Source organism: Xenopus laevis, chromosome 3L (assembly GCF_017654675.1).
Source record: "Xenopus laevis strain J_2021 chromosome 3L, Xenopus_laevis_v10.1, whole genome shotgun sequence".
NCBI classification, from domain to species: domain Eukaryota; kingdom Metazoa; phylum Chordata; class Amphibia; order Anura; family Pipidae; genus Xenopus; species Xenopus laevis.
In genome coordinates this window covers 7,335,271-7,395,585 of record NC_054375.1, presented here as the reverse complement: position 1 = coordinate 7,395,585, position 60,315 = coordinate 7,335,271, and the positions used below count along the sequence as shown (strand labels likewise).

General features: G+C 42.5%; 2 protein-coding genes across 4 annotated transcripts; one reads left to right on the top strand and one right to left on the bottom strand.

Annotated features, from left to right (window-relative positions):
* Window positions 1-2,673: 2,673 nt before the first annotated feature.
* borcs5.L (BLOC-1 related complex subunit 5 L homeolog) lies at window positions 2,674-18,899 on the bottom strand. Its single transcript, NM_001095311.1, is given in 5 exon segments — window positions 2,674-3,470; window positions 4,413-4,570; window positions 14,344-14,487; window positions 15,993-16,084; window positions 18,818-18,899. Coding segments are annotated over 4 exon segments (591 nt in total). The 5' UTR covers window positions 16,051-16,084; window positions 18,818-18,899; the 3' UTR covers window positions 2,674-3,239.
* A 5,789-nt stretch (window positions 18,900-24,688) lies between these two features.
* LOC108704378 (MANSC domain-containing protein 1) lies at window positions 24,689-51,008 on the top strand. 3 transcript variants are annotated; one of them, XM_018240886.2, is made up of 5 exons: window positions 24,689-24,847; window positions 42,919-43,041; window positions 44,561-44,867; window positions 48,061-48,201; window positions 48,768-51,008. In XM_018240886.2, the coding sequence occupies exons 3-5, from the start codon at window positions 44,651-44,653 to the stop codon at window positions 50,633-50,635; spliced, it is 2,226 nt and encodes a 741-aa protein (XP_018096375.1). In that variant the 5' UTR covers window positions 24,689-24,847; window positions 42,919-43,041; window positions 44,561-44,650; the 3' UTR covers window positions 50,636-51,008. The 3 variants fall into 3 exon arrangements, with proteins under 3 accessions (XP_018096375.1, XP_018096376.1, XP_041441845.1); XM_018240887.2 differs by lacking the exon at window positions 42,919-43,041 and having other exon boundaries at window positions 24,693-24,847; XM_041585911.1 differs by lacking the exons at window positions 42,919-43,041; window positions 44,561-44,867 and having other exon boundaries at window positions 24,697-24,847.
* Window positions 51,009-60,315: the final 9,307 nt, after the last annotated feature.

Here is a 60,315-nt window from a genome sequence, read left to right as displayed (position 1 = left end):
TTTTTGCAAATCGATTTTTAAAGGGAAACAATCACCTTATAAACAGAATACGGCCGGGGGGAGGGGCATGCTTTCTTGCAAATCATGTGACCTTTTAACGAACGAATCAATTTTTCAAAAATATTATGCATAATTACAAAGTCAGCTGATTCAGAAGAAGATTGTTGTTAAGATCTGAAAATTGTTTATGAAAAGGGGGAACATCTATCCTGGATATTAAGTGGTGTTAAATTGTGTGCTTTTGTACAATCGTCTACCCAGGGGCCCTGATTTATCTGAAAGTCTGTGTTTATTCTTATCTGTGGGGGCAGCCATTGTTGCTCTGATGAGGAGATAACCCTGCCCACTGACTTATCAGTGCTCTCTAGTGGTCAGATGTGGGATAGTTGCTGTGCTTTATTGGAATGCCAGAAATCTTACTGGGCAACTCTATGACCCATCGGTGTAGGTCAGACTAACTGCCCTGTGTTGCCCTGTTGGAAGGTCAATAGGAGTGTCCTTTGTGTATGTTGCAGTGATGGGCCAGGGCTAGATTCCTTCTTCTACAGAAGATACAAAACCTGATGGTTTCTCCAATCTCCCAAATTTTTGACATTGATCTTAAGGTGCGATATAAACGTTGTGTGATTTATCTCCAGAGTCTTTTTATTTTTTTAACCACATAAACTGATTATAATGCGACTTTGGACAGACGGACACATTGGATCATCAATTACAATCACCAGTAATTAAAGCGTTGACTTTACTTAACGAATACCCAAGTGTCACCCCTAGGGCCCCATATCCTGGTCGTTGTCGAGTCTAGGCTGTAGTTTGAGCCGCTGCAGCTCCTATACATGGTCAACAAAATAAACATCATCATTATTATTATTTCAGGCCCTGGAGCCAACACTGCGGCATCTACCACTGACGTAGGTTTCCCTTTAAAAATAATTAACCGTTTCTATCACTTTATTAGAATCGCTACAGCCGATTGGCCGGTGTCTGCCCTGATTTCTACACATTGGCATCTTGTTCTGCCCATAACTGGACTGATTACTTGGGACTAGACATAGAACAGAATCTACTTTTCAGCAAAATACACCATTTTTGTGGCTTTTTTTTTTATTATTTTTTTAAACGAATCCAGTATATCCGCAGATTCTATAGAAACGATGATTTTGGTATGGAGAGAGGTCTGTTCCTATATCCTGGCTTGAAATCTTTTTAAAACCATAAATGTAAACTGATGGCAAAAAATGTCACACCACTATCTTTTTAGTTTGTAATAAAAAAAAAAAAATTCTCGTATTAGATCTGTGTAAACGGTAAAATAAAAAGAAATATTCTTGCCGTGCGTTGTTCCTTCCATCAGTGTGCATGGGTGTATGTTTCTTTAATATTCTGTGATAACGTTAAAGGGGTTGTTCACCTTTAAATTAAATGTTAGTAGGATGTAGAGAGTGATATTCAGAGACAATTTGCCATTGATTTTCATTTCTTATTATTGGTTGGTTTTTGTTATTTAGCAGCTCTCAGTTTGAAATGTGAGCAATCTGGTTGTTAGGGTCCAAATTCTCCTAGCAGCCATGTATTGATTTGAATAGGAGAGGTCTGAATAGAAAGAGGAGTAATAAAAAGTAAAAATAATAATACACTTCTAGCCTTACGGAGCATTTGTTTTTTTAGCTGGGGCCCCCCATTTGAAACTTGCAAAGGGTCGGTCAAATAATTCAGAAACTATTTTAAAGAGAAAATGAAGACCAATTGAAATGTTGCTTAGAACTGGCCATTCTATAACAAAAAGTTAACTTGAAGGTGAACCACCCCTTTAATACTAAACTTACCTTCCTACCCCCAGGGTCCAACGTGGGCCCTAAAAGAAATCATTAGGGATGCACCGAATTCAGTTCGGGATTGGGCCTTTTTCAGCAGGATTCGGCCAAATCCTTCTGCCTGGCCAAACCAAATCCTAATTTGCATATGCAAATTAGGTGCGGGGAGGAAAATTGCATGCCTTTTTGTCACAAAACAAAGTAAAAAATGTTTTCCCTTTCCCACCCATACGCAAATTCCGATTCAGTATTCGGCCAAATCTTTCGCGAAGGATTCGGGAGTTCGGCCGAATCCAAGATAAAGGATTCGGTGCATCCTTAGAAATCATGGAGGGCCCCACCGCTTCTTCAGTGGTTTTCTGGTCCTGATAGGCTGCGGCTACATTTAGATTTATTCTCAGCCTATCAGGACTTTGGCCCACCCTCCAAGACAATATCCACTACTAAGACAATAGGGCTCATTTATAGTGGGCAAATTTGCATCTGGGCAGTAACCCATAGCAACCAATCAGTGACTGGCTTTTCTCAGGTTGAACAATGAAAGCAAACATTTGATTGGTTGTCATGGGTTACTGCCCAGATGCAAATTTGCCTAGTGTTTATAAATGAGCCCCAATGTCTGTAATGGGGTCTGCAGGCAGGGAGCCGGAAAGTTAAAGGGATAGTAACCGTTTTCTGATATAAGCATCAGTATCCATGAAACAATATCTTTTGATTAAAGTGGAAGTAGTCGTGTGCAGGTCAAATGTTTGTCTCATTCTAGAAAGAGTGAAATCATGGACTAGATCAACTAAACGCTGGTACTGGTCGCTCAACAGCCAACACTCTAATCCCTGAAGCAGAATGAGCACAAACACTCTCGCACATAAATAATTTAATACTTGTTTTTTTGCCTCATCAAAAAGAGAACGAGACTAAAAATATAATGAATATCCTGGCGAGACTGACTAATTCGAAGCGAGATTTTTTTTTTTCAGTTTAAGACAAAAGAAATGACGTACATAAAGGGCTCAGCTCAAAGCAGGTGACTGACCTGAGACGTCATTTCCAGTTTTTCCTCCGTATCAAGGTATTGAGCTGCCGCACAGAGCAACCAATCGCTAGAAGCGCTTTGGGCCTTCTCCTGGGTCAGCCTCACGGGTCTGTCTCTGCACTGCCTGAGCTAAAGGGCTGACCGTTTGGATGACTTTCTTTGTTCTCTGCTGACTAATTGAACACAATTAACGTAGTCCTTCTGCTACGGAAAATCCATTGAGATGCAAGATGAAAAAAAAAAAAAAAGAAACAGAAGCAAATGATTGGCTGCTGCATGCGCTTCAAGTATAGGGGTTCCAAGACAAGCGCTGATGTAGAGGAATATGGTTCCATGGGAAGAGGCTTCTGGGTAGCAGTGTGTACCCCTGGGCTACCCTGAGTCACCTTGGCCTATGGTTTGCTCTCTCTGTCGGGGCTCATGCAGAAAGGTTCCAGTCTCTCCCCTTCGGGCAGCATGATGTTTAGTTTCTCCATCAGGGGCACCGTCTGGTCGATACCCATCTGGATGCGCCGGAGAATGGCCGACATCTCATTCACCTTTTGGATCTGCTCTGCGTACTTGGCAAATCGCTTCTGTCTCTCTTGCATGAGGCTGTAAAGTCCGTCCACCGAGGAGTCCATCTGCCGCCACAAAGAATAGAAAATCATTATGATCCTGGTATAAAACACCGCAGAAAAAGCCGATGAATTATGTAGGGAATTTATCATAATGAGCAACTGAGCAGGGAAGCGTCAAGAGAAGTTTAAAGGGGTTATTAGTCACCTTTGACTTAACTTTTAGTATGACGTTGAGAGCGATGGCTTCAGACAAGTTTTCATTTTTTATTATTTGTGCTTTCTGAGCTATTTCGTTTTTTATTCAGCAGCTCTCCAGTTTGCATTTTCAGCAGTTGGGTTGCTAGGGTCCAAATTCCCCTAGCAACCATGCACTGATTTGAATAAGAGACTGGAATATGAATAGGAGAGGGTCTGAATAGAAAGACAAGTTGTAAAAAGTAGCAATAGTTATAAATCTGTAGCCTAACAGAGCATTTGTTTTTAGATGGGGTCAGTGACCCCTGTTTGAAAGCTGGAAAGAGTCAGAAGAAAAACTTTAAAAAAAAATCCAATTAAAAAGTTGCTAAAAATGATAATTTTTTTTTTGTCATTCTATAACATACTTTTTAAAAGTTAACCCATGAATAAACTCAAACAATGGTGTGTGGCTCCGTTCTTTGTACAAAAAAAAAAAAATCATAAATCAAAATGAAAAAAAGGAAGAAAGTTATATGGTTATATATCTCTCCCCAGGAAAACCCCCAGTCCAAGGATTGTCAATCTATTCATATTCCAGTCTCTTTTTCTGGTTGCTAGGGTAATTTAGACCCTAGCAACCAGATGGCTGAAGTTGCAAACTGGAGAGCTGCTGAATAAAAAGCTAAATAACTTAAAAACCAACAAATAATAAAAAATGAAAACCAATTGCAAATTGTCTCAGAATATCCCTCTCTACATCATACTAACAGTTAATTTAAAGGTGAACAGCCCATTTAAGGCCAGGGCTGTTAATCGATATTCGCTTACCTCTTTGATTCGCTTTACTAGTGCATTCTGGTCAAAGGACACGGCCTCGGCGCACTGGTGTAGGTGCTCCTGATAACGCACGCACAGCTGTAATACTTGGGGCGAGTCCAGTCTCTCGAGCCGGACATTAGTGGGGGACGTCTGACCGCTCAGGAGACCTGTGAGAGGAGACATCAGTGGGACACAATTTAATTATATGTATATAGTCAGCCAGAAAACGTTAAAAACAAAATAAACTGTAGGCAATGAAGAAATTCAGCTAATTAATCTAGGTAGTTAGAGATATTCTGAGACAATTTGCAGTTGGTCTTCATTTTTTGTTGTTTTTAATTATTTAGCTTTTTATTCAGCAGCTCTGCTCTGTTTGGCATTCCAGCAGCTATCTGGTTGCTAGGGTCCAATTGACCCTGGCAACCAGGCAGTAATCTGAATGAGAGGCTAGTAGATGAACAGGAGAGGGGTTGAATAGAAAGATAAGGAATACAATGTAACAATAACAACTGAGCCTCTTCCAGACTTCCGTTCTAAAGGTAGAAGAGGAAGGCAAACGAAACAGAAAAATGGCCAGTTGTAAAGCCTATTATAATAATATTACATCCTTTAAAATGGATGAAATGGTGAAAGTTGCCTTTTAATGAGGGAATCTAAGGTCTTGTTAGAATGCGGAGAAGGGGGACGGAGTCTGAGACAGCAGCAAAGTGTGGGGGCGGCAGAGCTTGTGCAAAGGAAAAACACTGTGGGGAAGTGAAGAACGTTTTGGTTCCCCTTTAGGATGCCTCTATAATGCAGTTGAGCATAATAGATAATAAAATCCCTCTTCTGTCTCCCCATTGGGCTCAGGTCAGATTCCCAGCCAGACTACACCACCCGGGATACAGCAGCTCAGTCATATTACCCCTGCCTTAAAGGGAAAGTGCTGCTTCTTTTGTTTTGTAGTGACAAGGGTGTAAATATACAGACAGCAGGGACTGGGGGTAGAGGGGAATATAATATGAGAGTGGGATTTAGAGCCTGGTGGATATTGGGGCTGGAGGTAGAGGGGTATATAATATTAAAGTGGGATTAAGAGCCTGGCGGATATTGGGATTGGGGGTAGAGGGGTATATAATTTAAGAGCCTGTCAGAAATTGGGGGTAGAGGGGTATATAATATTAAAGTGGGATTAAGATCCTGGCGGATATTACTCATGAATGTCCTACTTCCTGCTTTTCAGCTCTCTAAATCTGGGTTAGTCAGTGACTATAAGGTGGGCCACATGGGACATAACTGTTCAGTGAGTTTGCAATTGATCCTCAGCATTCAGCTCAGATTCAAAAGCAACAGTTATGTCCCATGTGCCCCCCTCATGTCTCTGATTGGTTACTGTCTGGTAACCAATCAGTGGAAAGCAAGAGAGCTGAAAAGCAGGAAGTAATGTTCTGGCTATTATGTTACACATCCAGTCACTCCAGCCTTTATACATTACATTTTTGCCTAACTATATTAGATACATTTTTTATTTTTCACAGCCTGTTTACCCAGTTTTTATCTTTACACTGAACAATTACTTTAAAGGGGTTGTTCACCTTTGAGTTAACTGTTAAGGTGGCCATACACGGGCAGATAAAAGCTGCCGACAGACCGTGTCGGCATCTTAATGGCCCGTGTATGGGGCCCCCCGACGGGCCTCCCTGATCGAGATCTGGCCGAAAGTCGGCCAGATCTCGATCGGATGGGACGAAAAATCTAGAATTGTATTGTTTGAAAAGGGTCATTGCCCTGGGGAGGGGTGGCATCTAGAGCTGTTTCTACCAAAGCCACACGGAAACCAATTTCAGGTTAAAAAAATGGAAAATTTGGCAGTTCGTTAGCAGGGATGACTTTTGACTGCTGGAGACATGAGGAAACGGTGTTGCTTTAAAGGGGTCGTTCACCTTTGAGATAACTTTTAGTATGTTTTAGAATGGCTAATTCTAAGCAACTTTTCAATTGGTCTTCACTATTTTTTTTAGAGAGTGAGAGGGATATTCTGAGACAATTTGCAATTGGTTTTCATTTTTTTTTATTTGTGGTTTTGAGTTATTTAGCTTTTTATTCAGCAGCTCCTCAATTTGCATATTAAGCAATCTGGTTGCTATGATCCAAATTACCTTAGCAACCATGCATTGATTTGATTAAGAGACCGGAATATGAATAGGAGAGGCCTGAATAGAAAGATGAGTAATAAAAAGTAGCAATAACAATAAATTTGTAGCCTTACAGAGCGTTTGTTTTGTTTTTGAGAAGGAGTCAGTGACCCCCATTTGAAAGCTGGAAAGAGTCAGAATAAAAAGGCAAATAATTCAAAAAGTATGAAAAATAAATAACGAAGGCCAATTTAAAAGAAATGGCCATTTTATAACATTAATTAGAAGGTGAACCAGCCCTTTGAGAATCCCTGATGTTGCTTTATCCATTGATATGTTGCAGCATGCTGGGGACACTTGGGTCAAACAAGATTTATGTCGAAAAAATGTGTTTATTTCTTTTAAGGTTTGTAAAGAATCCCACAGGGCCCCCTATATTTGTGTTGTTAGGCAATGTGGTAATGAAGAGGTTAATCCGTGGGCCCTGCAGAGCGTGTTATTGTCCGACCCCGCTGGGTTAGAACACAGGGAAGATATAAAGAATGGAGAAACCCTGCTGCCAGCCCATGACCTCACTCCATTCTGATCTGCTGATGTCATACAAACATTACCATGCCTCCCCCCCCCACTAAAAAACAAACTGCGATTGTTATTGTCAGCTGAGCCTGGGGGGGCCACACAAACTAAGGGTCAGGGCACACACTCAGATTCGGGGAGATTAGTCGCCTGGCCACAAATCTCCTCTTCTTCGGGGTGACAAATCTCCTCTTCTTCGTGCGACTAATCTCCCCGAACTGTCTCCCGCCGGCAATTTACATTCTAGCCGACGGGAGGCATTGGTGGAGATTAGTCGTCTGAAGAAGAGGAGAATTGTAGCCGGGCGACTAATCACCCTGAATCTTAGTTTGCCGAAGTCGCCCGTAGTTGCCTGACGAGGGAACTTCGGGCGACTTCAGAAAACTAAGCGCTCCGAGTGCCATCTCGCCAGCTATTTACACTGTAGCCGGCGGAAGGCAGTTTGGGGAGATTTTAGTCGCCTGAAGAAGAGGAGATTTGTCGGCCCAAAGAAGAGGAGATTAGTCGCCCCGAAAAAGAGGAGATTAGTCGCCCGAAGAAGAGGAGATTAGTCGCCCCGAAAAAAAGGAGATTAGTCGCCCCCGAGAGAAGAGGAGATTAGTCGCCCGAAGAAGAGGAGGAGATTAGACGCCCCAAAGAAGAGATTAGTGAACCCGAAAAAGAGGATATTAGTCGCCCCGAAGAAGCGAGATTAGTCGCCCCAAGAAGAGATTATTTGTCGCCAAGAAATCGTGAAAATCGGAAATTGACGCCTGGATCCAAGCTGAAGCTGGCGTTAAAGTCAATGGCTGTTTTTGACGCGAGCGACTTTGCGTACACGCATCCAAAAATGTTGACGCTGGCGAAATTTTGCCAACTAATTTTCGAGGGAAATTTATTCGCCGGTGGCGAAACACGGAAATTCGCTGCAAATTTGTGCCAGGCGAATTTATTCACCTATCACTACCTTTAACCCGTTACAGAGCTTGACCACATAGTAGTACATGGTAACCATAGTTGGAATTTTACTGTATGGATCTTTTAGATGTTGGACCCTCCATCCACCAACAATAACCATAATAAAGGTTTTGCCTCTTAAAGGGGTTGTTCACCTTTAAATTAAGTTTTAGTATGATACCGATATTCTGAGACAATTTGCAATTGGTTTCATTTTTTATTATTTGTGTTTTTTTAGTTATTTAGCTTTTTATTCATCAGCTCTCCAGTTTGCAGTTTCAGCCATCTGGTTGCTAGGGTCCAAATTACCCTAGCAACCATGCACTGATTTGAATAAGATACCGGAATATGAAAAGGAGAGGCCCGAATAGAAAGATGACTAACAAAAATATAGACAATAACAATACATTTGTAGCCTTACAGAGCATTTGACGTTTAGAAGGGGTCAGCAACCCCCATTTGAAAGCTGGCAAGATTTAGAAGAACAAGGCAAAAATTTTGAAAAGTTGGCCATTCTAGAACATACTAAAAGATAACTTAAAGGTGAACCACCCCTTCCTTTAAAAACATACTGACATGGGGTCCACTCCTGAAATTTTATTATTTTTCAACCCCCACCCCCAATTATGTGCATGGCCATAGTCATTGCCTGTTTCACGAAGATACAGGATCCAGTGGCCATGTGGCCTCCAATTCATTTTTCACCTGCAGAGGTTAAATTACTCCCTGCAGTTATATACAGGTATGGGACCTGTTATCCAGAATGCTCGGGACCTGGGGTTTTCCTGAAAACTGATCTTTCCGTAATTTGGATCATACATTAAATAAACCCAATAGTCTGGTTTTGCTCCCAATAAGGATTAATTATATCTTAGTTGGGATCAAGTACAAACTACTGTTTTATTATAACAATTTTTTTCTTTTTTTCTTTTTTTTTTAAATTTGGATGAAATTGAGTCTATGGGAGAATAGACTCAATTTCATCTAAATAATACAAATTTCTAAAAAATGATTTCCTTTTTCTGTGTAATAATAAAACAGTCGCTTGTACTTGATCCCAACTAAGATATAATTAATCCTTATTGGAAGCAAAACCAGCCTATTGAGTTTATTTAATGTTTATATGATTACATGAAAGATCCATTATCCAGAAAACCCTAGGTTCCAAAGTGTTCTGAATAACAGGTCCAATACCTGTAATAGCCTGCACTGCTTTTAACTCTAAATGCACGGGTATATAATAGTATGATGCCTGGGGAGGGGGGGAGAAGCATCTGATCCACAGCTGAAACTGATTGAAGGAAAGATCCATAATGCAGAAAACCTAAGGTCCCAAGCATTCTGGATTACAGGTCCACCCCTTATCAGAATGGTCCACCTAAATATACCAGTAAACCCTCAAAGTAATGCTGCTCTGAGTCCCTTGTCAAAAGAAACACCACATTTCTTTCCTTCTATTGTGTACTCATGGGCTTCTGTATCAGACTTCCTGTTTTCAGCTTAAACCTCCTTGCCCAGGGCGTGAGCATGCTCAGTTTGCTCCTATAATAGACAAGGCTACGGGATGCTTCAGAGACAGATAACGTCCTATTATTTGTTATATACACAGCCTTTGCCTGACCCATGTGTTTGAAAATAAAACAGATTGCCAGGGGATTTAAAGGGACAGTAACATGTTTTTATTTCAGTGCTGTAAGTTTTGTTCCTTAGTTAAAAGAGAAGAAAAGGCTAAAATTAAGTAAGCTTTATCAGAAAGGTCTATATAAATACACCAGTAAACCCTCAAAGTAATGCTGCTCTGAGTCCTCTGTCAAAAGAAACACCACATTTCTTTGCTTCTATTGTGTACTCATGGGCTTCTGTATCAGACTTCCTGTTTTCAGCTTAAACCTCCTTGCCCAGGGCGTGAGCATGCTCAGTTTGCTCCTATAATAGACAAGGCTACGGGATGCTTCAGAGACAGATAACGTCCTATTATTTGTTATATACACAGCCTTTGCCTAACCCATGTGTTTGAAAATAAAACAGATTGCCAGGGGATTTAAAGGGACAGTAACATGTTTTTATTTCAGTGCTGTAAGTTTTGTTCCTTAGTTAAAAGAGAAGAAAAGGCTAAAATTAAGTAAGCTTTATCAGAAAGGTCTATATAAATACACCAGTAGAAATGCTGCCCTGAGTCCTCTGTCAAAAGAAACACAGCATTTCTTTCCTTCTATTGTGTACATATGGACTTCAGACTATCAAACTTCCTGTTTTCAGCTTAAACCTCCTTGCCCTGGGCACGAGCATGATCAGTTTGCGCCTCTCTCCCCCTTCCCCTCCCTGCTGTAATCTGAGCCTAGAGCTATAAGTGAGCAGGGAGAGTCTCAGGCAGGAAGTGATGTCACACCAAGCTAATACAGCAGCTGCTATCCTAAACAAACACAGAGCATCTAGAACGGTTTACTCAGATATGGTAAAGCATTTTACAGAATGAATATAGCATTCTAGCTTGCACTATTGTAGCTAATCTATTGGCAATAAAATGCCTCCACATCTTTCCTTCTCCTTTAAGGAAAGGGTTTCTAATTAACCCTTGACATGTTACATAAAGATGAGACATGAGAAGCAATTATTAGGGCAAGTTATTTACTCCCAATGTGTTCCTTTATAGATTAATGTCAGTATCAGGGAGCGAGTACAACATGGACGTTAGATAAAGAAGCTCAGGCTGCATCAAACACAGAGACCCTGCTGTGCAGAGAAGAGATAGGGGACGTAATTAGGGACATTCATCCCAGTTCGAGGCACAAATGCATCAGAAGCTTTCTGGCTGGGTATTGAGGCCACTGATAATGCCATGGCCTATCTCAGACTTTGAAGAAGATTTTTTTTTTTCTTCCTGAATTTGAATTGCAGAAAGTCAAAAAGGATGAATATATTGTAGGAAACGCATTGATTTGGTAACAGCACAGCTCAAACAGTCTGTGATTGAATAAATGCTCTGCATCTTTATCACTTGTCCTAAAATAGATAAAATATGCGCTGTGTGTATGAATAGAAGGAATTACTTATTTAATACATAATCATTTATATTTCATAAACTTACGGGGTTATTTATCAAAATCCAAATTTCTCTGATTATTTCAAATAAAAAAGTCCGACCAAACTAGAATCCACAGTTTGACCTTGTTTATTATTAAAAAAAAAAAAGCACGATTTGATTGGATCAGGGAAAAACTGAATTGTACGATTTTTTCAGATTTTTTTCCCAGAATCACTCATTTTTTTCAAGCTTTTCCCCCCATAAAGCCCGAATTCTTCAGATTTTTGCCCAAAAAAGTTGGATTTTCTGGCTAATTCCAGTGCAGAACACAGAAACTTCCAAATAGGATATGGACCTTTCCCACTGACATATATAATCTCGGCAGGTCTGAGACGGCGGATTTTTGGATTCAGACTTTTTGCAGCCTCAGGGTATAATACATTTTTTATAAAAAAAAATTGAGTTTTTTTTCCCCCACTAGAAATTCAGATTTTACAGTAAAAAAAAATATTGAATTTTTCAAGTTTTTAGCATTCAGAATTAAATAAATAACCCCCTAAATACGGATACAGTAGCAGCAGCCAAACAGGTTTTCTGTGCAAAGGCACCTTTATACATGACTGCCATCTGGCCTTGAATATAAGATAGGTTGTTTGATTAGGCTCTATGGTAAAGGACACAGCAAAACCTAATAGGCATCTAGAAATGTTCTGTACTAAGGGAATCAATATGACACCTCCTCCCATATGTATAAATACAAATATACAGAGAAGGAATGTTCTGGGCACATAATAAGCTATACCCTCATACTGTACTGTCTAAGGGAATCAATATGGCACCTCCTCCTCCCATATGTATAAATACAAATATACAGAGAAGGAATGTTCTGGGCACATAATAAGCTATACCCTCATACTGTACTGTCTAAGGGAATCAATATGGCACCTCCCTCCTCCCATATGTATAAATACAAATATACAGAGAAGGAATGATCTGAGCACACAATAAGCTATACCCTCATACTGTACCGGGAAACAACACGGCCATATAATACCCATTTATATAAAAATGTTGTGTAAGTGTAGGAGGAGAAAAGAGAGCAAGAAGCAGTGGTGGGGGTGGAATGAAGACTAAAAAGCAGAGGGATTGACTGGAAAAGGTTAAAGGAACAGTTCAGTGAATATATTTTCCCCTCTTCCCTCTTAAAAGGAATTATTAAGTATAAAAATAAAAACTGGGTAAATAGATAGGATGTGCAAAATGTATCTTATATAGTTAGTTAGCCAGAAATGTAATGTATAAAGGAGTGAATGGATGTCTAACATAATAGCCAGAACACTACTTCCTGCTTTTCAGCTCTCTAACACTGAGTTAGTCAGCGACTGTAAGGGGAGCCACACGGGACATAACTGTTCAGCGAGTTTGTAATTGATCCTCAGCATTCAGCTCAGATTCAAAAGCAACAGATTCAGGTTCAGATTCAGGTTACTGATTGGCTACTGCCTGGTAACCAATCAGTGGAAAGCAAAAGAGCTGAAAAGCAGGAAGTAGTGTTCTGGCTTTTATGTTACACATCCAGTCACTCCAGCCTTTATACATTACATTTCTGGCTAACTAACTATATAAGATACATTTTGCACATCCTATCTGTTTACCCAGTTTTTATTTTTATACTTAACAATTCCTTTTAAGAGGGAAGAGGGGAAAAAATATTCATGGAAACAAAGAAAAAGAGAAGTGGGAAGGTGGTGTAGAAAAAGAAAACAGTAATACCGGGGATAACTAATACCTTAAAATCTGTTTCATATGCCCCAAGGCTAGTGTTTCCACCTGGCTGGTATTTTACTGGCCTGGCCGGTAAAAATGATGGTTTATCCCAATGTTATTAATAGGGAAATAAGATTAAATATATAGGAAGGCCGGTATTTTTTCCAGAAAAGGTGGTAACCCTACCCAAGGCCCCTTTAAGTCTAACAGTACAGCTCCTGTTTTTGAGTTGCTATGAGAAGAGAATACAAGGGACATTATGCAAATTATATATCGCCCACTTACACAAGGGTCACTTTGGAACGTACCATTCATGGATACAAAGGTGCCTATGTGTTAGCCTTGTCAAAACAAAATCTATGTAAATATGTTAACAATGCAGGCAGAAGTCTTGGGCACTTCTGCCCCCTGCTGTTCATATGCTAGATGTCATGTGTAAAGCAAAAGTTCCGAAAACTCTAACCTGAGGCTCTACCTCAACCTAACTTTATTTTTTTTTACTGCTGCACCAAACAGTTATGCTGTTTGGTCTCTAAGCATTCCAGATCTTTCAAATCAGTGATTATCGAAGAACAATCAGCTGATCCTTCTGTCTGGGATCTACAGCATGAGTAAAATTGTTTATAAAACTGAGGAATGGGATTAAAGGGGTTGTTCACATTAAAATAAACGTTTAGTGAGATGTAGAGTGTGATATTCTGAGACAATTTGAAATTAGTTTTCATTTTTTATTATTTGTGGTTTTCGAATAAAAAAATAAATAATGAAAAGTTGCTTAGAATTAGCCATTCTATAACATACTAAAAGTTAACTTAAAGGTGAACCATCCTTTTAAGGAAACATGAAACATCTCATAACTATAATAAATATAAAATATTCACATGGTGGGGTTATGTGAATAACACAGATATTAAAGGACATTAATCATTGGTGAGCTTTTCCTCCCCGTGCCTTCTAAATCACAAGGATCCGAGCAGCCAATAACAATGGCCACTAGCCTTTTCTAGGTAATAAAAGAGCTGCCATCAGCTGCTGGCTAGGGTTTCAACATTAGTTTCAACATATTTATGGGGCTATTGTAGAGCAACTATTTGTCAGAAGATTCTAGTTCAGCTTGAAATAGAATTGGGATATTCTAAAAGCTTAGTATGATTAATGTGCAACGTGATTGGCTCAGACATTACCAGACTTTTACCTGGACATAGTCTGTTGATGTTGCATCTAGGGATGCACTGAATCCGCTATTTTGGATTCGGCCACACCCTCGAATCCTTCGTGAAAGATTTGGCCGAATACTGAACCAAATTTGCATATGCAAATTAGGGCTGGGAAGGGGAAAACATTTTTTACTTCGTTTTGTGACAAAAAGTCACACAATTTCCCTCCCGTCCCTAACTTGCATATGCAAATTAGGATTTGGTTCAACCGGGCAGAAGGATTCGGCCAAATGCTGAAAAAGGTCGAATCCCGAACCGAATCCTGGATTCGGTGCATCCCTAGTAGCTTCATGCTTCACACTGACCTTTTAACAATGGTTGAAACGTCGGTATCTCTTGTAGCTTTATAACTTCGGGGTCTTTACTAACGTTACGGAGGGACTGGGTTCCAGGAGCAACGACCACAATGTCATCCATCTTTGCTTTCTGTTTGGCAGGAGAAGGAGAAGCTGCAGGGGAAAAAAAAGAGAATTCAGTGTAAATTGATATGCACCTTATTGGACAGATTTATTGTGAGCCGCTATATACTTTCCGAAGACACATTCAGGGTACGAATGTAATTGGTGAAGATTTTTGGGGCAAAAACTCACATTTTTTGTGGGAAAAAATAATAGATTTTTCGAGATTTCTTATACTCGGAGGCTGCAAGAAGCCAGAATCTGAAAATCCGCCATCTCAGACCTGTCAAGGTCCTGTATAAGTCAATGGCAAAGGTCCCTATCCCAAATGGAAGGTGTCATGGTCTGAACTGGGTTTAGCCTGATAATCGGATGATTTTGGGGTCTTTGGGGAAAACTCAAAAAAAGAGCTTTTCGGGTGAAAAGCCTGGAAAAAAACGTACAATTCAAGTTTTCGCTCGATTTTATCAGGTTTTTTTAACGGAATAAATTGAGTTCATACATTAATAAATAAGACAAAATCGGCATGGGAGTTCGGCCGAGCTTTTTTTTATTGAGATAAATTCAGATTAACTTTTATTATGTTATAGAATGGCCAAATCTAAGTAACTTTTCCATTGGTCTTCATTGTTTAATATTTATAGTTTTTAATTATTTGCCTTCTTCTTCCAGCTTTCAAATGGGGGTCACTGACCGCATCTAAAAAAAACAAATGCTCTGTAAGGCTACAAATGTATTGTTATTGCTACGTTTTATTACTCCTCTTTCTATTCAGACCTTCTCCTATTCGTATTCCAGTATCTTATTCAAATCAATGCGTGGTTGCTATAGTAATTTAAACCCTAGCAACCAGGTTGCTGACACTTCAAACTGGAGAGCTGCTGAATAAAAAGCGAAATAACTCAAAAACCACAAATAATAAAAAATGAAAACCAACTGCAGGAATATCACTCTCTGAATATCACTCTCTACATCATACTAAAAGTTAATTTAAAGGTGAACAACCCCCTTTAATGTGTGAGTGCCCTGATGTACTCATTATGTGCATGATTGAGAAGTAGGATGGGGACTGTATTGACCTGCTCTACGTCACATGCACATAATGAAGATGCTAGGGCACCACTCAGTATAAGCATGCATGTGTCCCATCCTAAGCGCTCCCCATTGTTTCCCCCATATAGAGTGTGAGCTCTGTTAGCTCATATCTCAAGTAGGCGAAACAATCATCATGTGATAGGTGCCCTTTAAGGACTTGAAACTAGAATGAAGATTTTGATAGGCAGACTAGATGATTGAACTGTATTTCCTCTGCTCTCACATTCCATGCTTTTATACGTCACCCCCATGGGCACAATTAGCAGGATAAGCCCATTTACAGTCCCTGGGGATTATAAACTGGATATAGTAGAATCACATCAAATAAGCAAAATGTTATTTCTTTATCTAAATACTCGAGGAGTGGTTATCATGCACTAGAATGCAGATTTTTCAATTTTGCTGCTTCCAAAAAAAAAAAAAATGAAAGTGATTAAACATTGACTATAAATTGTACTCACCAGAGGAGCTGACATCATTCTGCCTTAGGTCCCCCTCAGAACTCTGCTCAGCGCCCATGCTGAAAAAATCAACTGTCACACCCCAACCTCTTCTGGAATACAAAAAAACATGATTGCATCTATATCACTATAATTGGATAATGATTAAATGTGGGAAAGTCACCGTTTCTACATCAATATGAGAATTAGGTCAGAGACGTGGAGATTCTTCCCTTAGGGGTTCTTCACAAGTTAGGCCAAATATATAATAACATTTTGGGCTTAAACAAGCTCAAAATATATACTATATAGTCAATTGGGTAGTTTGAACCATACTTGCCAGTACATAGTGTATCAGCAGGTGATGAAATGAAAAGGAGCCGAAGCTCCCGCTGTTCCAATTGCTCAGGCTAAGGCCTTTCTGAAGCCTTTGGTTCCAGCCTAAAAGAGCTCAGAAGTTGTTCCCTTATTGAAACAATAAACTATACCCTCATACAGCAATAAGGGAATCAATATGGCACCTCCTCCCATATGTATAAATACAAATATACAGAGAAGGAATGTTCTGGGCACACAATAAGCTATACCCTCATACTGTACTGTCTAAGGGAATCAATATGGCACCTCCTCCTCCCATATGTATAAATACAAATATACAGAGAAGGAATGTTCTGGGCACACAATAAGCTATACCCTCATACTGTACTGTCTAAGGGAATCAATATGGCACCTCCCTCCTCCCATATGTATAAATACAAATATACAGAGAAGGAATGTTCTGGGCACACAATAAGCTATACCCTCATACTGTACTGTCTAAGGGAATCAATATGGCACCTCCTCCTCCCATATGTATAAATACAAATATACAGAGAAGGAATGTTCTGGGCACACAATAAGCTATACCCTCATACGGTACTGTCTAAGGGAATCAATATGGCACCTCCTCCCATATGTATAAATACAAATATACAGAGAAGGAATGTTCTGGGCACACAATAAACTATACCCTCATACTGTACTGTCTAAGGGAATCAATATGGCACCTCCCTCCTCCCATATGTATAAATACAAATATACAGAGAAGGAATGTTCTGGGCACACAATAAGCTATACCCTCATACTGTACTGTCTAAGGGAATCAATATGGCACCTCCCTCCTCCCATATGTATAAATACAAATATACAGAGAAGGAATGTTCTGGGCACACAATAAGCTATACCCTCATACTGTACTGTCTAAGGGAATCAATATGGCACCTCCTCCTCCCATATGTATAAATACAAATATACAGAGAAGGAATGTTCTGGGCACACAATAAGCTATACCCTCATACTGTACTGTCTAAGGGAATCAATATGGCACCTCCCTCCTCCCATATGTATAAATACAAATATACAGAGAAGGAATGTTCTGGGCGCACAATAAGCTATACCCTCATACTGTACTGTCTAAGGGAATCAATATGGCACCTCCTCCTCCCATATGTATAAATACAAATATACAGAGAAGGAATGTTCTGGGCACACAATAAGCTATAGCCTCATACTGTACTGTCTAAGGAAATCAATATGGCACCTCCTCCTCCCATATGTATAAATACAAATATACAGAGAAGTAATGTTCTGGGCTCACAATAAGCTATACCCTCATACTGTACTGTCTAAGGGAATCAATATGGCACCTCCTCCTCCCATATGTATAAATACAAATATACAGAGAAGGAATGTTCTGGGCACACAATAAGCTATACCCTCATACTGTACTGTCTAAGGGAATCAATATGGCACCTCCTCCTCCCATATGTATAAATACAAATATACAGAGAAGGAATGTTCTGGGCACACAATAAGCTATACCCTCATACTGTACTGTCTAAGGGAATCAATATGGCACCTCCCTCCTCCCATATGTATAAATACAAATATACAGAGAAGGAATGTTCTGGGCGCACAATAAGCTATACCCTCATACTGTACTGTCTAAGGGAATCAATATGGCACCTCCTCCTCCCATATGTATAAATACAAATATACAGAGAAGGAATGTTCTGGGCACACAATAAGCTATAGCCTCATACTGTACTGTCTAAGGAAATCAATATGGCACCTCCTCCTCCCATATGTATAAATACAAATATACAGAGAAGTAATGTTCTGGGCTCACAATAAGCTATACCCTCATACTGTACTGTCTAAGGGAATCAATATGGCACCTCCTCCTCCCATATGTATAAATACAAATATACAGAGAAGGAATGTTCTGGGCACACAATAAGCTATACCCTCATACTGTACTGTCTAAGGGAATCAATATGGCACCTCCTCCCATATGTATAAATACAAATATACAGAGAAGGAATGTTCTGGGCACACAATAAGCTATACCCTCATACTGTACTGTCTAAGGGAATCAATATGGCACCTCCTCCCATATGTATAAATACAAATGTCCCTGGTTGGTACAATATAAGGCCTGTTGGCTCTTTAGTAACATCTATGTGAGGACTGGCAGCCAACAAGAGGCTGTTTTTCATACCACCATAAAACAACTACTTTGGAGCAACAACACCCAAGGGGTCGGTGAGGAACATGTTGCTGAGGAGAACTGGTTGGGGGTGACTGGTCTAAGGGAATCAATATGGCAGCCCCACCCACATATATAAATACAATTGCAGTGTGCAGGCCAGACTAAACGAATTACTATGCAAAGTACAATGAGATTGTGAATAAAAGCAGGGCACTTCCCTAAAATAAAGCACGTCTGCATTAAACAGAGACGAGGCCTGCTTCCCACCCCTCCCGCATAGATACGTTGCGCCAGTCACAGCCCCGGGAGTCATTACATGTCATTCTGTGCGGCCAGACACCGGCTTCTTCCTTCCGTTTCACCGCTGACAAATTCTCCGCTCCAAATTCTGGTTGCCCTGGATACCTCAGAGCGCTTCCGGGTTTCAGCTGTCAGCGGCGAACTCCTCTTCACTTCCGGTTAACGACGCTCTATTCCAGGCGTCGTACGCATGCGTGTGTGCGCCTTGAAGTATTAGCAAGATGGCGGCGCTTTGTAAAGAAAAGCTGAGGGGCAAGCAAGGAAAGGCCTTCCAATTGCTAGTAGAAAGCTGTCACTTTTAAAAATCCTGCCTAGTGCTGTTATTGATGGTTGTGTATTTACAATATGTGAGGACTGGCCTAAAATGGGTAATAATGTGTCACAACTACCTCATTTCATATGGTGATCATATGATGAATAAAGTGTATATTTTGGCCTGGGGCCTGGGCCCCATTGCTGATCCTTAGAGCCTGTGCAACCTGCCTCCCCTTCAAATGTTCTACTCTAGGACTGGGCATTTGTGGCTTCCCACCAGGCTAGGCCTGCAAACAACCACCTTTATTAGCCATAAAGGGTTTTAAAACCTCTTCACTCACTACAGAAGCAGCTGCCCATGAGAATGAGTTTCTGGCTAGTTGTGCCCCACAGGCCTGCGACCCCTAAACTCATACCCGCCACCAGGCCCGGACTGGCACTCTAGATTCAACAACAAATGTCATTGGGGCTGCTGTAAGAGATGTCGTAGACAGTTGGGTCTGTTATCCTGAAACTTGTTATGCAGAAAACTCCAATTATGGGAAGGTCACTCCCACACATTTTAATCAAATAATTCAATATTTTAACGTATTTCCTGTTTCTCTCTATTTATACAACAAATCACATACCTCCCAACATTTTGGAAATAAAAAGAGGGACAAAAAAGTTGGCGCCCGTGGCTAAATGAATTACCATGTTCATTTTACAAAATTTGGCAGGTTATGAAAGTTTGAACATATTTCTGTGGGTTTTTTTTTTCAGTTTTGCTAATGAAGGTGAATTGCCCTTTAAGCTGTGAGTCTTTTCGCAAGAGACCTGTTATCTTATATTGTTACAATTACTTATTTGCTTATCTTGAAATTGTTACAAAAGTATCTTATATGCTGCTGTGGCTGTTCTGGTCTCTCTGCCAAACGCCAATTAAGTTAGAAACCTTGTTTCTTTTTCTGGCTGTTCAGTGCAGAGAAAAACTGGACTTTCCAGTACTAATGAGGGACCATCCCTCTAAAAACGGGACAGTTGGGAGGTATGAACAATGTTATGTACTTGATCATAACTAATGTATAATTAATCCTAACTGGAGGCAAAACAACTCTATTGGATTTAATGATTTTTAGTAGACTTACATATTGATATCAAAATGATGGAAAGATCCCTTATCCAGAAAACCCCAGGTCCCCAGCATTCTGGATAACAGGTACATGAAATGCCAGGGCATATTTTAAATCTCAGTCCCCCACAATAGTTACACCAATGTTTCTGGCCATAAGCAGCGTCGGACTTGAGCATTGGGCACCCACTGGGGCTGCAACAGGAAGGTCCCTCCTGGCAGCCGCCAGGGCCCCCTCCCAACGTCCAACCACCACGCATATGAGAACCACATCACGGTATATCTAGTAGGGGCGTAACTACAGAGGAAGCAGACCCTGCAGCTGCAGGGGGGCCCATGAGGTATAGGGTGCCTATAGCCGGTAAAACACCTGCCAGGGCCAAGGCCGGTATTACAAATTTACCGGCAATGTAGTTGCTGTAATACCCTAAAGTGCAGCCCCTGGCCCATCTCAAACCTCCCCCTTAAAGGAGAACCAAACCCTTCCTAATAAAAACCCCTACCCTACATAGACCACCCACCCTGCGCCCCCCCCCCCCGCCTAGGTGGTACCTTTGGTAAATGCCCCTAACTCTTTACTTACCCCTCAGTGCATATTCAGGAAATCAGAGTTCACGGGCCACATCTTATTCTCTTCAGTAATCTTCGGGACTTTTTCCGGCGCTTCAGCAATTTTTGTGACTTTTGGTGCATCCGCAATTGTTGCGAAACAGATCATATGCCGCTTTATTTCCAAAGATTACCATTCAGGGGTGTAACTACAGAGGAAGCAGACCCTGATGCTGCATCGGGGCCCAGGAGGTATAGGGGGCACAATGGGGCCCTAATTCATGTACAATTTCAACATATATTTGTAAAACAGAACAACCTTTGGATATGTTGGTTGCCCTAAAATTAATATGCCGTGGGGTCCAGTAACATCTAGTTTTGCCACTTTTTCCATTTATTCTTAAATGGGGCAGCAGATTGGGGGAGTGGGCCTGGGCCGGGTTTTTTCCATAAGGACTATGGAACAGGCAATGTTTTTAGTGGCAATGTGCTTTTGGAAAACAATGAACTTTAAAACACCCTCTCCCACTGTCGCCTTTACTCACTGATTTTTGGGAAATGTCCTACCAAACATAGAATTGGATGTTGTGACATGTGATGAACCACAAAATAAAAACCTTTATAATTATAATCACAGGTGCTGGTACATGACATTTTTTCCAGTGCCATAATTATATGTGGCAGGGCCCGGGTGCAGGATGTGCTCCTAGGCCCCCACTCCCTTCAAACTTGCGCCCCTGCACTCACCGCTGGAAAAAAAAACCCACCCTGCAATATTTTTATCGTGGTTCTGATGGACCCCTTCGGATGGGTGTGAGTCCCAAGTGCAATTACACCCTCCACACTCCTGTTAGTTATGCCACTGGTTTTTTTTTTAACCTGAGAAAAACAGGTTTGGTATAAAGTTCCAATCTCCTGATGATGACGCAACCAATTACATTTCTCCCTGAACTTGTCCGACAGGAATGTAATGAATGGGTGGGAAATGCAGAGTTTAATCCAAATGTTGCACCCACGCCCGATTGGTAGACCTGAGGCAGAATTTCTGTCAGGCACTGTTTGCATATGGCCGATTCAGCTTAATGATTGTTTGTTTTAGTAAACAGGAAACCTGCACACAAGGTGTCTCTCCCACAACTTAAAGGGCATGTGAAGGCAAAAAAATTAAATCCTACTAAATTTTACTTTCTTTAATGAAAAAGAAACCATCTACAATATACATTAATTAAAAAATGTGTACCGTTTTTATAAGAAACCTGACTGTATGCAGTTAAATTCTGCCTTCATTTACTGCTGCAGATAGGAATTGTCAGACAGTCCCTAACTGCTCTGCAGGGAAACAATCATACTTATGAACAGCAGGGGGAGCCCTCGTCTTACTTCCCAGCCATGCAGAACTCAAGCAGCTTTGTTTGTTTCCCTGTAGAGCAGTCGGTGACTGTGTAGAGATTTGTATTGGATTTTATTTTTGCCTTTACATCCCCTTTACTGTTTCCAACTCCAGCTGCAGGGACAAAGATTATGGAGCCAGATTTAAACAGATAAACTGGGATTCTATTTGGAGGATTATTTTGCTGCAGCCGCTGGTTCTGCAGAGTTGGAGAAAGTTTGTATTAAACAATACAAAACTATAAAATCCACATTAGATTACATGACAACACAGGAGCCAGTGCAGTCTGCCTATTTGCTGTATCGGCTTTTGGCAGATATTATTTGACTTGTGCTGTTTTGATAATTTATGACGATCCCTAAGCAGCCCAGACCACACTGAGCATGTGCACAGTCTTGGTCTTGCAAAGATGTATAACAAAGTTACAAGATGGTGACCCCCTGTGGCCAACTTTGAAAGCATAAATCATTTGTTTGATTAGGCTTGTGGTGCAGTAAGTTCATGTTTATGTTTAGTATACAAAATACAGCATTTCTAGCCTTATTCTATTTTAGACTTTACTTCCACTTTAAGCTTTTAACAATCATACATAAACAGTCACATTGTATATGATGTTTTGCACCACTGGGATCAAATGAATTTGCTGCGCAGTAGTTTTTTTCTATATTTGATAGCCGGCGCTTGCCATTTAAGTTCCACTGCACCTCATCTGCCATTCAACCAAGACATTGCTGGACTTTATGGTCTTGTACAAACACACTGAGGCCAGAAAGAAAACATTTCACAGAAACAGAATGTCATTTAGTGCAGCTTTGGTTTTTCTGCTATTTACTTTTTACTGTACTGTGAAAAAAACAAATTCGTATTTAATATATAATGCATAGGAGCCATTTATATCCTGTAAAATATATCCTTATACACAATTTACAAAACATGTTATATAATCTGAGAATATTGGAAGTTACTCCAACGTTCTATTACTGTATAAAAGCACCCAGCCATCACTCTTGTGCTTTTATATGGTCACAGAACAACCCCTCAGTGACTTCTAATATCCTTATCATTTACAGTAGGAGGTACATTATCCCTTATAATACATGAGTGATACTCAGAGTTCCCTGTATAACTCAGCCTGCAGCCTTGTGCCTTTATATGGTCACAGAACAACCCCTCAGTGACTTCTAATATCCTTATCATTTACAGTAGGGGGGTACATTATCCTTATAATACATGAGTGATACTCAGAGTTCCCTGTATAACTCAGCCTGCAGCCTTGTGTCTTTATATGGTCACAGAACAACCCCTCAGTGACTTCTAATATCCTTATCATTTACAGTAGGGGGTACATTATCCCTTATAATACATGAGTGATACTCAGAGTTCCCTGTATAACTCAGCCTGCATCCTTGTGCCTTTATATGGTCACAGAACAACCCCTCAGTGACTTCTAATATCCTTATCATTTACAGTAGGGGGTACATTATCCCTTATAATACATGAGTGATACTCAGAGTTCCCTGTATAACTCAGCCTGCATCCTTGTGCCTTTATATGGTCACAGAACAACCCCTCAGTGACTTCTAATATCCTTATCATTTACAGTAGGGGGTACATTATCCCTTATAATACATGAGTGATACTCAGAGTTCCCTGTATAACTCAGCCTGCAGCCTTGGGCCTTTATATGGTCACAGAACAACCCCTCAGTGACTTCTAATATCCATATCATTTACAGTAGGGGGTACATTATCCCTTATAATACGAGTGATACTCAGAGTTCCCTGTATAACTCAGCCTGCAGCCTTGTGCCTTTATATGGTCACAGAACCCCTCAGTGACTTCTAATATCCTTATCATTTACAGTAGGGGGTACATTCTCCCTTATAATACATGAGTGATACTCAGAGTTCCCTGTATAACTCAGCCTGCAGCCTTGTGCCTTTATATGGTCACAGCACAACCCCTCAGTGACTTCTAATATCCTTATCATTTACAGTAGGGGGTACATTATCCCTTATAATACATGAGTGATACTCAGAGTTCCCTGTATAACTCTCCATTAATAGTGTGAAAGTCCCTTCATTTTTCAGATTATAACCTGATGCCAACTTGGTGTCACAAAGTCACTTCAGTCTGAGGATTTTCAGATCTTGGCTTTGTTTTCCAAAACCAGTTAGAAAAGCCTTCGTTTCCATGCATTTCAATGGGGTGCCCAACACTCAGCTGATCAGGTATTGCTTCCGGGTACAAAACTGCTCATGTCATCAGGTTGCTTGAGTCTACCAGTCAGACTGGCTCTGTCTCTTCTGTATTTCTACACAAAAACAAAATCATCTCCTGAATCAGACATTTAAATTTAACCCTCCGTCCTTTTAATTGGTAAGTCTGGGAAATGATTTTGAATATATATATCTATATCTTATAATAAAAGAGTGATGTCACAATTCTCTTGATGGATTACCCTGCTCGATGGGATACCAGGTAATAACCCTGCAGGCCCTCCTCAGTTCAGTGTATATTTCTAGCCGGTGGTGTGCCTTTGTTTTATAATGCAAACTTGTAGCAAATACATTTCCGTATGCTGGGGGCCCTCCTACCATTGAGATCTCTTTCTCCCCCTCCCAAACAGCGAACTGAGCCAGGGGTGGGGCTACTGGTCTTGCTCAGTACAACCTTCTGATATGCAGGAGAGGCAGCACATGAAGCAGGCGAGACAAGGAATCCTCAGGAAACTTTTCCAGGTTAGCAATGTTAATAATGGCCATTTTTTTCCTTCTCAAATTATACTGACGAAACATAAAAATACTAAATTGCTGCATGAGAGAACATACCCTACTTGCCCGGCACTTACTTACCCCACTTACTCTGCTTATTGACTATTGTAGTTTCTGCCTCACCTTATCCCTATCAAGACCTACAGGTTGGAGATCTGTTGTCCAGAAACTCAGTATCTGGAATTATTTGAGCCTTTTCTTCTGAACCAGAAAAGCTTTTTCTCTGGATTCTCCCATAGAGTCAGATGTAGTTTAACGAGAAACCCTTATTATGTAATGTTAATATGTAAACTCTATCGAAATCTTTGGGAAAAACTGGAACTGAATTAGGAGAAAGTTTTTCTCCAAAAACTGTTATATCGTCCACCGGTGGGCCCCCCAGTGCACGATATAACATTTTTTGGGTCCCCCATTAAAGTTTTTTTTTTCAAAAACACTGGCGCCAGGACCCTTACAAGTTAAAAATAAACATTAGCATCAGGGTTACCACTTTGTAGGAAACAATTCTCTCTCTGGTACATTTCATTCTTAATTAAATTAATTAAGTTAATTAATGACATCAATATCAAGTATAATTCATTCTGGCTGGGCTGGCAAATTGTTTACAGATGGCAACGATCTCCTCAACAGCACTCATCCATAGCCATTGGCTTTTTCACGCCACCTTTCCTAATCAGGGCTGCTTCAATAAATGGGCCAAATTGGCATTTGCCTGGCTCTTTATATTGTCTCCACAGGTGGTTCTGACTTCTTTAGACAATGTAGCAGAAGCCAACTGATTAACAGACGTGGAAGAGAGTTGATTTCTGCTACATTGTTTAAGAACTCAGAAGCACCTATGCAGATACTACACACAAATACTGCTTTCAGTTGCAAATACTTCAGAAAACTATAAAACTATTGGACATTTTTTGATGAAGGTAAATCGGAAAGCTGCTTAAAATTACAGTTTCTTTCAATATGGCTGCCAATGAGTACCACTGCACCTCTGCCTGTTACCCCATGAGCCCCACAGGCAGGAGGATAACAATTGGGGTAGAATTGTAGGTGTCCTGAAATGGATCTGGGATTCTGGGCTGGTTACCAAGGAGCTGTAAATAGGCTATTCGGTAAGGCACCTGCACCCCCTACATGGAATAAGCTTGTAACAAGAAAGGACAGAAGGATTTAATTTAGAAGTGTAGATTGTTATGTTTTGGGTAGCCGAGGATGAGTAGAGTATAACAGTGCTTTATTAGCAGGCTCTCATGCAGCCATTACACAACAGTAACTTTCACTTGCTGAAGCTGTCAGGAAGTATGCACAATATAAGTCTGGGCACAGTGACATCTACAGGCCATTTGTATAAACACCACATATAGCTCTAAGCTGGAAAAGGTTTAAAGATGTGCCATACTGCTGGGTGGCAGGGCAGGAGGGGGGCAGGAGTGAGTGGTCTGTGCCATACTAGAGGGGGGCAGGAGTGAGTGGTATGTACCATACTGCAGGGCAGGAGTAAGTAGTATGTGCCATACTGGAGGGGGCAGGAGTGAGTGGTATGTGCCATACTGCAGGGCAGGAGTAAGTAGTATATGCCATACTGGAGGGGGCAGTAGTGAGTGGTATGTGCCATACTGCAGGGCAGGAGTGAGTGGTCTGTGCCATACTGGAGGGGAGCAGGAGTGAGTGGTATGTACAATACTGCAGGGCAGGAGTAAGTAGTATGTGCCATACTGGAGGGGGCAGGTGTGAGTGGTCTGTGCCATACTGGAGGGGGCAGGAGTGAGTGGTATGTGCCATACTGGAGGGGGCAGGAGTGAGTGGTATGTGCCATACTGCAGGGCAGGAGTAAGTAGTATGTGCCGTACTGGAAGGGCAGGAGTGAGTGGTATGTGCCATACTGCAGGGGGGCGGGAGTGATTGGTATGTGCCAAGGTACAGGGGTGTGAGTATCAGGGAAGGAGTATTCTGCACCCTAGTATAGAGGTGTGTGGCAGGGCAGGATTAAGTGCTGTTTACTTAGAGAACTGTGCATTTTGTAGCAAGATTATATGATATATTCCTGCTGTGCCAGGGCCTTGGCTGACGGTGACATTGCTGACTGTCGGTTGGCTTTAGGTCACTGGTGACTTTACTGTAGGTGTTGACTTTGTAAGAACAAGGGTGCCCTGGTTAATACCTGATACTTAAATACACAAAATGTGCAAATATAATTTGATTCTTGACGCATTCCCTTTGATATATGGACAAAGACAATTGCCCCCCTGTAATCAGCAAATACTTTTATTAAAAGGTAACCCAAGTTGCTTTTCTTTGCTAGAGAATGAGGTATAGACTCTGCAATGCATCTGAAATCCTGACCTACATAAAGCAGCTTTCACTTCCTTGTGTCAGTCAGTTTGGCACGTCAGGGTTTGTCCCCCGTTAGCAGTGACCTAGAAAATGGGTTACCCGAGGGTGAGTCAACGTGATTCTCTTTAATGCACTAAATCCAGATATCCAATCCAATAAATGGAACTTGTGGATAGTATGAAAAGGAGACGGATGGGGTGCAGAATGGAACATGGGCATGTTTTTATATATTATGCAAAATTCTCAAGTCCAGCTTTTCTTTCCCAAACTTTAATGTGATTTGCTAAAGAAATAGTGAATAGAGTTCAGCTCCTGTAAATAAATGGAAGCTTTATAAAGGTGGAGAGGAGAGGTGCACAGTCTGGAACACATAATGGAGCAGAGAGCAAAGGAACTGACAGACAGACAGACTAGAGATTTCTGTGAGGCAGACGTACAGGCTTGTCATTGGTTATTATTCTGCGAATGTTTAATTGGGAATTGTCATTGATTCCATTATATCATCTCTTTGTCTTCCTGCAAAAATGACATTTGTGTCGCTCTCTGTGTTTTCTCTGGCAGTGGGCTGAGGGCTGTCACAAATAATATGTCAGGCTCCATTAATTTAAGATAATAAGACGGCTCTTGTTTGATCTTATGTTTTGTGCTGAAGTCTGACAATGTGACTTTCTTTTAACTGCATTTTATTTGTCACTAGGAGAACCATACAAGCTGGGACTTATTTCATTGCATAATACATGTAAACATCATCAGTGTTTCCTATTACTTCCTTATTATACCTGCTATCCCACAGTCACACTCCCTTGCCAGAGACTATTATCCCACTGTTACTATAGGCACCATCTCTCCCTACTATACCTGCTATCCTACAGTCACACTCCCTTCCCAGAGACTATTATCCACTGTTACTATAGGCACCATCTCTCCCTACTATACCTGCTATCCCACAGTCACACTCCCTTCCCAGAGACTATTATCCACTGTTACTATAGGCACCATCTCTCCCTACTATACCTGCTATCCTACAGTCACACTCCCTTCCCAGAGACTATTATCCCACTGTTACTATAGGCACCATCTCTCCCTACTATACCTGCTATCCCACAGTCACACTCCCTTCCCAGAGACTATTATCCACTGTTACTATAGGCACCATCTCTCCCTACTATACCTGCTATCCTACAGTCACACTCCCCTTCCCAGAGACTATTATCCACTGTTACTATAGGCACCATCTCTCCCTACTATACCTGCTATCCCACAGTCACACTCCCTTCCCAGAGACTATTATCCACTGTTACTATAGGCACCATCTCTCCCTACTATACCTGCTATCCCACAGCCACACTCCCTTCCCAGAGACTATTATCCACTGTTACTATAGGCACCATCTCTCCCTACTATACCTGCTATCCCACAGTCACACTCGCTTCCCAGAGACTATTATCCACTGTTACTATAGACACCATCTCTCCCTACTATACCTGCTATCCCACAGTCACACTCCCTTCCCAGAGACTATTATACCACTGTTACTATAGGCACCATCTCTCCCTACTATACCTGCTATCCCACAGTCACACTCCCTTCCCAGAGACTATTATCCACTGTTACTATAGGCACCATCTCTCCCTACTATACCTGCTATCCCACAGTCACACTCCCTTCCCAGAGACTATTATCCACTGTTACTATAGGCACCATCTCTCCCTACTATACCTGCTATCCCACAGTCACACTCCCTTCCCAGAGACTATTATCCACTGTTACTATAGGCACCATCTCTCCCTACTATACCTGCTATCCCACAGCCACACTCCCCTTCCCAGAGACTATTATCCACTGTTACTATAGGCACCATCTCTCCCTACTATACCTGCTATCCCACAGTCACACTCGCTTCCCAGAGACTATTATCCACTGTTACTATAGACACCACTCTCTCCCTACTATACCTGCTATCCCAAGTCACACTCCCTCCCAGAGACTATTTATACCACTGTTACTATAGGCACCATCTCTCCCTACTATACCTGCTATCCCACAGTCACACTCCCTTCCCAGAGACTATTAATCTCACTGTTTTACTAGGCACCATCTCTCCTCTACTATACCTGCTATCCCACAGTCACCTCACCCTTTCCCAGAGACTATTATCCACTGTTACTATAGACCATCTCTCCCTACTATACCTGCTATCCCACAGTCACACTCCCTTCCCAGAGACTATTATCCACTGTTACTATAGAAACCATCTCTCCCTACTATACCTGCTATCCCACAGTCACACTCCCTTCCCAGAGACTATTATCCACTGTTACTATAGGCACCATCTCTCCCTACTATACCTGCTATCCCACAGTCACACTCCCTTCCCAGAGACTATTATCCACTGTTACTATAGGCACCATCTCTCCCTACTATACCTGCTATCCCACAGTCACACTCCCTTCCCAGAGACTATTATCCACTGTTACTATAGGCACCATCTCTCCCTACTATACCTGCTATCCCACAGTCACACTCCCTTCCCAGAGACTATTATCCACTGTTACTATAGGCACCATCTCTCCCTACTATACCTGCTATCCCACAGTCACACTCCCTTCCCAGAGACTATTATCCACTGTTACTATAGGCACCATCTCTCCCTACTATACCTGCTATCCCACAGTCACACTCCCTTCCCAAGAGACTATTATCCACTGTTACTATAGGCACCATCTCTCCCTACTATACCTGCTATCCCACAGTCACACTCCCTTCCCAGAGACTATTATCCACTGTTACTATAGGCACCATCTCTCCCTACTATACCTGCTATCCCACAGTCACACTCCCTTCCCAGAGACTATTATCCACTGTTACTATAGGCACCATCTCTCCGCACTAGCTATACCTGCTATCCCACAGTCCACACTCCCCTTCCCATGAGCACTATTATCCACTGTTACTATAGGCACCATCTCTCCCACTATACCTGCTATCCCACAGTCACACTCCCTTCCAGAGGACTATTATCCACTTGTTATATAGGCACCATCTCTCCCTACTATACCTTGCTATCCCACAGTCACACTCCCTTCCCAGAGACTATTATCCACTGTTACTATAGGCACCATCTCTCCCTACTATACCTGCTATCCACAGTCACACTCCCTTCCCAGAGACTATTATCCACTGTTACTATAGCACCATCTCTCCCCTACTATACCTGCTATCCCACAGTCACACTCCCTTCCCAGAGACTATTATCCACTGTTTACTATAGACACCATCTCTCCCTACTATACCTGCTATCCCACAGTCACACTCCCTTCCCAGAGGACTATTATCCCACTGTTTACTATAGGCACCATCTCTCCTACTATACTGCTATCCCACAGTCACACTCCCTTCCCAGAGACTATTATCCACTGTTACTATAGACTCCATCTCTCCCTACTATACCTGCTATCCCACAGTCACACTCCCTTCCCAGAGACTATTATCCCACTGTTACTATAGGCACCATCTCTCCCTACTATACCTGCTATCCCACAGTCACACTCCCTTCCCAGAGACTATTATCCCACTGTTACTATAGGCACCATCTCTCCCTACTATACCTGCTATCCCACAGTCACACTCCCTTCCCAGAGACTATTATCCCACTGTTACTATAGGCACCATCTCTCCCTACTATACCTGCTATCCCAACAGTCACACTCCCTTCCCAGAGACTATTATCCACTGTTACTATAGGACACCATCTCTCCCTACTATACCTGCTATCCCACAGTCACACTCCCTTCCCAGAGACTATTATCCCACTGTTACTATAGGCACCATCACTCCCTACTATACCTGCTATCCCACAGTCACACTCCCTTCCCAGAGACTATTATCCACTGTTACTATAGACACCATCTCTCCCTACTATACCTGCTATCCCACAGTCACACTAGCTTCCCAGAGACTATTATCCACTGTTACTATAGGCACCATCTCTCCCTACTATACCTGCTATCCCACAGTCACACTCCCTTCCCAGAGACTATTATCCACTGTTACTATAGGCACCATCTCTCCCTACTATACCTGTTATCCCACAGTCCCTTCCCAGAGTGGATTTAGAGCATACATGGGGCCACACACAATGTGAACACCTTCCTATTGTTCCGATCGTGCAAAGTGAAGAAACAATTGGAACAGCCGGAAGTAAAGAGATGCTGCTCCTCATCCTCCCCACACACCATGCACTTACTGTGTAACATTGTACTTAAGCAGATAAAATTTTCTAACCTGCACAATCTCTGGACTGACCAGTATGTATTATATATATATATATAGATATCGATCAGCATCTGTATGTGCATACACATACAGATCATTGTACTACAGCTTGTTTTGTATGATTTTATCTGTGCATGTATGCACTTAATTAAGTGAGACAAATCATTCTGATCTGATGGTTTGGCCCCATAATCTAGACGTCTCTGTACAATCAGCCGCGACTAAAGAGATGTCTGGGTCTGACGCAAGTAAGTTACCTAAACTGTAAAGGTGGCCATTCACGGATAGATCCGCTCGTTTGGCGATGTCGCCAAACGAGCGGATCTCCCTCCGATATGCCCACCTTGAGGTGGGCAATATCGGGCTGATCCGATCGTGGGCCCTATGGCCCAACGATCGGATCCTAGCGTTCGCCAAACGGGCGGTCGGATCGCGGGACCGCATCAACGAACAGATGCGGCCGCGATCCGACGGGATTTTCTGTCCCATCCGATCGAGATCTGGCTGACTTTCGGCCAGATCTCGATCGGGGAAGCCCGTCGGGGGCCCCCATACACGGGCCAATAAGCTGCCGACTTGGTCTGTCGGCAGCTTTTATCGGCCCGTGTATGGCCACCTTTAGGGTTGAGAAGACCAGTGTTAAAGGGATAGATTAATGTCAGGAATTGTTTTTGAAAATGACACTTACTGTGTCTGTATCACTCTAAGGGTAAGGGCACACTGGCCGCTGGCTAAAATGAAATATCGCCTGCGCTAAAGCACACTCGGCGATTCGTTTTACAAGGAAACTTCAGTTGACTTCGGAAAACGAATCGGCGCGTGTGCTTTAGCTCAGGCAATTTTCATTAGCCAGCGCAAGAGAGAGGGAAGGCATTCGGGGAGATTGGTCGCTGCAAAGACGAGGCGATTAGTTGCCAGGCAACTAAATCTCCCTGAATCGCCCAGTGTGCCCCTACCCTAAAGGCTCAATTGTACTTGTACTACCCGAATATGTCAAAATCCTTCCTCCTAGAAGTTGTCCTACTTAGTGAGTTGTTGTCGTGTTTGTACTACAACTATTGTCTTCCAATTACTCAGTGGGTGTAAGAAGTGAACTCGGGAACCTTTTAGGAACCAGTATGGCAGCTACCACAGCTTCTGAAAAGAAAATTCCCTGACACCTCACATTCACTTACAGCATGTTTGTGCAAATGTTTTTTTTAATTTAAAAGTGTTGGTGCATTTGCTGACGCACCCAAATCCGCACTTGCTGTTCTGCATCAACACCTGCTGCTTTTCAGCCTGTGTGCCTTAAAGGGGATGCTCACATTTAAATGAAATTTTAGTATGACGTAGAGAGGGATATTCTGAGACAATTTGCAATTGGGTTTTCATTTTTTTTATTATTTGTGGTTTTTGAGTTATTTAGCTTTTTATTCAGCAGCTCTCCAGTTTGCTAAGGTCCAATTTACCCTAGCAACCATACCTTGATTTAAGAGACTGAAATAGGAGAGGCCTGAATAGATAGATGAGTAATAAAAAGTAGCAATAATAAAACATATGTAGCCTTACTTTTAGATGGGGTCGGTGCAAATAATTCAAAAAGTATAAAAAGGAAAACAATGAAGGCCAATTGAAAAGTTGCTTAGAATTAGCCATTCTATAACATACTAAAAGTGAACTTAAAGCCAAAACCACCCCTTTGTGTCTCCTTATCTCCATTAAATCATAATGTCAGGTGACAGCACCCATGTTTGTCTGTTCTCAGGGGTGGCTTTGGTTTCCCCAGAAGATCTTCCAAAAACCCAACATTCAAGTCTTTCCTGATTCTTTGTTCTTTTTCAAGTCGATTTCCTTTGAAAACCTTCAGCAAGAAAACAAGAAAGGGACAGAATAAGCTTTTAGAAGTGCCGGAGGGGAAGGGTCACAGAGAAATTGGGTCTGGGTGCGGGGGAAGGTGAGGGACAAGTGATATTGTGGAGGTGTAAAGGGAAAGTTAACCCTTCCCAGTATAAGGCAGATTTAAAAATGGTGTCATGGTGAGGACCTCTCCTGGTGGCCTGCATTGGCATTCATTATAATGGGATAATGATCAGATCAGCAGGAGGTTATGAAGATTAGAGGGGGGTGCATCCCTAACTGCTTCATACAATGCCTGGCAGGTGCTGGGAGTTCTGTTTAAAAAAGCTACTGTTTAAAAAAGCTACTGTAGGACCACAGGTTGGGCAGCACCAACAGAAGGTGCTTCTGCCTCCATCTTGCCCTACTCTGCGCAGGTCTCTCTGCAGTCACCCCTAAAAAGAGCTATGGTGTCAGCCATAGGGAATGAAATTGAGGCACGTCTAGAGAACTGTCTGCATTACCCATCTACTACAACTCCCAGAATCCTTCACTAGCTAACTGTACTTAAGATTCAAACACCATAACATATCCAATTTGTCTTTTATGAACGTAGCCATCTCCTGGCCCCTGAAAACAGATCAGAACCTGCACAAACTGCAACAATACCCACATACAGCCTCAACCCCCCAAACCTACACCAGAACAATACTTTTAATGCCCCATTTATTTTTTGCTGTTTCCTACCACCAGCCATTATCTCCTTCATTCTTACTCCCCAACAAATCTTACATGGGTTTTTCTCCATTGCCCCTTACTACAACCCCGCCCCCCCCCCCCAAAAAAAATCCTGTTTGGTTCCTCTTGATTGATTCAGTGTCATTCCGGACCCCAAATAAACCCAGTGTCTGTCTGTTATTATTAACATATCAAAATAGGGGGTTGTCTTTCAGGTTCATGAGAGAGTTCCAGCTACAAAAGCCCAGCAGAGTGCAATGCATTGTGGGGGTTGTAGTCTCTTTTTTTTTTTTTTTTAGAGGGAAAGAGGCAGCTCTCAGCTGCCATAAAGCAGGACAGGACTGCTGCTTACAATGGTGATCAGATAGGATCTGTGCAGCCACTGGGACAGAATGTTCTGTTATACAGATAGCTAGAATCTCAGCTGCCATAAAGCAGGACAGGACTGCTGCTTACAATGGGGATCAGATAGGAACTGTGCAGCCACTGGGACAGAATGTTCTGTTATACAGATAGCTAGAATCTCAGCTGCCATAAAGCAGGGCAGGACTGCTGCTTACAATGGGGATCAGATAGGATCTGTGCAGCCACTGGGACAGAATGCTCTGTTATACAGATAGCTAGAATCTCAGCTGCCATAAAGCAGGACAGGACTGCTGCTTCCAATGGGGATCAGATAGGATCTGTGCAGCCACTGGGACAGAATGCTCTGTTATACAGATAGCTAGAATCTCAGCTGCCATAAAGGGGTGGAGAGCCAGGCACAGTTTATGACATATTTTCAGCAGTGCATAAGGTGCTGTTTTCGTGCTTATTCGGTTAAAGTTACTTTAAATGGGACACAAAAAGCTTTATCTATGGTTTGTGTCTCTCGCAGCCTACACTGACCTTGGGATAGGAAATTCAGGTCAGGAGGAATCACCTGTTTCGTGGGTGGATTGCGGCAAAACAAGTATTTCTGCATTTCAGAAAAAACAAAAACGAACATTCTTATTGGTAGTTATTTTTTTTTTTTTTACTGAAACTTTTTCTAATTGTAAAGCACTGCGTATCTTGATAGCGCAATATAAATAAATGATGATGATATCAGTAACTCAGTACTTATCTGCTCCTGGTCAGGATATTAGGGATTAGAGATGTCGCGAACTGTTCGCCGGCGAACTTGTTCGCGCGAACATCGGGTGGTCGCGCTCGCCGGAAGTTCGCGAACGTCGCGCGACGTTCGCCATTTTGGGTTCGCCATTGTTGGCGCTTTTTTTTGCCCTCTCACCCCAGACCAGCAGGTACATGGCAGCCAATCAGGAAGCTCTCCCCTGGACCACTCCCCTTCCCTATAAAAACCGAAGCCCTGCAGCGTTTTTTCACTCTGCCTGTGTGTGCTGAAGAGATAGTGTAGGGAGAGAGCTGCTGCCTGTTAGTGATTTCAGGGACAGTTGAAAGTTTGCTGGCTAGTAATCGTTTTGATACTGCTCTGTTATTGGAGGGACAGAAGTCTGCAGGGGTTTGAGGGACATTTAAGCTTAGGTAGCTTTGCTGGCTAGTAATCTACCTTCTACTGCAGTGCTCTGTATGTAGCTGCAGTGGGCAGCTGTCCTGCTTCTGATCTCATCTGCTGACTGCTGCAATAACAGTAGTCCTTGTAAGGACTGCTTTTATTTATTTTTTTGTTGTTTTACTACTACTACTACTACTACTACTATAAGAGCCCAGTGCTATTAGTCTAGCAGTGTTGGGGAGTGGGACTGGTGTGCTAATCTGCTGCTCCTAGTAGTTCAGCAGCACCAACTTTAATTTTTTTTTTTTAATATTCATTTTTTTTTATTTTACTTTTTTTTATTTTACTACCGCTGTAGTAGTGTATAAGTTGACCTTTAGGTATTATTTGCCCTGTAGGCATTATTTGCACACTGTTTTCTTCAACCCGCCATCGAGCTGTGTGACCTTGTTCACATTCTGTCTAAATATCCATAATATTACCGTCTCCAGAAAAAACACCGGAGTCACTTTTTTCAAGCAGCCATAAATATATTTTACGTAATCCGTATCCACCGCTGTAGTAGTGTATACGTTGGCCTTGTAGGCATTATTTGCACACTGTTTTCTTCAACCCGCCATCGAGCTGTGTGACCTTGTTCACATTCTGTCTAAATATCCATAATATTACCGTCTCCAGAAAAAACACCGGAGTCACTTTTTTCAAGCAGCCATAATATATTTTACGTAATCCGTATCCACCGCTGTAGTAGTGTATACGTTGGCCTTGTAGGCATTATTTGCACACTGTTTTCTTCAACCCGCCATCGAGCTGTGTGACCTTGTTCCCATTCTGTCTAAATATCCATAATATTACCGTCTCCAGAAAAAACACCGGAGTCACTTTTTTCAAGCAGCCATCATATATTTTACGTAATCCGTATCCACCGCTGTAGTAGTGTATACGTTGGCCTTGTAGGCATTATTTGCACACTGTTTTCTTCAACCCGCCATCGAGCTGTGTGACCTTGTTCACATTCTGTCTAAATATCCATAATATTACCGTCTCCAGAAAAAACACCGGAGTCACTTTTTTCAAGCAGCATTCATATATTTTACGTAATCCGTATCCACCGCTGTAGTAGTGTATACGTTGGCCTTGTAGGCATTATTTGCACACTGTTTTCTTCAACCCGCCATCGAGCTGTGTGACCTTGTTCACATTCTGTCTAAATATCCATAATATTACCGTCTCCAGAAAAAACACGGAGTCACTTTTTTCAAGCAGCATTCATATATTTTACGTAATCCGTATCCACCGCTGTAGTAGTGTATACGTTGGCCTTGTAGGCATTATTTGCACACTGTTTTCTTCAACCCGCCATCGAGCTGTGTGACCTTGTTCACATTCTGTCTAAATATCCATAATATTACCGTCTCCAGAAAAAACACCGGAGTCACTTTTTTCAAGCAGCATTCATATATTTTACGTAATCCGTATCCACCGCTGTAGTAGTGTATACGTTGGCCTTGTAGGCATTATTTGCACACTGTTTTCTTCAACCCGCCATCGAGCTGTGTGACCTTGTTCACATTCTGTCTAAATATCCATAATATTACCGTCTCCAGAAAAAACACCGGAGTCACTTTTTTCAAGCAGCCATAATATATTTTACTTAATCCGTATCCACCGCTGTAGTAGTGTATACGTTGACCTTGTAGGCATTATTTGCACACTGTTTTCTTCAACCCGCCATCGAGCTGTGTGACCTTGTTCACATTTTGTCTAAATATTGATAATATTATCGTCTCTAGAAAAACCACTTGAGTTACTTTTTTTCAAGCAGCATTCATATATTTTACGTAATCCGTATCCACCGCTGTAGTAGTGTATACGTTGACCTTGTAGGCATTATTTGCACAGTGTTTTCTTCAACCCGCCATCGAGCTGTGTGAGCTTGTTCACATTTTGTCTAAATATTGATAATATTATCGTCTCTAGAAAAACCACTTGAGTTACTTTTTTTCAAGCAGCATTCATATATTTACGTAATCCGTATCCACCGCTGTAGTAGTGTATACGTTGACCTTGTAGGCATTATTTGCACAGTGTTTTCTTCAACCCGCCATCGAGCTGTGTGAGCTTGTTCACATTTTGTCTAAATATTGATAATATTATCGTCTCTAGAAAAACCACTTGAGTTACTTTTTTTCAAGCAGCATTCATATATTTTACGTAATCCGTATCCACCGCTGTAGTAGTGTATACGTTGACCTTGTAGGCATTATTTTCACACTGTTTTCTTCAACCCGCCATCGAGCTGTGTGACCTTGTTCACATTTTGTCTAAATATTGATAATATTATCGTCTCTAGAAAAACCACTTGAGTTACTTTTTTTCAAGCAGCATTCATATATTTTACGTAATCCGTATCCACCGCTGTAGTAGTGTATACGTTGACTTTGTAGGCATTATTTGCACAGTGTTTTCTTCAACCCGCCATCTAGCTGTGTGTATTATCGTTTCCAGAAAAACCAACTGAGTTTTTGTTGTTGTTGTTGTTGTTGTTTTTTTAAAAATAATGCCAGGCAAAGGCAGGCCGCCACGCAGAGGCCGTGCTAGGGGCCGTGCTGCTATGCAATCCTGTGGCCCTAGCAAATTGCCCAGTTTTAAAAAGCCAATGACCCTGAACTCCCAAAATGCTGAAGAGGTAGTTGACTGGCTTACACAGCACACCCCATCCTCTACCGTTTCTAACTTTACCACAACATCCTCCTCATCCTCCACTGCTATGGCCACCCCACGTAACACTTCCTCCACCACCGGTGCCCCTTCTTCACTGGGGTCAGAGGAGTTATTTTCCCATGAGTTTCTTGAACTGAGTAATGCGCAACCATTATTGCCAGAAGAAGATGAAGGAGATGAGGACCTTACACCAGATTTAATTCTGGCAGAGAACACGATAGAGATGGACATAATGAGTGATGAGGAGGAGGTCCCCGCTGCTGCTTCCTTCTGTGATGTGTCAGAAGAAATTGATGCATCTGAGGAGAATGATGATGAGGAGATTGATGTTTTGTGGGTGCCTAGTAGAAGAGAGCAAGAGGAGGGTAGTTCAGATGGAGAGACGGAGAGTCAGAGAGGCAGTAGGAGAATAAGACTTAGAAGAAGCAGGGAGGACAGCCCGCAGGGATCAGTAGGGCAACAACATGTATCGGCACCTGTGTTCAGCCGGCCAACGCACCCGCCATTGCCGCCAATACCGCCAACTCCGCCAACTTCTACTGTTACCGCCAGATCGCACACTTCCAAAAAGTCAGCAGTGTGGGATTTTTTTAATGTGTGTGCCTCTGACAAAAGCATTGTAATTTGCAATGAGTGCAGTCAGAAACTGAGCCTTGGTAAGCCCAACAGCCACATAGGTACAACTTCTATGCGAAGGCACATGAGCGGCAAGCACAAAGCACTTTGGGAGCAACACCTCAAAGGCAACAGGCAAACTAAAAGCCACACTCCTTCTGGTCCAGCATCTTACTGCTCTACCTCTGCTCTCCTTGACCCGTCTGAACCACCCTCCACTCCGCCTTCCACCTTGACCACCTGTTCCCATTCCCAGTCATCTGCCACCAGCCAAGTTTCTGTGAAGGCCATGTTTGAGCGTAAGAAGCCAATGTCTGACTGTCACCCCCTTGCCCGGCGTCTGACAGCTGGCTTGTCTGCACTCTTAGCCCGCCAGCTTTTACCATACCAGCTGGTGGACTCTGAGGCCTTCCGCAAATTTGTAGCAATTGGGACACCGCAGTGGAAGGTACCCAGCCGCAATTTTTTTTCTAAAAAGGGAATACCACACCTGTACCAACATGTGCAGAGCCAAGTTACCGCATCTCTGTCACTTAGTGTTGGGCCAAAGGTCCATATGACTACTGACGCATGGTCCTCCAAGCATGGTCAGGGCAGGTATGTCACCTACACTGCCCACTGGGTGAACTTGGTAATGGCTGGGAAGCAGGGAATGGGTAGCTCAACAACAACAGTGGAGTTGGTGTCACCGCCACGGATTGCACGCGGTTCTGCCACCACCTCTACTCCTCCATCGCTCTCTACCTCGTCTTCTTCTTCTTCTTACTCTGCTGCTGGGTCCTCCTTCTCCTCCTCCACACCTGTGCACCCCCAGCTCCCCCTAGGCTATTCGACGTGCCAGGTACGCCGTTGTCACGCTGTCTTGGGGATGACGTGCCTGGAAAGCAAAAACCATACCGGATCTGTACTCCTGTCATCTCTGCAGTCACAGGCCGATCGGTGGCTGACCCCACACCAACTGCAGATCGGAAAAGTGGTGTGTGACAATGGAAGCAATCTGTTGGCAGCGTTGAGACTAGGCAATTTAAACACATGTGCCCTGCATGGCACATGTGTTAAATTTAATAGTCCAACGTTTTGTCTCCAAGTACCCAGGATTCCAGGACGTTCTCACCCAGTCCAGAAAGGTGTCGGCCCATTTCAGACGTTCCTACACAGCCATGGCACGCCTTGCTGACATTCAGCAGCGCTACAACATGCCAGTCAGGCGTTTGATTTCTGACAGCCAGACTCGCTGGAATTCAACGCTCCTTATGTTGGAACGTCTGCTGCAACAACAAAGGGCCGTCAACGAGTACCTTTTTGAACTGGGTGGTAGGACTGGATCTGCACAGCTGGGGATTTTTTTCCCCCGTTACTGGGTGCTTATGCGCGATGCCTGCAGGCTCATGCGACCTTTTGAAGAGGTGACAAATATGGTCAGTCGCACCGAAGGCACCATCAGCGACCTAATACCCTTCGCTTTCTTCCTGGAGCGTGCCGTGCGACGAGTGACAGATGAGGCTGTAGACCAGCGTGACGAGGAGCTGGAAGCGCACGATTTCTGGTCGGAATCACCAGAACGAACCCAGGCACCTGCTGCAACGCAGGGAGAGGTGCCAGAAGTGGAGTCAGAGGAGGAAGGTGGCTTTGTGGAGGAGGAGGAGGAGGACCAACAGGAGCAGGCTTCCCAGGGGGCTAGTGGTGACCTTTTGGGGACCCCTGGTCTTGTACGTGGCTGGGGGGAGGAGACCGTGGATGATGCAGTCCTTGATAATGAGGAAGCGGAGATGGATAGCTCTGCATCCAACCTTGTGAGAATGGGGTCTTTCATGCTGTCATGCCTGTTGAAGGACCCCCGTATCAAGAGGCTTAAGGAGAAGGACCTGTACTGGGTCGCAACGCTACTAGACCCTCGGTACAAGCATAAAGTGTCAGAAATGTTACCAACATACCACAAGTCCGAAAAGATGCGGCATTTACAAACCAGCCTGCAAAACATGTTGTACAATGCTTTTAAGGGTGATGTCACTTCAGGAACTCATCAACATTCCAGGGGCAGAGGTGCCAGTAATCCTGCCACGAGCACACCTGCAAGGACAAAGCCCTTTGGCCAGTCTGTAACGTCAGACATGCAAATGTTTTTCTGTCCAAGGCAGCGCCACAACCCTTCTGGATCCACCCTCAAAGAACGCCTCGACCGGCAGGTAGCGGACTACCTGGCATTAACTGCAGATATCGACACTCTGAGGAGCGATGAACCCCTGGACTACTGGTGCGCAGGCTTGATCTGTGGCCAGAGCTGTCACAATTTGCCATGAACCTCTTGTCTTGCCCAGCCTCAAGTGTGCTCTCAGAAAGGACCTTCAGTGCAGCAGGAGGGATTGTAACTGAGAAGAGAACTCGCCTAGGTCACAAAAGTGTCGATTACCTGACCTTTATTAAAATGAATGAGGGGTGGATCTCAGAGGGTTACTGCACGCCGGAAGACTTGTTCTGACTTCTATGCAGCTGTCCTTCTCTTCAAGCCTCATGACTCCACACACAGCTGTCCTTTAGCGTCCTCCTCCTCCCTCCGCCACCGTTACAAACTAGGGTGCAAACCCTACTGGTTTAATTTTTTCTGGCCTCTGTGCTTCAGTGGCTGCGACCAAAAAAATGCCTATTTTCTGCATTTATATGACATAATTTTTCTGGCCTCTGTGCTTCAGTGGCTGCAACCAAAAAAATTTATATTTTCAGCATTTATATGGCATAATTTTTCTGTCAACTGTGCTTCAGTGGCTGCGACCAAAAAAATGCATATTTTCTGCATTTATATGGCATAATTTTTCTGGCCTCTGTGCTTCAGTGGCTGCAACCAAAAAAATTACTATTTTCAGCATTTATATGGCATAATTTTTCTGGCAACTGTGCTTCAGTGGCTGCGACCAAAAAAATGCATATTTTCTGCATTTATATGGCATAATTTTTCTGGCCTCTGTGCTTCAGTGGCTGCAACCAAAAAAATTTATATTTTCAGCATTTATATGGCATAATTTTTCTGTCAACTGTGCTTCAGTGGCTGCGACCAAAAAAATGCATATTTTCTGCATTTATATGGCATAATTTTTCTGGCCTCTGTGCTTCAGTGGCTGCAACCAAAAAAATTTATATTTTCAGCATTTATATGGCATAATTTTTCTGGCAACTGTGCTTCAGTGGCTGCGACCAAAAAAATGACTATTTTCAGCATTTATATGGCATATTTTTTCTGGCCTCTGTGCTTCAGTGGCTGTGGCCAAAAAAACTGGGCAAACAATGCCTACAAGGTCAACGACGTTGACCTTGTAGGCATTGTTTGCCCAGTTTTTTTGGCCACAGCCACTGAAGCACAGAGGCCAGAAAAAATATGCCATATAAATGCTGAAAATAGTCATTTTTTGCCATACGTTGACTCAACGTATATGGCAAAAAATGACTATTTTCAGCATTTATGTGGCATATTTTTTCTGGCAACTGTGCTTCAGTGGCTGCAACCAAAAAAACTGGGCAAACAATGCCTACAAGGTCAACGTATGGCAGTTGTTTAAAGAGAACAGTAGATTACTAGCCAGCAAAGCTACCTAAGCTAAAATGTCCCTCAAATCCCTGCAGACTTCTGTCCCTCCAATACAGAGCAGTATCAAGCAGATTACTAGCCAGCAAACTTACTATCATCTGTCCCTGAAATCACTAACAGCTCTCCCCCTACACTATCTCTTCCAAGCACACACAGGCAGATTTTTCAGATACATTTTTGCCCTTGATCCCCCTCTGGCATGCCACTGTCCAGGTCGTTGCACCCTTTAAACAACTTTAAAATAATTTTTCTGGCCAGAAATGTCTTTTCTAGATGTTAAAGTTCGCCTTCCCATTGAAGTCTATGGGGTTCGCGAACCGTTCGCGAACCGCTCGCATTTTTGCGCAAGTTCGCGAATATGTTCGCGAACTTTTTTTCCGACGTTCGCTACATCCCTATTAGGGATATCTAATGAGTAACCCATGGGATTTCCTGCTGTAACATCCTGGGTTTCTCTTTCAGATCAGAGATGTTTGGGCTATTGGAATCCTGCAGAGTGGAGTCATTAGTAGTGGGGCCATGAGTAGCCGATGGGCCAGGGACAGGAATCTGTGAGACACGGGGAAGAAAGAAGGTGTATGGGCTGTGAGTATAATATGGGGCTATAAAGGGAAAGTCTGTGATATTATTCACATGGGAAACTATCCTGCCAGGCAACTTTATTTGTTAAGGGGAAATAAATCAGACGAGGCTTCGACTCAGGAACAGTAAGTGAACCGCCAAATGAACCTCTAGATTGGGCACTTCTACCCCCTCTCCGGAGGGGTCCAGTCTAACGGTTAATTTGGGGGGAGGGGGGTTAAATTACAGTTTATTTGCCCTCCTAGATACACTGGAAACTGCACCTTGAAGGTCAATCAGGCTCATATTCAGGGCAAACACTTAGCGGGTTATTTATTAAAGAAAAGTGAATTTTTAGAGGCTAAAAAAAAAAACTTGAGATTTCTTATACCCCGATGCTGCAAAAAGCCGAAATCCAAAAATGTGCCATCTCAGACCTGTCGAGGTCCTGTATAAGTCAATGGGAGAGGCGCCTATCTTAATTTGAAGTTGTCGGGGTCTTTGTGGGTTTTCGGCAGAAAATCTGACTTTTCTCCTCAATGAGTGGTGCAGGAAAAGAAATCCTGAAAAATGTCAGCAATTTGGGAAAAAGTAAACACTTAAGGGGTTATTTATTTAAGTCCAAATGGTAAAAAATCGAAAATGTTAGTTTTTCCACTGGAAAACTTGAATTTTTAGAGAAAAAAAAAACCTTGAATTTTTTGAGATTTATTATACCCCGACGTTGCAAAGTGCCCGAATCCAAAATTCGGCCATCTCAGACCTGTCGAGGTCCTGTATAAGTCAATGGGAGAGGCACCTACCTCAATTTGAACTTGTCTTTGTGGGTTTTTGGCAGAAAATCCGACTTTTTGGGGGTTTTCGGACAAAAATTTGAAGTGATGCAGGAAAAAAAATCCTGAAAAATGTCAGCAATTTGGGAAAAAGCAAACACTTAGGGGGGTTTTTTTTAAATTAAAATCCGAATGGTAAAAACTCGAAAAATTTTAGTTTTTCCACCAGAAAACTCAAAAAACTAAATCTTTTTGAGATTTATTATACCTATATGAAATTGAAGTTATTGTGGGTTTTCGGCAGAAGATACGGCTTTTTTGGGGTTTTCGGGCAAAAATGCAAATAAATCGAGTGAACTTTTGAGTTTTTCCACAATCCGAATAAATCGAGTTACTTTATTAATACATAAGATAAAATCGTGCATGGGAGTTTGGTCATGGCTTTTTTTTTAATAAAATATGAGACAAATTTTAGTAAATAACCCCCTAAAATTCTGCCCTAGATATTCCTGCAACTATGCCTGATACACTAATGTTGTCGTATCTGTGTGACGCAGCTATGAGCTATAGGGGCAATGAGCAAACACTGGCCCTTCGGGGGGGGGGGTATTTGTAAAGTTCAACAAGCCCTGCCCTAGAAGAGGGTATTGGGTTAAAGTACAAACATACAGGACTGCAGCAAAATACTATCAAAAATATTAGGGGCATATATTTCTTTTTGCCGTTTACTTCTCCTTTAAATGATTATATTCCTTGTTTTATCATCTCAGACATACTGGGACGACAGTTGAAGACACACAGTGATACTGGGCTGAACAGTCTGATTTAACGTTGGTTGCCCCCTACTTGCTTGGAACATCATGGACCCCTGTTGGACCTTATTGCCCTACATTGTGTTTGTGACTCTCCCCTTCATGACTCCGTGTGGAGCTCAGAGCTGCCTCTCCAGGCCAATACCAGACATGACAATAGCCATCAATAGGGAAGTGTTACAGACTGTGAGTAGCACCGACCCGCTCTACACCGCCGACCCGGAACAATGTGCAGCCGCATGCTGTGCACAACATAAAATCGCAGGTAACTGGTACTATCTTCCTGCCGTAATCTTCACTTCTCTTCCCAAACTGTATTTAAACTAGTGGATATCTAGTCATATAGATCTATCCCTATATAAAGATGCAATGCGTCCACTAATAACTGAATTAGATTGATTCACCCAGGCCCAATACATTTATACTGTATCATATTTATTAATTAAAGGGGAACTTAAGGAACCAACCTAGGCCGGATACATTTATACTGTATCATATTAATTAATTAAAGGGGAACTTAAGGAACCAACCTAGGCCGGATACATTTATACTGTATCATATTTATTAATTAAAGGGGAACTTAAGGAACCAACCTAGGCAGGGTACATTTATATTGTATCATATTTATTAATTAAAGGGGAACTTAAGGAACCAACCTAGGCAGGATACATTTATACTGTATCATATTTATTAATTAAAGGGGAACTTAAGGAACCAACCTAGGCCGGATACATTTATACTGTATCATATTTATTAATTAAAGGGGAACTTAAGGAACCAACCTAGGCAGGATACATTTATACTGTATCATATTTATTAATTAAAGGGGAACTTAAGGAACCAACCTAGGCAGGGTACATTTATATTGTATCATATTTATTAATTAAAGGGGAACTTAAGGAACCAACCTAGGCAGGATACATTTATACTGTATCATATTTTTTAATTAAAGAGGAACTTAAGGAACCAACCTAGGCAGGATACATTTATACTGTATCATATTTATTAATTAAAGGGGAACTTAAGGAACCAACCTAGGCCGGATACATTTATACTGTATCATATTTTTTAATTAAAGGGGAACTTAAGGAACCAACCTAGGCCGGATACATGTATACTGTATCATATTTATTTAAAGGGGAACTTAAGGAACCAACTTAGGCCCAATACATTTATACTGTATCATATTAATTAAAGGGGAACTTACGGTAACAACCTAGGCTGAATACATTTATACTGTATCACATTTATTAATTAAAGGGGAACTTAAGGTACCCAAAAGCCTTAACTATCGATGTTCTTTATTGTTGGTACATAGTATGATCAAAATCAATTAAATGTCTCGGGGACCGTCGACGAGAAAAAAGTACTGGCTTGGGTACATTATTTAAGGCACCCATTTATTTGTGCAAACATAGAATGCCTACACGAATATCTGCCGTTCCCACAGTGGCTGGTCATTCTGTATGACCGATCCAATATCAACATTCCATAGAGTATAGCCAACTGCAACAAAACATGTACATTTCAACGGTGTTGAGCTTCAATTTGTTATCCATTTACCCCCAAATCAAAGCCCTGACCAATCAGATTGTGCCATTACACAGTACCATGAGTAGTGCATTATGGAGGACAACAAAACGTACACCTAGGCGTTTTCAAAAATGCTGAGCTTCAGCTAGCCATGTATTTACCCCAGAAAAACACCCCTGTCATTACATTGCATTATTCCTAGTACAGTAGAAACACTCAGGAGTGCACTGACGCAAGAGAAACCCTGTACATAGAGGGTGTAAGGGTGCTGTGCTTGGCTATGCACTCTGATTGGTTTACAGCCAGTGCTGGGCACAGGGTCTCCTTTGCCTCTGCCCCATGACATTGTGTCATTCTAGAGCATTGGAGAAGCAAATCTGTGGGGATTTTATTAAATATGATAATATTGTTATAATGATGAACTGAGGATTATATTTTACTTTCCCTTTAATATGTATGTCAACCAGTAAGAGCACAAGTGGATCACCTCACCCTATATTTGCTTTGTACCTTAGCATACAATAAGTGTTCAGCGCAGATAAATTTTTGCGTTCCTCCCTGTTATCAAATAAAACACGTCTTTGCCTTATTAGTAATGTCCCCATATAGTCTGCGATTCTCCCAAGGTTGAACATGTCCACATTTACCCTCATTAGATACATTGATCCACCTGTTGCGCTATCCTGGTCACCAAAAAACAGATTAACACAATTATTGCATATCATTTGTTTTACCAGTCTTTGTACACACTATGAGCAAACTTAGGGGCTGTTCCTGCTTAATTGTGCTTAGTACAGGGAATACCTATGCTGCCATAGTTTTATGGGATCTCTCTGTACAGACCATGAACAAACTTAGGGACTGTTCCTGCTTAATTGTGCTTAGTACGGGGAATACCTATGCTGCCATAGTTTTATGGGATCTCTCTGTTCAGACTATGAGCAAACTTAGGGGGCTGTTCCTGCTCAATTGTGCATAGTACAGGGAATACCTATGCTGCCATAGTTTTATGGGATCTCTCTGTACAGACTATGAACAAACTTAGGGGCTGTTCCTGCTGAATTGTGCTTAGTACAGGGGAATACCTATGCTGCCATAGTTTTATGGGAGCTCTCTGTACAGACTATGAACAAACTTAGGGACTGTTCCTGCTGAATTGTGCTTAGTACAGGGGCAGGGGCGATTCTTGCTATAATGCCGCCTGAGGCGGCCTTCTTTCGCCGCCCCCTTCCCTCCTCCCGGCACTAACCTTTATAGCGCCGGAGAGGGCAGGGGCGGTCCGCGACGATTCGTGCAGAGAGCGCAATATCGCTCTCTGCGCTAGAAGAGCCGAATTTCCGGTTTGAAAACCGGAAATTCGGCTCTTAGTTACCAGGAGCGGCATTTTTGCCGCCCCTGGCAACCAGGGGGGCGCTGCCGCCTGAGGCGAGTGTCTCAACTCGCCTCATTGGTGGAGCGCCCCTGTACAGGGGAATACCTATGCTGCCATAGTTTTATGGGATCTCTCTGTACAGACTATGAGCAAACTTAGGGGACTGTTCCTGCTGAATTGTGCTTAGTACAGGGAATACCTATGCTGCCATAGTTTTATGGGCTCTCTCTGTACAGACTATGAGCAAACTTAGGGGACTGTTCCTGCTGAATTGTGCTTAGTACAGGGGAATACCTATGCTGCCATAGTTTTATGGGATCTCTCTGTACAGACTATGAGCAAACTTTGGGGACTGATCCTGCTGAATTGTGCTTAGTACAGGGGAATACCTATGCTGCCATAGTTTTATGGGATCTCTCTGTACAGACTATGAGCAAACTTTGGGGACTGATCCTGCTGAATTGTGCTTAGTACAGGGGATACCTATGCTGCCATAGTTTTATGGTTAGGATACCCTTAGAAAAAGTCTTGACAGTATTTTTCTTTTATCCAGGTCACAAAGATTGCAACCTCTATATTTTTGACACTCGTAAGATCCAAAAACATCTAAACTGTTACTTATTTCACTGCCCGACACCGGAATCCTGTCCCTTGAAAAGGTCTAAGGGAGTCATGAGCATCTGGATGTTGCCAGGTTAGTGCACCATTTCAGTGCAAGGAATGTTGGGAGGCGCTGGTTTCCTTCGTACTATTTTTCTGCTTATCCCCCCTGTGAAGTTCTGTACCAACTCAAGATGCCCCAGTATCCTCCCATCTGCTTTTCTGCTGATTCACTGCACATGCTCTGAGCTGCTGGAGCTTATGGACCCACTCACAATATACAGTATATATTCAATAGAACATTAACAATACCAGGCAGATTAGTAAATAATTCTGATTCACATTACATCACAGCATAGAAAGCAGTTCCCCTGACATCACAGTTGATTATTACTTAACCCATCAGCTTTTCTTACAGAAGAACCCCATGATTTTCTATGTCCCCTAAGCTTCGCTTTCCAACAGCTGCCCAGAGCCCACTGAGCATGTGCAGTGCCACCGACACACAAAATATGGCCTAACAAGATCCAAGATGGGGAGTTCTGTTAAAAAGTAATAGCTCTGGGAATAAAAATGTACCAATGAAGGGAAGTGTGACAGCAGAAGAGATTTATTTTTACATTTTCTCTGTAATAATCATTGTATGACATTCTCTTGCAGAAAATAAAGGTACCGGTAGTCACACTGATGGACCAGTGATCCAGGTGCCGGTTTCCAGTGATCACAGCAAAGAAGAAAAGTCTGCAAGCAAGGGAACTGACAATGGATTCCACTCTCACGGTGATAAAAGCCAGATATCAGATCCCAAGGAACAAGCTGAGAGCTCAGAAACTGAAAAATCTGCTTTCAGTGCTCAGTCACAAGATGATACAAGGGATAGAGCAGAGCAAAACAAGCACCCTAACAGCTCCAAAGCCAAAGAAATTGGCTCTGATGTACAGTCTCAGGGTCACACAATACCAGACCCTATAGAGCACTCTCATAGGTCTGATTCAGAGGACTCCGATATACAGACACTGGGAGATACAAGCCAGTTACCAGACCCTATAGAGAACTCTCACAGCTCTGAATCCAGAAACTCTGATGTGCAGCCACAGGATGATAAAAGCAAGGCAACTGATCCTATAGTGGACTCTAAAAGCTCTGAAGACAGGCAATCCGGTGTAAAATCACATGGTCAAAAGCAGATATCAGACCCTACAGAGAACTCTCAAAACTCTGAAGAGAAGAAATTTGCCTCTAATAAACAGTCACAGGTTGATAGAAGCCAGCCATCGGACTCTATAGAAGACTCTCAAAGTTCTAAACCAAAAAAGACTGATGTAAAGTCACAGGGTGATAAAAAGCAGATTTCAGACCCTACAAAGGACTCTCTAAGCTCTGAAGCCAATGATTCTGGCTATGAAGGTACAAAACCCCAGACCCCCAACCTGAAAAAACCCTCTGCAATACCAGACAATAGAACACATCGTAAAAGCTCTTCAGACATGGAATCTGAATCAGAGAGCAAGGAGTCTAACTTAAAAGGCCTTTCCAAAGGTTCAGAAACCAAGATTCAGGTGGGTTCTACAGACAAGGACCCAGAGAATGTTCAGAGCCACATTACTTCCCAGATGATTGATTTGGCTAAGGATATTGAAAAGCAACTGGATTTGATGGAGTCAAATCAAGACCCGTCCACTGATGGGAGCAGTCTCTCCTCTCCCGATACCAGCTTGCACCACAACGTTTCAGGCAGTGCTCATGATGTGGGGGTTCAAAATGTCCCTTCTTCTGGGGCAGATGAAAAGTCCAGCCAAGCAGACAATAATGTCATGGTTCTTCATCCCACCAAGTTCCTTGAGGAACGTTCCACCACAGCTCCCTCTAACCTCAAATCTATTACTTCAGCCTCCCACCATCTGCTTATCACCAAAGCACCTCAAGGCAATTCTCATAATAACAAACCTGCCAATGGTCAACAGACACCTATTGAGAAAGACGTTAAAAATGCTTTAAGTTCCTCTAGGGTTGGTTCTCGTCTGTCAGAAGAACATACAACCACAAAAGCCCTCAAAACTCTTCATCTTACTAATAGCACAAAGATTCCAGATACTAAGTCTCTGTATAAGACCAGAACCCCCGTACTGGCCACGCACTCTGCCCCTTCAAAAGTTTTCCCTGAAAGAAGATCAAAGGCCACTACCCTCTTTCCTGAACCTGGAGTTCACACCAGTAAAACCCTCATAGACAGAGTTACCTTAAAGTCCTCTGATCTTGCCAACCCTGAATCCAGTTTTGAGGAAGACCATCCTGATCTTACCCAGCACAATGCCCAAAGTGACAGAGCCAGTAAGCTGGATACTCACGGGGCTACTGACAACTTCTTCTTAGAGGAAAGATATGGCTTAGTGGCAGCGCTGCTCTTTGGAGTGGTGTTCCTACTGGTGGTAATAGGCCTTGTAGGTCGCAAAGTCTCCCAAGTGCAACGCCGGTACCAGTACAACAAGGTAGACTATCTCATCAATGGCATGTATGTGGATACGTGAGGAAGTCGCTGGAATGGATGGATGTGGTGCTTACACCTAAAAGACTGTTTTGTTGGCCAACAAATTACTTAACCCCTACAGGAGGTTGGGCTCTCTGGAGGACATGCAATGGATGGGAATATCACTAGTGGGGAGGGGCAGACAACCTGCCCGTTGAGGTAGAATGTTGCCTCTGAAACCCACTTGACCCATGTGTCATAAAATGGGACGTCTTTACTGCTTTGATGATATGTGTCAAATAGTGAGGCAGGGTTATTAACGGTATTGTGTATTAATGGATTTACACACTGTCCTTATTACTGTGGCTCTCACTCACTTGTTGATAGAAGATCACAGTTGTGAGGCTCCAAACCAATAAAGAGGCCAAAAACTTTGTACATGTTCCTTTTGTCTCCAACAGCGAATGTGCAGCTCTAAGAGTGACAACCTCCATAAGATCTAGTGCTGGCATTGTGTGTTTACTTTCCCTAAAGGTGACCATACACAGGGAGATCCGATTGTTTGGTGATGTTGCCAAACGAGCTGATATCTCTCCCCGATATGCCCTATGCCTAGAGGTGGCCGATATCAGACTGATCCGAGGGCCCAACGACTGGATCATAATGCAGGAGTACGGGCAGTCGGATCACGGGATTGTATCAACAAACAGATGCGGTCCGTGATCCGACTGGATTTTTAGCCCTGCTGATTGTCGGCCAGATATTTATCGGGGAAGCACATCGGAGGGCCCCATACACGGCCAATAAGCTGCCGACTCTGTCTAAAGGCATTGAGGCAGATAACAACAGCCCAGACTTTTGAGGGCCGTCCCAGGTGTAAAATGCTATAGGGGGATAACTACACAAACTCCATGTGCACTGGCCTTCTATGCTCACTTTAATAAACTCCCACCTTGTACCTTAACCTGAAGCCTGAATGTCTTTGCCTGTCCCTACCAATATATTGAGCTGGTTCCATCAGGTACCAGAAGTACTGCAGACAGATTTGTTTCTACAGTAGGGTTTCTAAATAGGGATGCCAAAAATAATGGATATCTGTGTTTTAATGAACCCTGGCTCCAGGCATTGTATTTTAATAAATTGGACCTTATTTATTATTAAAAAAAGCACGATTTAATCGGATTGGGGAGAACTACGGAAAAAACGACTGAAAATCTGAATTATACAAGTTTCTTCCCAAATTGTTTAATTTTTTCGGGCTTTTTCCCAAAAAGCCCACATTTTTTGGATTTTTGCCTGAAAAGTCCGAAAGTCTTGGCTTTACGGGCTAATTCCAGAGCAGACCACAGAAACTTCCAAATAGGATAGGGACCTCTTCTATTGACTTATATACGACCTCAGTTGGCCTGAGATGCCGGATTTTCAGATTAAAACTTTTTCCATCTTTAGGGTATAATAAATCTCAAAAAATGTTAGGTTTTCCCCACGAAAAATTTGGATTTTAAAGTAAATTTGTTTTTGCCATTCGGACTTTAAAAAATAACCCCCTAAATGCTGTAGGAGTCATACCGACCTATGGGGAAAACAGAAAGGATTAATAGGAATTGTCCTTGGCTGGGGCCAGGAGGGCTACAGAAGGAAAAGCCATTTTGACTAGTTGGAAGAGGCTGATTCTGCTGGGATATTTCAAACTAACCTTTTATTTTTGGCACTGCTGTGACATAACTAGGGAGACTGTCGATTACCTTTAAATATTCCTTTTGATCTTTTGTTATTGAGTTTCTGGCAGGCTCCATGAGGTGTAGACCCCCCAGTAGCGACACCACTGCAAAGGAAAAACATTTAAAATTTACAATTCTTTTCCCAAGTATTTAACTTTACTAAAGTCTGTTTTGAATTCTCGTAACCTGATAATTCTGTATCTGTTTAAAGAGGTGGTTCACCTTTAAGTTTACTTTTAGTATCTAATAGATTGGCTAATTCTAAGTAACTTTTCAATTGGTTATAGTTTTTGAATTATTCTCTGACTCTTTCCAGCTTTCAAATGTGGGTCACTGACCCCATCTAAAAACAAATCCTCTGTAAGGCTACAACTTTATTGTTATTGCTTCTTTGTATTACACTTCTTTCTATTCAGGCCTTTCCTATTCATATTCCAGTCTCTTATTAAAATTAATGCATGGTTGCTAGGATATTTGGGACCCTAGCAACCAGGCTGCTGAAATTGCAAATTGGAGAGCTGCTGAATAAAAAGCTAAATAACTCAAAAACCACAAATAATAAAATGAAAACCAATTGCAAATTGTCTCAAAATATCACTCTCTACATTATACTAAATGTTAATTTAAAGGTGAACAACCTACAGATTCCACCAGTCTGGCTTGATATGTTGTGATCATGACTTACCACAAGATGGCACTATAATCAGTATAACAATATGACGCTTGGATGCTCTGACTGTGAATGAAACTTCTCCAACATACAAAGCCACACAGAGCTTCACAGTGGAGACCTGATAATGAAGTTTAGAGTGTAACAATGGCAATACTGTAAATATAGTCAAGCGGGGGTTATGGTACCCCATCTAAGGGGAATGTTAACCAAAAAGGGCCTGCACACCAAATAAACAGCAAGACCACGTGGTATTTGAATAGTCATATATTTTTATATATTAAAAAGGAGAATATACATACATATTACAGGGCAAAAATATGTCCAAAAAATATCACAAGAAATCAATTATACATACCACGCAAATATGGTCAAACAGCAATAGGAAACAAAGAGAAAAGCGGATACACCTGCCCTGAGAAGAGAATCACCCCGACGTTTCGGCTTTTAGCCTTTCTCAAGGGGAATTCCCCTTGAGAAAGGCTAAAAGCCAGAATTCCCCTTGAGAAAGGCTAAAAGCCGAAACGTCGGGGTATAACTATCTGGCCCCAGACCCCCCAGCAAAATGAACATCTGTGGGCCCTCTCTATCCCTTACATAAACTTGGGGACCCAACCCATGGCACCCCCCAAGGGTCTCCTCTCTTCTTGGGCTCCCCCACAGGTGACGGATCTGCTCTTTAAAGATATAGGAAAGGGACTGTTTCCAGTTACAGATCAATAAAACTCTGAGCCTCCTTTTCTGACTTTATGTAATAGCCAGTGGTTTACCAGGAGTGAGGCAGGGCCACACCTTAAAGGAGAACTCAACCCCCCACTAGCGTTGCCACCTTTTCTGGAAAAAATACCGGCCTTCCTATATATATTTATCTTTTTTCCCTATTAATAACATTGGGATCAACCAACATTTTTACCGGCCAGTAAAACACCGGCCAGGTGGCAACCCTAACTAATGGGGACCCACAAAGCCTCATTTAAAGGAGAACTCAACCCCCCACTAATAAAAACCCCTACCCAGTACCCTACATAGTCCCCCCTCCCTGCTCTCCCCCTGCATAGGTGATATCAGGGGGGATATGTAGGGTTCTGAGTTTGGGTTTATATTAGTGCGGGGTTGAGTTCTCCTTTAAATGAGGCTTTGTGGGTCCCCATTAGTTATACAAGTAAGGACTGTCCAGTCTCTGGCCCCCATATTTTGATCAAGTACAGCTCTACAAAGTGGCCAACCTTGTGCTGCTATAAAGTGTAACTGTAAACATTCTGCCATTGTGTCTCCATGTTTCTCTATATCTTTGGGGCCCACTATGTAATAAGTGGTCAAGGGGAGCAAGGCCGGACTGGCAATCTATAGTTGTGGCAAATGCCAGAGGGGCTTAGGGTCGGACTGGGCTGACGGGGCACCTGGAAAAAACCTGATGGCCCCCGGCTCTTGTGGGTCCTGCCAGGCCCAGGTCCACACCCACATTGATTCTAAATGCCGTGACACCCTTTGTCGGAGGTCGCAGCAAAGAAAATCTAATGCGCACACGCTGGCGTGTCAGTAGCCCCCCGTGTCCCCCCCCCCAGTCGGACCCTGGAAGGGGCTGCTGTAAGATGCCATAGACAGCCATTATTTATTGGGCTGGTGAGGGCTGTTTGGGCCTTTGTGTACTGATGCCTGGGCCTATTTAGACTCCCAATCTGGACCTGAAGGGCAGTTTTCCTTATTCGCTCCTAAAGGCAATTCTGCGGATTCCCGATCCACTGGTTTTACACAATGAATGCACCACAGGCTCTGCGTATTATACACAATGTGTCTTCACCCGTTTTACATACAGAAGCCTCCCATTAGGATCCTGTATGACATTTCATACATTACAGCTTCCTGTATTTTACTTCTCACCACTGCAAGAACCCGGAGCAGCAGCCAAAAGAAGCTCCATTTTACATAAAAGTCATACTTGGTAGGACAGCTGCAGGTGTTGGGCTAAGTACAGCTGTGGCTCCGACGCCTGAATCTGCACCGAGGGGTAAGTAAAGAGTTAGGGGTATTTACCCAGGGTAACACCTAGGCTGGGGGAGCAGGGAGGGGGGTCTATGTAGGGTAGGGGGGTAGGGTTTTTTAACTTTAGGATTTAGTTCTCATTTAAACTAGTAACCATACTGGGGGACAAAAGGCAGACTGGAAAGATGACGACCAACTGGAAATTGGCTTTGAGTATCATTGAATATAACATACCCCCCCTGATAAATGGGGTTAAGCTCAGCTTTTCAACAGGAACCTAGAGCCCACTGAGCATGTGCAGTGTCACTGACACACAGAAGATGCCTAACAAGATCCAAGGTGCATGCATGGGTTAGGGGGTGGGAGGATGGGTGAGAGGTAAAAAGGGTGCATATATGAGGGGGTGCATTTTAACCCCCGTGTGCATAGGAATGTGGGAAACACTTACCTGAGGAGAAGGAGCTCCTTACCAGCACGTTAGCCCTCTCTCTGAGACAATCATAACATGAAGGCAGATAAAGCAGTATATGGAATAAATATGACGGTGATATCACTACTAGAGGGTAGAAGTGGGGGATATACAGTATGAGTAGGAGGGGTAATACTTACCTCAAAGAGCAGATCCTGCCGTTACAATATCTGGTACCAATACAGACTGATAAACAGTTCCACTCAAATGTGCTGAACATTCTATGTACTGTGAAAAGAGAAATAAATCCTTAGGTTATAAACAGAAATATAAAGCAGATAAGGGTTAATAAGGAAACATTGCTGGTTACAGTCACAATTCATGGAACGGTCATAGGGACTAAATTAATGCAGATTATATACCTGAACTATCACTGAGGAAGGTTAGACCTGCCAAACACATCTTTCACTCACAGCCATGTGATTGTTTCTGCAAACCAGGCAAAGTAAAGAATTTAAATAGCAGAGAACTATACGTATACACTGAAGTCAGCTCCACCAGTAGAGAAACTGTATCACCTTATTAAAGGGGCAGTGTATATAAATATATATATATATATATAAAACCAAAATGCTCGGGACCTGCGGTTTTCCAGATAATGGATATTTCATAATTTGGATCTCTGTGCCTTATGTCTACTAGAAAATCATGTAAATTTTAAATCAACCCTTAAGGCTGGTTTTGCTTCCAAAAAGGATTAATTATATCTTAGTTGGCATCAAGTACAAAATACTGTGTTATTATTATACAGAAAAGGAATAATTTTTAACGTTTTTAAATTGGATTCAAAAGAGTCTATGGGAGACGGCCTTTCCATAATTCAAAGCTTTCAGGATAACGGATCCCATACCGATATATATATATATATATATATATATATATAAAAGCTCTTCCTTCTCATCAGTGAGTTTCTCCTGTACTGTCCTGCCTCTCTCTTCCTCGGCTGCTCGCTGAGGGGCTTGGGGCTTTTCTCCTGCTCTGTGGATCCGGCCTGCTGTGTTTGTCTCTGCCCCTCTGTGCTCCAACAACTGATTCTAATGTGCTGTGTTGTATGAAAATAGGCCTGAATGGAGACATGAACCAGTCTTAGTAACCACAATAATAGCAATAATAAAATAGTCTGGCACAAGGTCTGTGGCTACTAATATTGCATTCATTTATGCATTTAATACTTTTTGTTCAACCTTATCTACTGTGTATATTATGAATTTTGGCCATGCTACTGTGTGACCATACCCCCAACACCGTGCCCATTATACAAAAACACCCCCTTTTCCATTCAGCATCAGTAGCACAATGTGCACCACAAGACAGAGTGGCCCCCACATTTAACTGTGGCCCTAAGCATTCCACAACAAACTGTGGCGCCTGCATTACATGCAAGTAACATCACTGCAGAAATGGCTGGTAAGTACTCCATTAACCCCAAATATGCCAGTAAGGTCAGTGCATAATTGGAGACATTGCCTCACCCAAGCAGAATACCACACACTTTTCTTTTTTCCCCACTGCTGTTTGTCTCTCACTGCCCAGCCTAAACTTATGGAAAATAATCAAAGACAGCCTTGCGTTCCAGGGAAAGGGGACAGACATGCCATTTAAACCTCATTCATTAACTAGGGTGCACTTCCCCTTTAAGAGCAGGAAACAGAGGTGACTTCCACCTGGGGCTGTGACAGTTGGTTCAGTCCGTTGGTTGACACAGTGGCGAGAGGTAAGTGTAACTTTCCTCTAAGAGATTTTTTTGCCAAATAACCTTTATTTTAGTAAGAAAAGAGGGGAAATATTTGGGTGATGCCCCCCTTGACTAGCAGAGTAGCGGACGATGCTCTTCTCACAGATTTTAATAAATTTGGAGAATTTCCCCCTAAAATGTGCTTGGGAGGAGCCTTTAATCTTAGTGCTGGTTGGGAGACACAGACCAGGATTTGGCAGTTATACAGGACTATCAGCAAATATTTACATTTATTAATGAAGGGAACATTTGGGGACCCCTGTACCTCACCATAAGCTGCTTAATTTGTGTTCCCAGTACTGACAGGCTCCTTAGAGATTTACCCCTCTGCCCCCTGGTATCTGCCCCCAGCCCTGCTCTTATGTACCAACATTGTAGCTAAATACATGTTCCCTTTATCCAAGTCTGGAACTAGGGGTGGGAAGCAGAGGCACGTGCCATGGGGACAGTAGGGGGGTGATAGTAAATGAGTGGGGGGGACATACAGCAGGGTCTCATAGAAGAGAGATGACTTTACCCCATGGGATTTGACAGTTGGTTTTGTCCGTTGGTTTTGTCCGTTGGTTGGCTCTATGTTAAGTGTATATTCCTTCCAAGACATTTTTTTTGCCAAATATCCCTTATATAAGTGAAAAAAGGGATAGTTGGTGCCCCCCAGTCTGTAACTAGGGGTGGGATGCAGAGGCACGTGCCATGGGGACAGTAGGGGGATGATAGTAAATGAGTGGGGGGGACATACAGCAGGGTCTCATAGAAGAGAGATGAATTTACCCCATGGGATTTGACAGTTGGTTTTGTCCGTTGGTTGGCTCAATGTTAAGTGTATATTCCTTCCAAGACATTTTTTTTGCCAAATATCCCTTATATAAGTGAAAAAAGGGATAGTTGGTGCCCCCCAGTCTGTAACTAGGGGTGGGAAGCAGAGGCACGTGCCATGGGGACAGTAGGGGGGTGATAGAAAATGAGTGGGGGGGGGCATACAGCAGGGTCTCATGGTCTCATAGAAGAGAGATGACTTTACCCCATGGGATTTGACAGTTGGTTTTGTCCGTTGGTTGGCTCAGTGTTAAGTGTATATTCCTTCCAAGACATTTTTTTGCCAACTATCCCTTATATAAGTGAAAAAAGGGATAGTTGGTGCCCCCCAGTCTGTAACTAGGGGTGGGAAGCAGAGGCACGAGCCATGGGGACAGTAGGGGGATGATAGTAAATGAGTGGGGGGGACATACAGCAGGGTCTCATAGAAGAGAGATGACTTTACCCCATGGGATTTGACAGATGGTTTTGTCCATTGGTTGTCTCTGGGTTAAGTGTATATTCCTTCCAAGACATTTTTTTTGCCAAATATCCCTTATATAAGTGAAAAAAGGGATAGTTGGTGCCCCCCAGTCTGTAACTAGGGATGGGAAGCAGAGGAACGTGCCATAGGGACAGTCGGGGGGTGATAGTAAATGAGTGGGGGGGGGCATACAGCAGGGTCTCATAGAAGAGAAATGACTTTACCCCTAGGGATTTGACAGCTAGTTTAGTCCATTGATTGGCACTGGGGTGAGTGTATATTTCCTCTGAGAGATTTTTTTGACAAATAAGCCTTGTTTTAGTTTAAAATAGAGGGTAAATAGTTGGGCAACACCCCCCAGACTAGTTGTTTTTGCTCCTCTCATGACTGTTCTTATTGAAGAGCATTCCCCCCACAATTGGCCTTTGGAGGATTCTTTAATCTTAGCGTGTTTGGGAGATACAGAGCCAGGATTTGGCCGTTATGCAGGGCTGCCAGCAATATTTTTATTTTTTTTATTAAAGCCCTTTCCCTCTGAGCACTTACTGCTCACATGTCATTCCTTGTACTGTCAGTTGCCTATATCATTTATTTTGGGATTGGGCAGTTTATTCTCATCCTTACTCTGCATTGTATGGGAAATATGATGGGCTAGATGCAATATCCCTAAAGCTGACTTGTTTTTTTTAATTTTTGTTTATTTTCTCTCTTTCTATACAGACATCGGACGACTGTGCGTTACCTGGATTTTTTTCCCGCGATTTTTTGCGAGTTTGCCGATTGACATCAGGGCATTTTTTTCTGGCTTCCCCATTTTCCGGTATTTTCCATTCTTATCGGAACTCGCTTTGGGATAGCCAGCGTCTCCTCCGGGAGACCCCTAGGGGTACCCGGCCTTGTGCCGGTCCCTTTTAATTTCTACGCGAAGCGAATTCCATCTACGACTTCTGCGTTTTTGTGAGAGGTAATAAGGAAATATTTGTCTCTTTATCTGGTACTTTATTTTGCCTGATGATATCTAAACTGCACAATAAAGAAGGTCACATTTATATTAAGGTCTTTCAAGCTTGAAACTATTACTGATTTGTATCACTTGTCTGTCTTTAGGCTGCTGGAACACCATGGATAGCGCCTCAGGGTTGCAGGTAATGTCTCTGTTCCTTTTGTAAAAAACACACCCTCATCTACACTGGGGCTTCCGTCGGGAGTTGCCATACCATGAAACTGGGAGCATCTCCACCCATTCAAAATTGTATCTCTCTTTCTTTTCTTACAGATGATGTTGTATACCATGGAACACTACAGGGAGGAGGATACCAACATCGAGCGTCTCCTCCACTATTATGGTAAATATTATAGTTCTTATCTGTTCCTTAATTCAATGTGCTTCTCAGCAGGCCGCTAGGTTTTCACTGGAAATAGAAAGTGGAACAGGCAAAGGCTGGAGCACTATTTTTTTGTATGTGAATGCCCTTCCCTCCTTTAGCTCAGTGTTTCATTGAAATGTTTTTTTTCCCTGCAGAACATCAGTACAGACCAACGTTTGGAAAGCTGGACAACTTGTAAGTAAAACAAAAATTGCTTTCGATTATTTTTGGGAATCATTTGCCATGCAGCCCCTGGTGCGCCATCTCATGGGGATCTGAATAAAGTGCAAGCTGGGGTGCAACGGGCCAGCCACATGCACCCAATCCCCATTCTCTAAATGCAGCATCACATAGTACATGAGCCCCCCTGCGTCTAGATTGTAGGGACTTTGGCCAATGGCTATTTATTACTGTTCTATGGCTTTTCCCTTATTCAACTATCTCCTTCTTAAACTATCTCTAAAAATAGATAATTTGGCCAGAAACTGTTCATTTATTAGTGCTTTTCTATTTTTAC

What these genes read in the sequence shown, in the direction of transcription:
- LOC108704378 (XM_018240886.2), top strand. Translation starts at nt 44,651, where the DNA reads ATGGACCCCTGTTGGACCTTATTGCCCTACATTGTGTTTGTGACTCTC. An exon ending in TGCACAACATAAAATCGCAG is followed by an intron (nt 44,868 to 48,060) that starts GTAACTGGTACT and finishes TCTTTTATCCAG; the next exon opens with GTCACAAAGATTGCAACCTC. An exon ending in GAGCATCTGGATGTTGCCAG is followed by an intron (nt 48,202 to 48,767) that starts GTTAGTGCACCA and finishes ATTCTCTTGCAG; the next exon opens with AAAATAAAGGTACCGGTAGT.